Source organism: Dreissena polymorpha, chromosome 11 (assembly GCF_020536995.1).
Source record: "Dreissena polymorpha isolate Duluth1 chromosome 11, UMN_Dpol_1.0, whole genome shotgun sequence".
NCBI lineage: Eukaryota > Metazoa > Mollusca > Bivalvia > Myida > Dreissenidae > Dreissena > Dreissena polymorpha.
In genome coordinates, this window is record NC_068365.1 from 22,249,309 (window position 1) to 22,321,397 (window position 72,089).

Genomic DNA, 72,089 nt, shown 5'->3' on the forward strand with positions numbered 1-72,089 from the left:
ATTTTGCACCTTTGGAAAATAGACTGCACATTGCAATTCTCAGCAACCCATTGGGTAGTTGCAATAATTCAACTCCCAGCTTTATAACCCTTTATTTACTTTATTATTCTTTCGCATGCTCTATCCACCATATTGAGAACTGTTGTGATGTTGCCAACAACAAGTGTCGCTATCTGTTAGGTCGCAGTACTCCAATCTTTTGCACATCATGATATTTGATGTAATCAAGTCAAAAACGATGTCAAACAGTGGTGAAAGGTCAAGGTCATCCTTCAAGATCAAAGGTAAAATATATGGCTTCAAAGCATAGTAGGGGGCATTGTGTGTCACTTACACAGCTCTTGTGCTTATTTTTTTACATTTTATTTAAAGATAAGCAGCGAATAAAACATTTGTTAAAGTTACTATTAATCCATAAACAAAGTAACATACATGTAATTTTGTGTTACCTTATTTGAAAATCACAGCATCACCCTGAACTAAACATGACCTACTTCATGGTAATAGTCATGGATAACCATCAAATAAATTACAACTTCTAAAACTTGAAAAAAACAACATGAACCAGTGTGTTTTTTTCCATTCAAAATCAGGTCCGGTAACCGGACCAATGCCCAATGGAAAAAAGTATATATTTTTCCCAAATAGGAGCTAAAAATTCCCAATGGAAGGTTTCCAATGTTTTTGTTGTTTTTTTAACCAGGTTTTCCGAAGGAAAAAACTGGTTATTAGATTGGCGAATGCGGGCGGGCTGGCTGGCGGGCTGGCTGGCGGGCTGGCGGAACAAGCTTGTCCGGGCCATAACTATGTCGTTCATTGTCAGATTTTAAAATCATTTGGCACATTTGTTCACCATCATTGGACGGTGTGTCGCGCGAAATAATTACGTCTATATCTCCAAGGTCAAGGTCACACTTTGAGTTCAAAGGTCAAAAATGGCCATAAATGAGCTTGTCCGAGCCATAACTATGTCGTTCATTGTCAGATTTTAAAATCATTTGGCACATTTGTTCACCATCATTGGACGGTGTGTCGCGCGAAATAATTACGTCGATATCTCCAAGGTCAAGGTCACACTTTGAGTTCAAAGGTAAAAAATAGCCATAAATGAGCTTGTCTGGGCTATAACTATGTCATTCATTATGATATTTTAAAATCATTTGGCACATTTGTTCACCATCATGGGACGGTGTGTTGCACAAAAGAATCACGTCAATATCTCCAATGTCAAGGTCGCCACGACTAAAAATAGATTTATTTTAAAACAAACTTACAAAGGGTGTTAATTTTGTTTGTTCATTTAAAAAGTTCAGTTTGTCTCCCTTTATCAGATTTTTTTTCACAATGAAAACCTGGTTTTGTGACAATTTTGTCCCTTGTTTTGTTTTTTTTAGATCTAAATATTTTGTTCATCTCTCATCAAGATAAGTTCAACCTTAGGTAAGTAAGTGTAATACTGGACACACTTGTATCCTCAATTTTAAAGCATTTTTTAGCAAACTAAAACGACACTAATTTCCCAATTTAAGACAAAACGCCGCAAATTTTCCCAATCCAAAGGGACCCGGCCCCATTCCCAAAACAGTGGAAGAAAAACACTGATGAACTTTCCACTACATTTTGAGGGTTTTTCGTTATAAACAGGCCTTGACACTAATAGTGTCCCGGGATCCTGAGACCCCCAAATTTGGTGAGGGAAACCAGTTTTTCCCAGGATTTTGCTCTAATTTTAATAGGCAGGGTTCCCTTAGGAAAACCATCTGTAGAAGTTAGTGTCAAGCCCTCATAAAGTCATGAAACTATGAGGAGGGCCAATACTATGAGAATCAGGGATACGTGTTAAATTAATTTGCAATTTGCCACATGAAATTGCTTGATATAAAAACTTATCATTGTACTATATGTCCATACTGCCACATTCTGTTGATTTTATAAGTGCCACACTGCCCAATCATAACTGGCCAAGACTTTTTCCCTTCCTTTGTGAACTGGCCTCTGTGCTCCTCACTTAGTGTAAAAATGAGTAGCACACTTTGAAAATATGTTAACTTAACCCCTCACAGAATGAATGTAATTCCCTCTTCTTTACTTCAGGCGGTAGTTCTGGGATTGGGGCAGGAACTGCCAAGATGTTCTGTCAGCAGGGGGCCAGGGTTGCGATTATGGGGCGAAATTCAGAGAACTTGCAGAAAGTGGCAGATGAATGTGAGAGAATTAACAACCAAAAGGTGCATTGAGTGAATCTTGAAATGTAGGTTGTAGTGAGAACTAAAACTAATTTTCACACTTTAGTGGTATTTTAACTATGACGTTTTGAATTCATAAGTAAAATAAATGAGGGACTATGAATGTATGTAAAATTGGAGAGAAATATACTGTTGTAGCAACAGGAGTTTCACCTCTTAATATATTTTCATTCTCTTTATAATTCATCATTTCAATATAGTCCAATTTTAGTGTCAAATATTATGAAGTATAAAAAAGCAATGAATTTAGTGCAAACATGTTCATATGTAGTTAGGAAAGAGTAAGTAAAAAAAAATCATGGTATATCAAACATAGTGTTGGTGACACGTCTCTGATATTCTTTCACATTTATATTTATTTTATAAAATCTATGTTGTATTACAAATTAAATATAATTTTGTTCTTCATGTTCAGCTTTAAAGTGTGATAATTTTATTTTTATTTACATATTTTCACCTCAAAGTTACAGTATTTACAACCTCATGTACATAAGAACTGTTCTTCTTGTGTTTTTTCCAGGCTCTCTGTATAATTGGAGACATTACCAAGGAAGAGGATGTCAAGAAGATTGTAGAGGAGACTATAACGTTCTATGGCAAACTTGATGTACTGGTATGTGTGCAAAATTGCATATTTGGTGTACAGAGATTTAAAGTTACCACTTGAAAGCCGAGTCTATATTGAATATACATGTACATTGGATTTGTAAACATGTAAAAAACTGTTAATTTAACAGGATGATTTATATCCATCTTTCATTACATGCGAAAAGTCAAACTAGAAATGGCGCGGCAGAGGCCGACGCGTATCCCCACGCCGAATGTTTGACCTAGGTGTGCCCCAGGGTTGGTAATGGGGCCATGCATAGCTGAGATTGACCGTATTGTCATAAGAGAAGTTCATCATCAATTAGAAGTGAATTGGTGTAGAAATGAAGAAGTTATAGTAAAAGGCAATTTTGGGTGGGTGTGGTCTATGTGGGCGGGGCCCCAGGGTTGGTAATGGGGCCATGCATAGTTGAGATTGACCGTATTGTCATAAGAGAGGTTCAGTATCAATTTGAAGTGAATCGGTGTAGAAATGAAGAAATTATAGTAAAAGGCAATTTTGGGTGGGTGTGGTCTATGTGGGCGGGGCGCCCCAGGGTTGGTAATGGGACCATGCATAGTTGAGATTGACTGTATTGTCATAAGAGAAGTTCAATATCAATTTGAAGTGAATCGGTGTAGAAATGAAGAAATTATAGTAAAGGCAATTTTGGGTGGGTGTGGTCTATGTGGGCGGGGCCCCAGGGTTGGTTATGGGGCCATGCATAGTTGAGATTGACCCTAATGTCATAAGAGAAGATCAGTATCAATTTGAAGTGAATCCGTGTAGAAATGAAAAAATTATAGTAAATGGAATTTTTTGGTGGGTGTGGCTATGTGGGCTCGCGCCCCAGGGTTGGGATTGGGGCCATGCATAGTTGAGATTGACCCTAATGTCATAAGAGAAGTTCAGTATCAATTTGAAGTGAATCCGTGTAGAAATGAAAAAATTATAGTAAATGGAATTTTTTGGTGGGTGTGGCCTATGTGGGCGGGCGCCCCAGGGTTGGGATTGGGGCCATGCATAGTTGAGATTGACCCTAATGTCATAACAAAAGTTCAGTATCAATGTGAAGTGAATCCGTGTAGAAATGAAAAAATTATAGTAAATGGAAATTTTTGGTGGGTGTGGCCTATGTGGGCGGGGCGCCCCAGGGTTGGGAATGGGGCCATGCATGGTTGAGATTGACCGTATTGTCATAAGAGAGGTCCAGTATCAATTTGAAGTGAATCGGTGTAGAAATAAAGAAGTAAATGTAAAATAACCTAAAAAAATGAGTGATAATTTCTGACGCGGCCCCACCCCAACCGCTATAACTTTTGACCCAGAGGTCAGATCAAAATTCCAAATAGTGCAGGGTCGCACATATGCTCATAGCTACCATGTGTGTAAGTTTCAAGGTTCTAGTGCTTTTAGTGTAGGAGGAGATAGTGGCCAGGACGGACGGACAGACAGACAGACGGACGGACGGACGGCGGAGATAACCACAATATCCCCACCTTTTTTTCAAAAAGCGTGGGGATAACAATCTGTGTTGATGTTGCTAACTACAGTTTCATTTTCTACTGGCAGGTAAACAACGCTGGAATTGTTGGACTTGGCTCCATAGAAACAACATCTCTTGAGCAGTATGACACTATCATGGACACCAATGTCAGGTTAGCAAACTTAATAATAGTATTGTTGCCATCATCAACACCAATTTCGGGTAAGTAATATTTAAAATGTTTGTGTGACCAAAAAAATGCACACTTGTAATGTCAGTAATGTTATCATTTTTTTGTTGGTTTCCATCAGGGTGACAAATATCAAGTCAGCAATGTTAACAATGTTTTTGTTACCATCATGGTAACCAATATCGGGTCAGCAATGTTAAAAATGTTTTTGTTACCATCACCATAACCAATATCGGGTCGGCAATGTTAAAAATGTTTTTGTTACCATCAGGGTAACCAATATCGGGTCAGCAATTTTAACAATGATCTTGTTACCAACATGTTAACCAATATCGGGTAAGCAATGTGAACAATGTTCTTGTTACCATCATGGTAACCAATATTGGGTCAGCAATTTTAAAAATGTTCTTGTTGCCATCATAGTAACCAATATCGGGTCAGCAATTTTAACAATGATCTTGTTACCAACATGGTAACCAATATCGGGTGAGCAATGTGAACAATGTTCTTGTTACCATCATGGTAACCAATATCGGGTCAGCAATGTTCACAATGTTTTTGTTACCATCATGGTAAACCAATATCGGGCCAGCAATGTTAATTGTAACAATGTTTTTGTTGCCATCATGGTAACCAATATCTGGTCAGCAATGTTAACAATGTTTTTGTTACCAACATGGTAACCAATGTCGGGTCAGCAATTTTAACAATGTTCTTGTTACCATCATGGTAACCAATATGGGGTAAGCAATGTGAACAATGTTCTTGTTACCATCATGGTAACCAATATCGAGTCAGCAATGTTCACAATGTTCTTGTTGCCATCATGTTAATCAATATCGGGTCAGCAATGTTTACAATGTTCTTGTTACCATCATGTTAATCAATATCGGGTCAGCAATTTTAACAAATTTGTTACCATCATGGTAACCAATATCGGGTCAGCAATGTTAACAATGTTCCTGTGCAATTTTCAAGGATTGATCATGTTTTTGTTCATGTGTAAGTGTATGTAACTCAAACTTTGACCACACAATTAATGTGCTTTGCAACTTTGATGTTATGCTATTGCTTAAAAAGTCAAGTGTCAAATGATCAAAAGAACTTAGATGTATTTATTACGTTTGTAAGAATCCAAGTGTGTGTGATTGTTTGCTTCTCTCTTATAAAATGGTAGAAAGGTAGAGGCATCACATGATTATTCCCTACCTTTAGGGATATGTATATTATGGCAATATGGTCTATACAGCATCTAGTCCAGAGGAAATATTGTTTATGCCTCAATAACCACATTTGTTGGTGTTTTAACTTCAGGGCAATGTATCACATGACAATTTTGTTCACTTCACATCTGGTGGAGTCCAAAGGAAACATAGTGTATATCTATATAACAACTTATGGTAGTGTGCTCCCTTCAGGACGATGTATTGCATGACATGATTGTGTACATCATATGTAGTAAAGTTCAAAAGAAACATTGTGAATGCCATATAGAAATATATGTTGGTCTTCTACCTTCAGGGCGATGTATCACATGACAATGTTGTGCACACTGTATCTGATGGAGTCTAAAGGAAACATTGTGAATGTCTTATATAAATATATGTTGGTCTTCTACTTTCAGGGCAATGTATCACATGACAATGTTGTGCACACCATATCTGGTGGAGTCTAAAGGAAACATTGTGAATGTCTCCAGTGTGAATGGACTGCGTTCTGTGAGTACATATAGTTCTGTATTTATAAACAGAACCTTTTTGTGTTGACCTGTACAAAGGACTCGCAATGCTATAATACATGTCATGTTCGCTGCATTTCATGTCTGAAAAACATTCCAAAATAAATCATATCTACTCAAGATGTTAATTTTTATGTATATACAAGGTTATAAGATTGGGAAGATGGTGTTAACAGGGTTGTTTTGGGTCACTAACTTTATTTTGCATTGACCTATCTTGGTTAAACTTTGGACATGGAGACCTATCATGGCAACTTTTTTTACGCTCAGTGATTAAAAATTGGATGGAGGTTTTGATCTAAAATTATGTATGTAGGTAGCATACATACAGACTTAGCTTTGAATGGTCAAGGTCACTGTTTCTTAAAATAATAAAATGGTTTATGCTCAAACAGGAACTTATTTAAATAAAGCTATAAGCTGTTTGCTTATGACATTGTAAACAGAACATTCAAGCCAGAGCTCACCAAAGAGAATTCAATACATTTTAAATGGCTATTGGTTCTTATGAAAGTACAGGAAAAGGATTTTTATTTCACTAAAAACTATTTTTTTTTGTAAGAAATGCATTTGATTATGATATGTTTTTGTTTGAAATTGCTTGATGTGAATGGAATAGATACTTAACTGTATGATTTGTGCAAATTTAATATACCTACAGAACAAATAATAATTTACCATATCATGATTATTTAACGGATTTAGATACACCATTTGATTATTCTGGGTGGTAAGATGTCTATTAAAATATATTTTATGGGGAGCCAGTTTTTTAAACATGTTGTATCAAACAGTAAATGATGTATAATTAAGAAATAAAAGTTCATTTCTGCTTATGTTTTTTATAAGATTTTACATGGATGTGTTTCTTCTTTTTACAGTTTCCTAATGTTTTGGCCTACAATATGTCAAAGAGTGCTGTTGATCAATTCACAAGATGCTGCGCCTTGGGTATGAAAATTAAACATCGCATGTGTTTGTATTGGCTTATTAAGATTTTATTAAGTGCCTTTGGTACCACTATTTCCCTTTCTTTTTTATTCACCACATACCAAAGCATTACTGTTATTGATGTGATGATTTCAGCTTTTTATGCCCCCGGTATGGTGGCATATAGCAGTTGAACTGTCCGTCAGTCAGTATGTCAGTCAGTCTGTCCGTCCGTCCGAAAAAAAATTTAACATTGGCCATAACTTTTTCACTATTGAAGATAGCAACTTGATATTTGGCATGCATGTGTATCTCATGGAGCTGAACATTTTGAGTGGTGAAAGGTCAAGGTCAAGGTCATCCTTCAAGGTCAAATGTCAAATATATGGCGTCTGTCCGTCCAAAAACTTTTAACATTGGCCATAACTTTTTCAATATTGAAGATAGCAACTTGATATTTGGCATGCATGTGCACCTCACGGAGCTGCACATTTTGAGTGGTGAAAGGTGAAGGTCAAGGTCATCCTTCAAAGTCAAATGTCTAATATAAGGCGTCTGTCTGTCCGTCCAAAAACTTTAACATTGGCCATAACTTTTTCACTATTGAAGATAGCAACTTGATATTTGGCATGCATGTGTATCTCATGAAGCTGAACATTTTGAGTGGTGAAAGGTGAAGGTCAAGGTCATCCTTCAAGGTCAAATATCAAATATATGGCGTCTGTCCATCCGAAAACTTTAACATTTGCCATAACTTTTTCAATATTGAAGATAGCAACTTGATATTTGGCATGCATGTGTATCTCATGAAGCTGCACATTTTGAGTGGTGGAAGTTCAAGGTCAAGGTCATCCTTCCAGGTCAAAAAAAGAAAAAAAAATTTTTTTGTCAAAGCGGCATTCTCATGAAGCTGCACATTTTGAGTGGTGGAAGTTTAAGGTCAAGGTCATCATTCAAGGTCAAAAAAAAATTTTTTTTTTTTTTCAAAGCGGCGTTCTCATGAAGCTGCACATTTTGAGTGGTGGAAGTTCAAGGTCAAGGTTATCCCTCAAGGTCAAAGGTCAAAAAAATAAAAAAATAATTCAAAGCAGCGCAATAAGGGGCATTGTTTTTCTGACGAACACATCTCTTGTTTAACGCCAACTTTGGTGAAATGTGTCAGTGTTGCTTTACAATTGTGGCATGTTATAAACAAAAAGAACACTATGGTCCTTAATCATTTCACTTGGTACCAGGTACTTAGGAGGATTGGTAAAATTGTTTGGGGTCAACTGGTCAAGGTCACGGAGGCTTTTAACATACTATTGTATTTTGCATTATGGTGTATGGAACATGCTTTAATATATGATCATCATAATTTGTTTTACTGTTAATCGTGAGAAAAGATGACGAGTTTCAATTTCAATTTTGAAATCAAGAGGCCTATGTCTATGTAAAAGGGTGCCTTAAAAGCAAATGTTCCCTCTTATTCATTTTTTTTCCAATGGTAATGGATATATGTAATGGATAGAAATATTTTACCTATATGCATCTAAGATTGTATGCTGGTTATCTCTTTTGAGGTCAACCAGTCAGAGGTCAAGGTCACATTTACTTGGATAATGAAACGTATTACCACACAATGTCCATAGAATACTTTAATCTAGGATCACAAAAATTAGAAAATTGTTTAGTTTTCAGGCAATTTGAGTATATAAACTAATTTGGCATTTCAGATTTGGCACCGAAACAAGTAAGAGTTAATAGTGTGAAGTAAGTATTCAACTAGTTTCCTTTTTGTAATTGACATGAACTTAAAGGGAGCTTTTCACAGATTTTTGCATGTATTGAAGTTTATGGCTCAAACCACTGACACCTGAAGAAAAAAGTCTATCACTTAGACCACTCGACCATCCGTGCTCATACAGTGATTGATGTTTTTAATACTGTAATTAAGCAATCTTCGTAGTGTCACAAAATATAACAACAACAACAGAACTCTCCAAATTATTCAATCGTTTTGCGTTGCAACGCTTTATAATTAACAGGTTTTTAAATCGTCAAAATATGCATAAAATGGACATTTTAGAGCATGGTAAGTGTTCAGTATTACTGTTTCCTCACAAATATCATAACTGCAAAGAAAATGTGTGAATTTAAAACATTATTTTTTTCAATTTCGTCAATTTACCAAAACGTGAAAAGTTCTCTTTAAGTGAAATGAGTAACTCAGAAAGTGTTCACTAAAATGAGTGTACTTTTTGAAGGTCTCATTCTCAAATTAAACCAGATTTTCAACAAAGTTATTAGAATGTTGAATGTCAGTTGAGCAGGGGCCAGGGCGGGCAGCGTCAAGCATGTAAAACTTTAATCTTGATGAAATGGAAAGAGAAAGCTCAAATGGAGACATAGTTGGGTACTGAATTTTATGTCAGTTTGGTTGTGGAAATAATTAATAAAAAATAAAAAACTGTTGCACATCAATGACTTCAGCTTGGTTAGAGGTGTTGCTCTAAAATTGTGTTAAGTATGTAGCGCTTGATTGCATTCGGGGTCAGGCAGTTCCTCTACCCTTGGATTGCATTGAAGAGAATTTGTGTCGTTAAGCTTTGGATTGTATATAAGAGAATTTGGGTCGTTAAGATTTGATTGTATTTAAGAGAATTTGGGTCATCTAGCTTTGGATTGCTTTTGAGCGAATTTGGGTCGTCTAGCTTTGGATTGCTTTTTAGCGAATTGGGTTGGTCTAGCTTTGGATTGCTTTTGAGCAAATTTGGGTCGTCAAGCTTTGGATTGCTTTTGAGCGAATTTGGGTCGTCTAGCTATGGATTGCTTTTTAGCGAATTTGGGTCATCTAGCTTTGGATTTCTTTTGAGCAAATTTGGGTCATCAAGCTTTGGATTGCTTTTTGGTTTAGTCTGGTCAGTAACAAGGTCTCATACAGGGTACATCATTAAATATGGTAAAAAGCAAACTTTAGGTGTACAGTCAAATCTTTTAGTTTGAATTTACTGATCTTAATGGAACTTTGGATATAGTTGGCTCGCATGAAGACCTAGCCTTGATTGCAATTGGGTTAAGTTTGATTAAAGTCAAGGATCCATTTGTATAAAATAGAAAAGATCAATAACTTGCGTTAGGACAAATGCAATGAGCAGAAATTGTGTTCGTAGGTGGCTATTATGCTTTATTTTCGTAAATTAATAAGTGAAATGTAAAAATGTTAAAAAGAACTTTTTTTGTTTGTTGGATTTACATGTATATGTTTCTTTAGGGTATTTTTTAACCAAAATCACTGGGCTTAAGCATGTTTTTAGTATGAAATTGTCCAAATGATGGCTTGAGCCTTCGGATGTTTTTAAATAAACCTGTAATGTGTAGAAATAAAGCATTTTACTTATATGTTTATGATTAAAATTGTATGTTTTATCTTTGTGTTATCAATATCAATTTAAATGTAATGAATTAAAAAAATAATAATACATTTTCCAAATGATATGAAGTTTAGTTAAGTTAAATTTTTGCTGACATTTATTGGGCTTTTAAAACGTAGCTTACCGCACTTGTATATTGGGTGTGCAGTTTTAACTCTCCAGTTAGTAATATACAAATTTAATTTTCAAAGTGTTAAGAGTAATACACTTTAATACAATATGTATATGAATGTCGTACACTTTTTTTGGTTACCTTTGTTTGCAATATCTGAACTTGTCCTATTTATTCAGGCCAATGTCCGAAAATTAGTTATATTGATTTGCAATTGTCACTTTGTCAGTCTGTAAGCTGAAACCTAGCTGTTTCTCACTACTCTAGTCCAGGCGTGATCATCACAGAGATCCACAAGCGAGGTGGGCTGGATGAGGAGGGCTATCAGAAGGTAATTACTGCCTGGGATCTGGTGTACATTACGATACAATGATCCTTGAAGAAATGCCATTTATACAGTATAAATTATGTTTGAAGAAATGCCACGAAGAAATTAAAGTTTAAAATGAAGAACATCCACCTAAATAGTATTTAATGAAGAAAAGTCTTAAAAAGTATATAACGATATTTGAAGAAATGCCGTTAACTAGTATTAAGTATATACAGAGTGATGGTAAGATCCTTGTGACCGCTATACTCAGGTGACCGCTATACTCAGGTAACAGCGAATGCACAGGTCACCGTTATACTCAAGTCACCCCTATACTCAGGTCACCGCTATACTCGGGTTACACCTATGTCAGGATGGACTGTAGTGTAAAAGATCTATAAAGAAATACATGCTTCTTATCATTCGTAAACAAACTTTTCTTTCTTGTGATATTCAGGTGTAGTTCCTTGAGAGGAAAGTATAAAATAATGCCATTTACATAGTACAAAGAAACAAGTATAACAAGTTTATTTGTTAAAAAGTCTCTTTGATCTGAATATCACTTGTAGTTCCTTGAGCGTACCAAGGTCACGCATGCGCTGGGTCGGCCTGGCCAGGTGGAGGAAGTAACCGCCATGATTGCGTTCCTCGCGTCAGACAATGCGTCATTCATCACTGGGGCTCAGATACCTATAGATGGAGGAAGACACGCCATGTGTCCACGATAATGGAGGACTTTCTTCTGTTTGAAATAATTGTGCAGTGGCATTGTATGTGGGGCCCAAACATGTGTACACATCGTGACAGTTGTCTTGCATTTGAAATTGTAAAGCATGATTTATTTGGCATGCAAACATTATGTGTGTGCGTATCATTTCAGCTGTCTTTCATTTAAAATTTTGGAATTGGCTTATATTGGGACGTAAATGTGGTTGTTTAATGATTGATATCTCACATTTTAATTTCTTGAGTATGGTTGTATATGGGGCCAAAAAATATGTACACCAATTGTGACACATAATTGAAATTGTGTAGTGGGTTGTACCTAGGCGTTCATATGTTAACGTGAGTGCTTTTTATGAGATATTATTTCAACAAATCAATTTTTGATGGTTGTGAAAAAGAGAAGTAAAACGCATTTATGATGGAAATTTGTTGTTTATTGTTGTGAAATGGATAAGACTATTCTGTTTAGTGCTTAAATGTGTTCGACATCTTGTTATTATCCTCCACCAAAGGCGGAGGGATATTGTTTTGGCGTTGTCTGTTCGTCAGTCCGTCTGTCCATCCGGAGCCATATCTTGGAAGTGCTTTGGCGGATTTCATTGAAACTTGGTATGAGTTTATATATGGATAATAGGATGATGCACGCCAAGTGGCATTGTACACCATCTGATAATAACAGAGTTATGGTCCTTTGTATCTTGAAAAAATGTTTTTTGTGTGTCCTGAGCCATATCTTGGAAGTGCTTTGGCGGATTTCATTGAAACTTGGTATGAGTGTCAAGAAGCATATTGGCGGGGGATATCAATTCAACGAATTTGCTTGTTGGTACATACTATCAACTCTTTCCAACTCCATTATTTGTAAGAGAATCGTTATCTGTATAGCGTAAGTTATAGGTAAAATTTAAGACGGAATGTGCAAAGCAACAAATAAGTTTAATCATTTTTTTAAATAAGTTAAAGTTCTATAACATAAACAGGGATTTCGGTTGAGCTACATAATTTCACTGCCAGAATAAGACGTTCGCGCTGGTACTGATGTCCCAAATTACAATGTGTATTGGTTATATTAGTAACAAGACTATTGCCAAGCAATAAAAGTCCCCTACCTACGCAGGATCCTGTCTGTTTATTGGTCTGTTGGTTGGTTGGTTTGCGCCAACTTTAACATTTTGCAATAACTTTTGCTATATTGAATATAGCAACTTGATATTTGGCATGCATGTGTATCTCATGGAGCTGCACATTTTGAGTGGTGAAAGGTCAAGGTCATCCTTCAAGGTCAGAGGTCAAATATATGTGGCCAAAATCGCTCATTTTATGAATACTTTTGCAATATTGAAGATAGCAACTTGATATTTGGCATGCATGTGTATCTCATGGAGCTGCACATTTTGAGTGGTGAAAAGTCAAGGTCAAGGTCATCCTGCAAGGTCAGAGGTCAAATATATGTGGCCCAAATCGCTTATTTTATGAATACTTTTGCAATATTGAAGATAGCAACTTGATATTTGGCATGCATGTGTAACTTATGGAGCTGCACATTTTGAGTGGTGAAAGGTCAAGGTCATCCTTCAAGGTCAGAGGTCAAATATATGTGGCCCAAATCGCTTATTTTATGAATACTTTTGCAATATTGAAGATAGCAACTTGATATTTGGCATGCATGTGTATCTCATGGAGCTGCACATTTTGAGTGGTGAAAGGTCAAGGTCATCCTTCTAGGTCAAATATATGGGTCAAAATTGCTCATGTAATGTAACTTCTGCAATATTGAAGCTAGCAATTTTGTATTTGACATGCATGTGTATCTCATGGAGCTGCACATTTTGAGTGGTGAAGGGTCAAGGTCATCCTTCAAGGTCAAACGTCATTTAGGGGGACATTGTGTTTCACAAACACACCTTGTTTTTTAAATAAATATTACCTTAAAATTGTTTTAACTTGTTTCTGTTACAAAATAGAGATCTATCACGGGTATTTAGTTAAGTTACGCACAGCTGGAACCGAAAGTCATCATTACTTTAATTATAAATGTGATATTATTCATATTTAATATTGCAAATATGAAATTATCAATCTTTATAATGAAAATGCTACCTAGCCAAATAATTTGGTCAATTCATGTAATAAATAACGGTAAGGTTTTATAGCGGGGTGTTCGCTTATTCTACGTTTTGAAGCTTCCACTCGCACTTGTCAATACCACGTTTCGATTTTGGAAATGGTATTCATTGAATGCCTTCAACTTATTTTCCTTGATACCGACGTCCGAGTTAATTAACACCATTGACACCGTTTAACCATACTTCGTTAACGTTTTTTTTTCGAAGAAAATACACGAAATTTGTTGAACAATATGAACCTAGACATTGGCTTGTATGATAAATGGCGTACAGGTCGTTAGCAACCGTCGCACCCGATTTCTCGATCGCTGATTGGTCGATCGATATTTAGAAAAGAATTTGATTGGCATGATGCGAGATGTCAGTTACACGCCATAGTCATTTATTCGGATACCTTTAGCCTATTTCCGTTTTTCTCGCGAGACCATCAAACAAAGAAGCTTCTATTTTCTTTTTAAAATATTCTCGGGAATTATTCCAGTCGTTACCTATCAAAATGCCAGAAAGAGGGAAAAGCGTTAACCGACGGAAATCGACACCTATAGGCCATGTCCTAATAGGGGTCACCATTCAACCCCCCCCCCCCCCCCCCCTGGGCTTAATTTTCACCCATACCAAGTTGTTCAGTAACTCAAGTCAGTAATTTTTTTCACGTGTCCTCAAAGATAAACTAAATTGAAAGTGTTCATATCAAGCAGTTTCCATGGCATCCGCCACTCAAAATTGGAAAACGGACCATAGCGCCTATATCACATCATTATTATGTTATATCTTATCGTAATACAAACAAATTAGTGCTTAAACAAAGGGTACACATTGTGCTTTATTTTAAAGACCAAATCATACATTTATCTCATTTGCATATTCATGAATATTAATGAGAAACAAACAAAATCGGGACAAAAAATAGACAAATATCACTATATAGACTCAAATATTTTAAGTACAGATTGTTTTCAGTAATATGTGAATGTCAGCATAAGCCACTACTTGCAAACATTCAAAAAGAGCGATATATAGGATATTTCTTGATGCTAAATAGATTTAACACACCCCGAGAAGTTGGTGGGGTAAATATAAAAAACAAGGAAAATAACATAATCTCTTCCTATTAGTTAACTTATTTTGTTTTGCTCATTGCTGCTATTACTTGTTCTTTTAATTTAAATATACTGTTTAACTGTCTTCATCGCCAACGTTTTCCGTTTTAGTATCACTTTCATCAGTGTCATTATCTTCTTTAAGTTCATTTGCCATGTCCTCCAATACATCAACAATATGAGGCGGGAGTAATTCTCCATCGATCCAAAGAGGTTCAATCAGGCCTGTATCAGTGTTTTGGCAAATCCATGTCCTTCCGTTGCAAGTGGTATATCTGGATCGGGTATGTGTGACCTTTTCCACATGCCAACTTGATATTGCACTCTACGGATGTGTTGCAGTAGACATTGCTTACAGGAAGGAAACACTGACAAGTCTATATTCTTTGACGCATTTGGGCTATCATCACAGACCTCCTTTATTTTAAGAAAACGCAATTTATCTACTGAGTCAGTTCAAGCATTTTCATACATGACACACGTGAATATATCCAATCCACCAACTTCTTCGTCTGCAACTGTCCAGGTGTTCAAGAGCGATGAATATGCAAATTAACTAGAAGGCAGGAAAGTGATTCTGGTTTGTGAAGGAGACGCCTATCAGTTCACAACAAGAGATGGAAAAACCACTGAAAAGACACTTCTTGAAGACCTGAAATTGACACAAGAGGAAGCCGACTCTAGAGTAATTATGTATGCCCTGTATGGGAAATAACAGTGTTACATTACTATTCAATTTCGAACCCCTGACAGTGACATATTCTTCATAATTTTGTACTACATTCAATTATTTTACGGTTGCAAGATACCTTTTGACACTGGTGCAGACAATCATAGAAAACTATTTGACATGAATGAAGTAGCTACGGGATTAACTGAAGAATTCAGATCAGCACTTTAAAGTTTACATGCATACTGTGGTTGTGACACAACAAGCACTTTCAAAAGAAAGGGGCATATCAAACCTATTAAGATGATGAAAAAAGGCAACGAACCGGTGCTCCAATGGCTGCTTTAGGAAATACCTGGACAGTTGCAGACGAAGTAGTAGGAAAATTCGATATACTTACGTGTGTCATGTATGGAAATGCTTGAACCGACTCGGTAGATAAATTGCGTTTTCTTAAAATAAAGGAGGTCTGTGATTATTGCCCAAATGCACCAAAGAATGCAGACTTGTCAGTGTTGCCTGCCTGTAAGCAATGTCTCCTGCAACACATACGCAGAGTGAATTATCAAGTTTGCATATGGAAAAGAACACACATACCCGATCCAAATATAACACTTGCAACGGAAGGACATGGGTGGACCAGGAACACTGATTCAGGCCTGATTGAACCTCTTTGGATTGATGGAGATATACTCCCGCCTCATATTGTTGATGTAGTGGAGGACACGACAAATGAACTTGAAGAAGATAATGACACTGATGAAAGTGTTACTAAAACGGAAAGAGTTGGCGATGAAGACAGTTAAACAGTATATTAAAATTAAAAGAACAAGTTATAGCAGCAATAATCAACTAAAAAACTAATAGGAAGAGATTATGTTATTTTTTCATTGTTTTTTTTTTATATTTACCCCACCCACTTTTCGGGGCGTGTTTCATCTATTTAGCTTCAAGAAATGTCCTTTATATCGCTCTTTTCTTTAATGTCTTCAGGTAGCGGCTTATGCTGATATTCACATATTTACTGAAAACAATCTGTACTTAAAATATTTTAGTCTATATAATGATATTTGTCTATTTTTTCCCGATTTTGTTAGTTTCTCATAAAAATTCATGAATATGCAAATGAGATAAATATATAATTTGGTCTTTAAAATAAAGCACAATGTGTAGCCTTTGTTTAAACACTAATATGTTTGTATTACGATAAGATATAATATAACACTGATGTGATAAAGTCGCCCTGGTCCGTTTTCCAATTTTGAGTGGCGGTTGCCATGGAAACTGCTTGATATGAACACTTTCAATTAAGTTTATCTTTGAGGACACTTGAAAAAATTTACTGACTTGAGTTACTGAACAACTTGGTATGGGTGAAAATTAAGCCCGGGGGTGCATGGAGACCCCTATTAAGACATGGCCTACAAGGAGGCGGTCACAGAGGGGCCGCTGACATTCAAAATTACCGGTACTTGTTTTCAATGTGTTCGATTATATGCTAAACATTTAAACACTTGTGCATTTCACAAAGCAATAAGACAAGCAGACATTATCAAATTGGTTTTAGTTAAATACGGGAAATTGTCTTATCTAGTTTAATCTGGTTTAATACGAGAAATTGTCTAATCTAGTGTGTTTGCATTAGTCATATAGGCGAACCATTTCATTCTCAAAACACCCCAAGTAAAATAATTATCTTTTTGATTAATTACTAACACGTTTAAACATAATTATCATTATAGTCATTATAATTCAGCAAAACAAAACATAGATAACTTTTTGAGTGGCGGTCGTTTGGAGGTACTATTCTGATTTATGATAATAAATGCCAAATTAACAGGAAGTTTTGTGTAGACTTATTCAAATGCAGAAATTATTTTGTTTACTGCGCTGCGAAATGTAGAACTTAGTTTTTTTCAAAGTTTGATGGATCGCGTATTTAAGCTCGTGTAGTTTTAACGACACGATATAGGGATTTCCTCAAAACAATTCAAAATGGCGAAAACTTCGTGCATATACAATGTGTGAATAATCGATGTGACGCCAAATGTCTTGTCAGATAAGATTGAGAATATTATGCTGTTTGATGTAAATTATGCGAGATTTTATAAAAGTTTACATTTTGATGAAATTCATCATCAAACGTGCTATATGATATATGTGTTCCCTAATTACAGACAAAGGTTATTTAATAACCATGTACTTAAGTTAAACAATTATATGAAGTTTGTTTCTTTATGAATCACAACGTTTTTTACATTTTGCGAGGTGTAAGATCTTATATATGAAAATGGCGTGTTCTTTTTGGGTGTTTGTCTTCAGTCTCAGGAAATCAAAGCTGACTAAGGCTGTTGATTATAGCACTGATAGCACTGTATACTGATTAATCATAAAAATAATGTGTTTAACCAATTTTCTTTGCAAGGATAACCAACGTATAATTTATTGAACGTGAAACAGACTTGTTCGCAATTGAAATAATACAGGTATTTCGCTAGGTTAACATTTTGTTGAACCACCTTTTGTCGCCAGTTTAACAATTATATTAACTCTTTATTTACAAAACGAAATGTGTGTATCCATTTGTAAACATAATGTACAATGTATACACGTAATTCGTTGCTGTATGTTAATTCGTTGAATGCAAGCACACATACAGTTATATCATCCATCTTTTTTATTATTCATTACAATAATAATAAAAGAAACAAATATATCGGTAATCATACGAACACATTTATCTGTCATCTACTTCCTCGGCTTTGTCGCTAGTATAAGCATGTAAACTATTGTTAGTACGTACATGGTTATTTATGGTGATACAAATAATTCAGACCATGTGTTTGCAAGTAAAAGAATAGTATCACAAGAAGCAAAACACTGTCACCAACTTAAAAAAAGTTTACACAAATTTAAGTTATCTTTGATGTTGACGGTGAAGATACAAGGATGGTGACTTTGGTGGTGATTATAATAACTATGATCGTAATTTTGATAAGGATATTGAATTATGACGATTATGAGCTGGATGATTGAACTGACGAAATAAGAATGTACTGGGCACAACCATAGCACGTTTAGTTTCACTGTATGTATGTACCACGTCAGAGCATTTCAAAAAGATCGTTTAGAGCTCATCTGGCAGGATTTTACGCCTCAACCGCGGCCTGTCTTTGCCACTAACTTTAATTTACTGTATATCTTATGTTGACCGCTCCCCGTTAAGAAGTAATTATATACATATGTTTGACTTAGAATAAATCTAAATAAACCAAGTATATAAAAGTAAACGAAACGTTTGTTTATTTCTGCAGACCATAAATCTACTGCGAATACTTCAGTCATGGGCTAATTATAATGTCGAAGATTTAAAAGTATACGCTACATTTCTTGATCGTGTATTTGACGGAGAAAAGGATGAAACATTGACCGAATAAATTTGCTTTACATTTATTTTCCATTGATAAAATTATGTTCATTCTAGTATTTTAAAAGTAAATATCAAGTAAAAAATGTTTATGCTTCAATTGTAGTTGATGAAGCTTAATATGTATGTATACTTCTTATTGGTACCTCTTACTAATGCGATCAATTCATATTGAATCGCAAAAATAGTTCACCATTTGATTTATGATCATTATCATAATTGATCTATAATAAATCATTATAATTATGTGTTGTATAATCGAACTAATTTTACTTGCAACGATGATTTTTTATGCTGCTCCCTTGTCAATAAATCCACGTCAACGGCCGCTTTAACATCTATTATAGAGTGTTTGAATTTACTTGACCTCTTATAGCTTAACTTGTTTCGTTTTTGTTTACATGTTTAGCATACATTACTAAATAACTGAACAGTATATGCGCACTTATAATAATATAGCGTATTTAAATTTATAACGAACTACGATCTGACGATATCATGCACACTGCAGTAATACTTATGGACACTAAATCATGTTTATTTTATTGTTTACCTTACACACATATGCGATGTAAATAATGTAGTTGTCGTATCATTTGTTACGATTTTAATTGAAATGTTAGTTTTTTAGTTATAAGGGCTATTTTTAAAACCGTGCATATGTAAAGCATCAATAACATGAGTTAGTTTTTTAGTTATTAGGGCTATTTTGAAAACCGATCATGTGTAAAGCATGCAAGAACATTATATTAACATAAACACTTACCCAGTATTTCAATACTTAGAAATTACACTGTGGCACATATAAGCATTGTTAAAGGGACTGTCAACCACGATGACTAAGAAAAGAAAAGTTGTAAAATACCGTATTTTATTACAATTATTAGTTTATATTGATACAAAATATCACGACTGGTTTATTACATTACTTGAAAAAAAGTTGTTAAATCTTCATATTTTCAGTATATTTGGTAATACATTTTACTGGGTATGTCTACCAGGTAACTACCAGTTGAATACAAATAACGCCAGTAGATTGATCATCATCGTCACGTGGTTAACCCAGGAATGCAAATTGTGCATGCGTAGGGAGGTGTATATATTATATATATAAAATTATCGATCTACTTGCGTTATTTATAGTGTGTATATCGTTATGTCAACTATTTTCGCGATGTACTTTCGATTTCACATCGCGAAATTTAATTACCAAATATACTGAAAATATGAACTTAATGTAATATACCAGTCGTGATGTTTTAATCAATATAAACAAATATTTTTTAAATTTTTTAACTTTTCTTTTTTCGTCATTCGTGGTTGACAGACCCTTTAAATTGATAGCATCATAGTTTCATGACTAAACATACATTTAATTAATGTATATGTTGTTGCAATGATACTTAACTATTACTTTTAACATCCATTCCAAACTACTCAATGTTCATCATATTCAAGCCATTTGATTATAATGCCTTTCATGTAAACATTCATCAGAATCAGTTTAAAGTCTCTTCACCTCCGTGTTACAGCTGGACATTCTTGTACCCTGAAAGATACATCACACTTCAAAAAAGTGTTGACAATTCAGTTTAAGTGTACAATAGTATTGATCGTCACTTAATGACTTAACAGAAAATCATACTGCCGCCAAATGATTATGCATACACATTTATATTGATATAAATCCACTTATTTGTCAATTACATGTGTGAAATAGACATAAAATATAGGTTTAATTTACTGTTTCAAGAAAACAGTATTTATGAAACATTGGTAAGTAAAAACTTGTATTGGGCCGTTTCCCCAAAGGTTTTGCAATTAAAATTAAAAATTAAATTTGTACATACAAATGTCAGAAACATCTCATTTAAATCAAGTGTTCTAAGAGGTAGTGTAAATATGGTTTCACAATAGATTTAATAAAAAAAACTGCATTAAGACGTTTGTGCCATGTGTTTTTAACAACACACAATAATTTCCGAACATAGCAGTTCATAAGAACACATTGTTTACATGGTTTTAGGAAGTTTCAGCAGTATTGGGTGTGTGGCTTTTAAAGTGTTCAAATTGTTTTATTAAAGCCACATACAGATAATTACCCATTTTCAATCGACCAAAACAATATCTCGCATGGCCGAGACATCATTAGAACACATAGTCCGAGCAAGTTTCATTAAGATTGCGCAATCAAATTATTTAATTTTACCAAATGACCTAGCCTTTAACCATTCATGGCCCAGTTTCGAACAATTCTGAGATATCTTCGTGACAAGTTATCCCAATAAATTTCTTGAAGATTTGTTAATAAATGTATTCTGTGGAATGTTCACACGATTATATCTAATTTTACCGATATATCTAGTTTTTGACCCCATGTTATTCAGTTTCAATCTTTTGCCACGATGATTATTATGATGCCTGGGCGATACACGTGACCTCTCGAGTGTTCACATGGCAAATGATAATTACGCAAGAGCAAGAGGGACTACGCACGACGAACGAAGGACAAAAGGCGATCACAAATGCTCACCATCAGCATAATGTAGCATAATGTAATAAATATCTTGATAAAAAAAACGTGAATTTTGATATATCAGAAATTCAAATGATACCGGAGAAAAGGTGTTTTTACCTGAGCTATCTGGGCAGCCTTCATATCTTCAATAGATGGGTAAAGCTTATTCGTGGATGCATTGAGGTTGGCAATCTGAAATGTAGGACTTTCCTGATAAACAAATGCACACAACTGCGTATGTGTTTTTTCGTTTTTCAATAATTCAATCATGTTTGCCTCACATAGAGTTTAATGCTCTTAATGTCAACCGCGCCACAATGCTAACAACAAGGGGACGAAGGCCTTAGGTCGCTCTTCTGAGACCTCGAAAAACTTAACTGTACTCGGCAGCTTAAAAGATGCTTCCAGACTTATCTTTGAACAACCGACATCATTTGAGCATCTTTAATGACGACTTTTAAAAAATGTATGATGTAAAAAATAACAAGATTCCACTAAAGCCATATAAGGAAAAGTGACACATCCTTTGGTGGCCATGTTTTTCAACCGACTGGAACCATTTTAAAACTCTGCCTAGATATCGTTAAACAGATGTTCTGATAAAATTTCATGAAAAGTAAGCAGTAAATAAGACTTCTCTAGTGTAAACAAGATTTCACTAGAGCCATTTTAAAAAGACTACCTCCACTGGCCCCTCAATGGACCGGAATCATTTTTGAACATGTGTGGGATATCATTTAACTAAATATACTGAGCAAGTTTTATGAAGATTGGGCAAAACAATGTGACTTTAGAGAGCACACAAGGTTTCGCTTTATCCACATTAATAAAACAGCTCTGTCCTCTGGCGACCATTTTTTAACTTGCTATTATAATGTTTGCACTTGGCTCACAAATCGTTAAAAATGTTATAATCAAGTTATATTAAGATTGGGAGAAAAAATTGTCTTTTTAGGTTTGAAAATGGTTTAACTATAGCCTTGCCGTTTCTGGAAAACTGCCCGCCCGTTTATGGCCATATTTTTTTTCAACGGACCGGAATCGTTTTAACGTTTGGCCAAGAAATGATGAGAACAAATAGCCTGAGTAAATTGCACGATGTTTTGGCATACAATGTGAATAAAACATTGTTCAGAAGGCTTAACTATAGTCATAAAAGGAACACTGCTCCGCCAACTGGCGGACATTTTTGTCAACGGGCCGTGATCAATCTCGTCAGAGATATTATTTACTGTACATGCAAATTTTCTGAGCAAGTTCCGAGCAAGTTCCATGAAGAGTAGGAAAACGACTTCTACATTGTTTAAAATGCCTTGCTTTAATTTAACATAGTGATCAAGCTAGTTATTAGCTTGACCCTGTTTTGAACTCTGTCAAGACATCATCTGGACAAATGTTGTGCCATCAAGGATTGGGAAATTAATGAAGCTTAACAGTGTTAACAAGGCAAATGTTGACGACGCATGATGAACGACTCACGGCGCCGAACGGAAAAACGGCGATCACAAAAACTTGCAATAAGCATGTAGTGCTCATATGAAAAAAATATCTTGAAAATACGCATTTTTGAAGACTGAAATTTATTATAAGCAACATGACCAATCTATTTAGCTCTGTATTTAATGCATTCGAGTTTTACATTAAATTATATACAATCATAAGGACATCTATTTCACGTGAACTCTTCTTGAGCTAGTTTGCATAAATATATCATTACACATGAGTACATTTTGTAAACATATTTGCTCATGTTTAACTGTTTTCTAAAAATAAACATTTCAATGAAAAAATCAGGAATTGAAATATATACTTTAACATTTGTACTAACCTTTTTACACTATAGAAATATTATTATAAAAATGTTGTTTTATTTTTTTGGCTTTAACTAACTTTACCTGCTTTCCGATTGTTCACAAGGTAATGTATATCAGACAAGTCACTTTACCTGAGCCTTCATACCTTCCGTGGATGGGTTAAGCATCATCTTGGATACGTTGTAGATGGCCATCTGAAATGTAGGTCTGAACAGATACAAATATGCTCATGTTTTTGTGTCACATTGACCTTTGAAGGAAGGAGACGTGTGTTTCACGCGACGCGTAGTCATAGAATGATTATCATAAGCTGCAAGTCACCTCAAATCGCATGATACTATACAAAGTTACTGTTCGCACAAGATTGCACACATGCCCACCCACACACACATGTAAATGACCATAGTTACTGCTACATCGAAAAATCGGCTCATAAGATCTACATACATTACAATGTAACCTTGACCATCGAGCCTCTGATAAGGTATTGTATTTAACATTTTCTGAGCTGGGTGAAAATGTGAGGCTTGCTTTGTTAAAATTATCAGATGAATGATAAGTGACAGTCTGTTCCAGCAGTATCTATGTAGTCCCATTTCTTAATATTTAAGTGTGACCTACACATTTGAACTAAGGATACAAGTCTTTAGAGCAATATGTCGTCTCTATAGGGTTACAAATTGTACAATGTTCGAATTAATTGCACTGTCATTTTCCGAGCAAGCTTCAATATGCTTTTATTGGACCTTTGACCTAATAGTGAGATATTTACTTATGTCTGATGAGCATGGGGTACACGTCTTGCGTACGACACTTTGCTTTCAATTATTTTCAAAATATTTGTAGACTGTTATTAAAAACTGTATCAAATCATCTTTAACATTTTGTCTCTAAGAGTGACTTTGACCTTTGAGCTAGAGACACGAGACATTAATATTGAATATCAATAAAACTAAGGGAAACAGTTGTGTATAATTATTGTATAACAGGAACACATATTTTTGTAGAAATTGAATAATATATCACTTGATATGAAATAAATAATACAGAAAGTATTTCTGTATTTGTGATCTTTTATTTCCAAAGAATCATCATTTCGGGCCACTAAATTTTCCCTTTGAAAGATCCCTACTTCCAAATAGCACTAAACAATCTGCAGAAAAACACATTTGGAACGATGAGGACACAAACAAACGAACATTAGTATCTAGATACCTGAGTCTTTGCCTTGAGCTTGTCCATTTTTTCCTGAATCATTTGTCCGTAAACCGGGTCGGCGCGCGCAAAATTGGCGATTGCTCGTTTTTGAATGAAGTCCTGTGCACGGATTAGGTGACCAGCAATGTTGGCGGTTAGGTTGTCGCGGTCAGCTGGGGAGAGGGTCTGAAGCAGTGAAGGTCAGTGAAAGTGGGCAGCCTTTATTTTAGAAAGTTAAAAGTGGTGGACCCTTACATTCTGATGTAAACTTCCCAGATTTATCCGTGATATTTATTATCAAATTGATAGAAACAATATGCAAAGTTGTTGTAGCGTGTATGCATATTTGACCTTTCATTACTCATATTTATATTTTATTAAAAAATGATAAAACTGTAGGTCTCAATTATATTTTGGATTTGTTCTAACACTCTTAATACATGATAGACACGGCTCGATTCCTTAATTAACCTTTCACATTTGTTTTTTAAGGGACTGTCAACCACGAAATGAAAAAAGAAAAGTTCTAAAATACCGTTTTTTTACAATTATTAGTTTATATTGATTAAAATATCACGACTGGTATATAACATTACTTGATATATTTTCAGTATATTCGGTAATAAAATTTCGCGATGTGAAATCGAAAGTACATCGCGAAAATAGGTGACATAACGATATACACACTATAAATAACACAAGTAGATTGACCATTTTATTTATAACATATATTCAATTCACCACGCATGCACAATGTGCATTCCTGGGTTTACTCCGTGACGATGATGGTCAATCTACTGGTGTTATTTATAGTTAACTGGTAGTTAACTGGTAGACATACCCAGTAAAATTTATTACTGAATATACTGAAAATATGAAAAATTAACAACTTTTTTTCAAGTAATGTAATATACCAGTCATGATATTTTAATCAATATAAACTAATAATTGTAAAAAATACGGTATTTTACAACTTTTCTTTTCTTCGTCGTCGTGGTTGACAGTCCCTTTAAATTTTACCTGCAGAGATATTTGTTCCTCTTGTTTAAAAAGCTTTAAAGCCTCCTTGATACTCGACAGTGTGTGAAGCTTTCAAGAAAATCCGATTTCCATCGTTTACTAAAAATGTTGAGTTACAGTACTTGTGATACTGTAAATGTTGCTGTTTAGATGTGCCCAAAGTGTTTTAAAGTCCAAAATGTATTTTCCAAAAAAGCAAAGAACAATCGTTATAGTCATATATGGGGCATAAATAGCATGTATATAAAATTATAAATGTCAGATAATCAGCCAGTATGCTGACCTTGTTAAAGAATGTGCCCACTTGCGTGAAGTTGTCATCGTCTGCGGTATTATAGCGACCGACCTGCCCGTTTGAATACTTATCCATATTCTCCAACCATTTCTTGTCGTCAATTGGTCCACTGAAACTGTTTGGGAAGTAGTTGGGTGCTCCTCCTAAAATGACGATGCTTTTTAAAATTAATTAAGAGTACAGATGGGCAATATTACAATAAGATTGATAAATGCCGGATATAATTACATGACGTGACACTTTTTTGTGTCAGTATTTGATAAGAATGAAAACTTCGTAAAATAGTTATGCTTTGTATGTGATTCAATATTATAGTATTTATAGTCTTACGTAGCATTTCTTATTGCTTCATTTGATCCGCTAAATTTATAAGTTTTATTTGCAGCATCTTGTACATATTATATTCAATCTCATAATTATGTCATCTCGAGACGAAGTCTTTTTAGATCTACCGGTGGGTTTGTACCAACCGTAACAGAGACAAGTGCACATACCTTGGTTATCGGTGACACACATTTCTCCATCTCGCTGGTAGTTCCTCACTCGAGCGTACGGACAGTTGACAGGAATCTGCAGGTAGTTAGTACCCAGGCGATGGTGATGAGTTCCCGTGTACGAAAACAGACGACCCTGAAAAGCAGCAAACATAACAGTTTAAAGTTGTTTTTAACTGCGTTTCAATTCAGATTCATTCACCTTACTGGACTGGTCCAAATTGGAATCCCGAGCTAGATATGCATGTAAGCTATACACACATATTTTCAGCACAGTGCCCCTTCCAAACTAAAGACCATGAAGAATCCTTTTTTCTATTTCTATCAATAGCCCTATCCTCTAACTGATATTTCAAAAATGCAATTTCCATGGAGATCTAAGTGTTAGCTTACTACTGGCGCATACACAATTTCAGATCAATTTCTGCAACCAAATTTCAGTTTCTGAGCAAGCGCATTTTGTCTATGTTTTTTTTTCAGAGGCATTGGCATTGAATTGACTGGCCCGATATATTAGCTGAAAAAGGGACTCATGAAGGCTTGACTTATTCAAATTTGGTTTCATCTTTATTGGTCAATGCGATCTGAATCAAAATTAATGCCACCCGCCCTCCATTCCCATCATTTTATAAATATGTTTTTCTTAAAGATTGCTGTTCTGCCTCACTGTAAACACATGTAGAATATCGACACCTCAGAAACGTTTCGAGTTTAGAACAAGGGCTATATGGAACTGAATATGCTATGCAAAAACCATTACTAGACATACCCTGGCCAGCATTCGCAAAGCTTTTTGTAAAAACTGGATCCTGCACCCCGGGGATCAAATGAGACGGGCGGAAGGTACTGGTTGCCGTATAAATACCTGCAGCATCTTGCATGGGCTGGCCGTCTAAGGATCAAGATGGCATGGACAAAGGCACTCTTGGTCGATGACTTACCAATAGCATCTTACAGACGCCTGTCTTCAATCCGAGGATCATGTGGGCGGATCTGAAGAAATCCTCGCTTGCATTTTTTGTAAACGTTAGCCTCCCTCCGGGGATCAAGTGTATGCCCTTGTGTCACCTGTGGCATACTGTAACGACTGGCTCCCACCCAAGGCATCGAGTGGGCAGAGCTGAAGGCAACCTGGGCTCTGGGATCAAGTTGGCGGGGCAAATGGCACTCTTGGCCGTTGATTTATCTTGAACATCATGGCAGTGCTGGCCTCCAACCCCGGAATGGAGGGAGATGAAGACACTCTGATCCCTGGACTTACCTGCGGCATCTTGTCATGGCTTGCCTCTAACCCAGATATCAGGTGGGACCAGGTATTACTTGAAACATCTTGTCAGGGCTTTCCTCCAACAAAAGATATCAGGTAGGACCTGGTATAACATGCGGCATCTTGTCAGGGCTAGCTTCTACCCCAGGAATCAGTTGGGACCTGGTATTACTTGCAACATTTTGTCAGGGCTTGCCTGTACCCCAGGAATCAAGTGAGACCTAGTCTTACCTGCAACATCTCGTCAGGGCTAGCGTCTTCCACAGGAATCATGTGGGACTTAGTCATACCTGCAGCATCTTGTCATGGCTTACCTCTACCCCAGGAATCAGGTGTGACCTAGTCTTATCAATAACATCTTATCAGGGCTAGCTTCTACCACAGGAATCAGGTGTGAACTAGTCTTACCTGTAACATCTTATCAGGGCTAGCTTCTACCACAGGAATCAGGTGGAACGTGGTATTACCTGTAACATCTTATCAGGGCTTGCTTCTACCCCAGGAATCAGGTGTGACCTAGTCTTACCTGTAACATCTTATCAGGGCTAGCTTCTACCACAGGAATCAGGTGTGACCTAGTCTAACCTATAACATCTTGTCATTGCTTACCTCTACCCCAGGAATCAGGTGTGACCTAGTCTTACCTGTAACATCTTATCAGGGCTAGCTTCTACCACAGGAATCAGGTGGAACCTGGTATTACCTGTAACATCTTATCAGGGCTTGCTTCTACCCCAGGAATCAGGTGTGACCTAGTCTTACCTGTAACATCTTATCATGGCTAGCTTCTACCACAGGAATCAGGTGTGACCTAGTCTAGCCTGTAACATCTTGTCATGGCTTACCTCTACCCCAGGAATCAGGTGTGACCTAGTCTTACCTGTAACATCTTATCAGGGCTAGCTTCTACCACAGGAATCAGGTGGAACCTGGTATTACCTGTAACATCTTATCAGGGCTAGCGTCTACCACAGGAATCAGGTATGACCCGGTCATACCTGTAACATTTTATCAGGGCTAGCTTCTACCACAGGAATCAGGTGGAATCTGGTATTACCTGTAACATCTTATCAGGGCTAGCTTCTACCACAGGAATCAGGTTAGACCTAGTCTTACCTGTAACATCTTATCAGGGCTAGCTTCTACCCAGGAATCAGGTGTGACCAAGTCTTACCTGTAACATCTTATCAGGGCTAGCTTCTACCCCAGGAATCAGGTGTGACCTAGTCTTACCTGTAACATCTTATCAGGGCTAGCTTCTACCCCAGGAATCAGGTGTGACCTAGTCTTACCTGTAACATCTTATCAGGGCTAGCTTCTACCACAGGAATCAGGTGTGACCTAGTCTTACCTGTAACATCTTGTCATGGCTTACCTCTACCCCAGGAATCAGGTGTGACCTAGTCTTACCTGTAACATCTTATCAGGGCTAGCTTCTACCACAGGAAACAGGTGGAACCTGGTATTACCTGTAACATCTTATCAGGGCTAGCTTCTACCCCAGGAATCAGGTGTGACCTAGTCTTACCTGTAACATCTTATCAGGGCTAGCTTCTACCACAGGAATCAGGTGGAACCTGGTATTACCTGTAACATCTTATCAAGGCTAGCTTCTACCACAGGAATCAGGTGTGACCTAGTCTTACCTGTAACATCATATCAGGGCTAGCTTCTACCCCAGGAATCAGGTGTGACCTAGTCTTACCTGTAACATCTTATCAGGGCTAGCTTCTACCACAGGAATCAGGTGTGACTTGGTCTTACCTGTAACATCTTATCAGGGCTAGCTTCTACCCCAGGAATCAGGTGTGACCTAGTCTTACCTGAAACATCTTATCAGGGCTAGATTCTACCACAGGAATCAGGTGTGACCTAGACTTACCTGTTACATCTTATCAGGGCTAGCTTCTACCACAGGAATCAGGTGTGACCTAGTCTTACCAGTAACATCTTGTCATGGCTTACCTCTACCCCAGGAATCAGGTGTGACCGAGTCTTACCTGTAACATCTTATCAGGGCTAGCTTCTACCACAGGAATCAGGTGGAACCTGGTATTACCTGTAACATCTTATCAGGGCTAGCTTCTACCCCAGGAATCAGGTGTGACCTAGTCTTACCTGTAACATCTTATCAGGGCTAGCTTCTTCCACAGGAATCAGGTGGAACCTGGTATTACCTGTAACATCTTATCAGGGATAGCTTCTACCACAGGAATCAGGTGTTACCTAGTCTTACCTGTAACATCTTATCAGGGCTAGCTTCTACCCCAGGAATCAGGTGTGACTAAGTCTTACCTGTAACATCTTATCAGGGCTAGCTTCTACCACATGAATCAGGTGTGACCTAGTCTTACCTGTAACATCTTATCAGGGCTAGGTTCTACCCCAGGAATCAGGTGGGACCTGGTCTTACCTGCAGCATCTTGTCTGGGCTTGTCTCTATCCCGGGGATCATGTGAGCTGGGCTAAAGGCAACCTGCTCCACTTCGGCAAAGTAGTTCTTCGGGTTGCGGTTCAGCACCATACGGCCAACAGGAATAAGCGGAAACTCAACATGTGGCCAAACCTATAAATACCGCAAATAGTTCATATGGTAATTCTTCAGTGGTAAATGAGATACTTAGTATATTGTTTTGAATGAGTATTATAATGTAAGAATAACAAGAAAACATATCATTATCATGATAATCATGAACACTGCAACACCAAAAAACACCGTGACCACTTTATTGTTGAAAATTGTATTTCAATTTTTGAAATGTAAATGCGTACGACAAATACAAATGTTCAAACGTATAGAGAACATTCCAACGTTGTCTCTTTTTCCACACAAACTTTAATTATCAAAATTAATTTAAGAAAATGACTTGTTCTTTGTCTATTGAGATCTTTTTGTTATTTTGAATGAAAATGATTTTTTCATTACTGCGCTTCTTAATGATTAGCTTAAATTGCTAAACACACGTATGGGGTTATAAATAAGGATATTATTTACTTGCCTTTGTAAGGTCGAATGGGTTCCAGCGGAACTTCTCTGCCTCCTCAAAGGTCATGACCTGGATCTTGAGACTCCACGAGGGGTAGTTGCCCTCGGCAATGGCGTTGTATAGGTCACGTATCGCATAGTCGGGTTCACTTCCGGCCAGCTGTGCAGCCTTCTCAGCAGACAGGTTCCGTATGCCCTGGTCTGTCTGTAATTGTTAATTATATTAACATTGTGCAAAAAGAACGAGGCTTGGCATGTTAGTAGCTTACCGGTAAATGCAAGTACCAAAGGTCTATTTGTAGTACAGGTCAATTTATTATCTCCCTTTTTATATAATTAACATGTACTGTTGGTGGGAATCATGTCTTCCGTTAAGAATGCATTCACACATGCAACCCGATGCAATATTTGTCCTATCAAAGTCATTATTTGTTCCGATGCTGGATGCACTTAATAATCGTGCTAAACTGTAAGGGATTGCAAATTAAATGATAAACGCTTGCATTTGCAAAGATCATCTAGTGGGCGATATTCCATTAAACGATGTCGACTTGTATTCCGAAAAATGAGTTAAAATATTGTGCATTTTGATGTAAACTTGTATTGTTTAATTATAAGTGTGTCCATTAAGTTAACATTTATTACATTCATATTTCAAAATGTCACATGATTTGCTTTGTTTGTAACAATTGTTGTTATCTCTCTGTTTAGGTCTTTCCGTCAAGCAACTATATTGGTCGACGACAATATTTTAATAACTCATCTATTGTATTTGTTAAGCATATGCCCCCCCCCCCCTCGCCACCAACTTGTATTTGAAAGGATATATCAGTGGCATACTTAAAATATTTCTAAAATTAAATTGTTTCCCTTTTGACGTTGATTTTCTCTCTTATATTTGGCTCTGACATATTCAACCCAGGGCCCATTAAGTAAGCCCCTTACGAATATATATGACTTATGTACACATTTTTTATAACATGGCATGGTGTCTATTGACTCATAAAATTCATTCTAAAATACTTATACATTTATACCAATTATGTGTATCAATAAATATAGATTTAGAAATTACCGATAGTGTGTGTATATGATAAACAAATGCTTTTTAAAAATATGGTCCGGTAGTCAAAATACAAAATACATGAAGCCAATCGGTTAAGAAAAATATGTAGACTCAAAAACAATATTTTTCCACAGAATTCTTAGATTTTCCCATGCAAAATATTTTGCCTATATTTGGCTCTTACACATAGCACATCCCCAAGGAATGTAAACAAAAAAGTTAGCAAACAGAACGACACACATTCTAATGACACTCGCATTTCAATGCTTAAGTTCTAAATTGTTTTACACTTTCAATTGACACTATCACCCTCGCCCCATCCCTAATCTCTCCCACTCCACCCCACCCCATCCCCTCAATTTACGGGCTAAATTCAAAACAAATAATGCCTCACTTTCCAGTGGAACTTGCAATACACGGGTTGATTGTTCTTGTTGACGAGCTTGAACGTGTGGCTTCCGTAGCCGTTCATGTGGCGAAATCCGTCTGGCGTGCCACGGTCCGAGAACAGGATTGACACTTGGTGGGTCGTTTCCGGTCGCAGACTGATAAAGTCCCAAAACATGTCCGGATCCTGAATTGAAAAAAAGACAGATACGAAATGAAAATCTTAAAAAACAACTATAGAGCTTTGCCAAAGAGGTGATTTACACTTTCGCACTGCTTTGTTGAGGAATGCCAGCAATCATTGTATATTGAAGTCACACCCATTTCATTGGCACATACCTAAAACGGGATAAATCCGTGTAAACATTGTATATACCCGGTAGTATTTCTTATTGCTTTGTTTGTATTCGTGCATTTATACGGATTTCTTTGCCGTTCTCAACAATATTTTAGTCATGCAACGGCGGTCAATTAACATACCCCCATCTTTCATGGATAAGCTGGTTTAACAGTCATTGGTGCATGTATGTTTATTCCTGTAATTGACAATGACCCTAGGCGACCGGGGGCAGGTGGAGCATGGCGGTAGTAGTAATCCTATTAAAAAGTTCCAGGCAGGTATTGTGCTCGGGCCGAAAATCAAACCAACGATCAAATACTGTAAAAGTGCACTACCGACGGCGCCAGTCAGCCTGTTTAGGTTTAATAAGATGGGTCTGTGATTCACTAGATTTCAGCTTCTCTTAACTAAGAGATGCAAGAGATGTACCAGAGATGTTCACACTGACCTTTAGATGAGTCTGCGGGTTCCTTTTCTGTGTGTGAATGAAGCTCGGGAACTAAAATGAATGAAACAACAACAGTGTTGATGGTTGAAAAGATTAAGACGAAAAAGCTTTAAACACGTAACGTGTATACGCAGGGGATTTGGTTAACAGAGACGATCCTGTCCTTATACCCGAACTTAAAGAAATTTGAGATATTTAAGACTTTAAAGTGTCCGAAAACTTAGAGTTATCAAGCGTGTAGACGAAATCCAGACCGGAAAACACAGAAACTGTATCTCAACTATAGGGACAACATGAAATTTACCAAGAGTGGGTCTCGGATGAAGAAGATGGGTGTATTATTGCCGACGAGGTCCCAATTCCCATCCTCCGTATACATCTTCACAGCGAACCCTCGAGGGTCACGTGCCGTGTCTGCGGAGCCTGACTCGCCTCCTGTTACCATGACACCATGTGTTATTGATCCTGTGTTTCTATGACTGGTATTTACATAAGCAGGCGCGCATGGCCTATTGAGTGCGTGGTGCTCTCATAGACTTTGTAATAGAACTACCATATCCTGAACACAAAAGTATTGGAAGAACAATGGTGGGCAACAGCGGTATTAACATAACGAATGGCCGTGTTATCTTAAAATCAGTAAATGTAGTAGTCCATTAAAGCCCTCAAAATTAAAAATTATCCGAATGTTACCATATTGTAAGATTATTAATTTAATTTTATTGAAAATAGCAAATGATAATAATAATGGTTACAGTTATAACAACTAGCATGATAATTGTAATTGTAATGATCATAGTTTCATAAAATGCCATCATTAAACACTTGTCATTCAAAGATATTAACCAGTGAATAGCTATCGCATGAATTCAACAATAACTGCTGATCTCAAATGATCAATACACATATCTTCGGAATCCGGATACTGCCATCTATTAGCTCGCCATTATTTCATCAAGGGCGACACAAGACACACGAAGCGATACACGATATTTTGCGCAACAGTCGCGGCGACGCACGATATTTTGTGCGACAGTCGCGGCGACGCACAATATTTTGCGCGACAGTCGCGGCGACGCACGATATATTTTACACGATATATCGCCATTATGTAAGTAGCCCAAAAGGCGATATATCGTATTAAATATATCATGCGTCGCCGCGTATGTCGCGCAAACTATCGTGCGTTGCCGACACTGTCGCGAAAAATATCGTGCGTCGCCGCGACTGTCGCGAAAAATATCGTGTATCGCTTCGTGTGTCGTATCTCGAGTTCAAAGGGCGACGCACGAAACACGAAGCGACGCACGATATTTTGCGCGACAGTCGCGGCGACGCTTGATATTTTATTGTTCAAATATCGCCAATATTATCCGAATTTTGTGTATCGCGGTCTAATTTCAGACCGCGAAACTAGACACACGAAGCGATACTCGATATTTTGCGCGACAGTCGCTGCGACGCACGATATTTGTACTTTTCAAATATCGCTGTAATAATATCGCCTGTCGACTGTCGCGTTTTTTAAACGGCGTTACAGTAATTATTGACCATTTATTATCAATATTGCTGCCTTCGACACACTTATAAAAGATTATTCTAGCATAAGTATACCGAGTACAAATTAGTTAATTTTCATAATAATTTTGATATATATTGACAAGGATATATGTTGAAAACTATTCAGAAATTTGAACAGTTGAGTAAAAAATTCTATCAATTTTAAGATAATATATCATTATAATCTGTATCACTTCCTATAGGATTGCAGATTTGTAGATAACGTTTAACTTAAAGGGGACTTTTCAAGCTTTGGTAAATTGACAAAATTTTGAAAAAAAAATGTTTCAGATTCGCAAATTTTTCTTGAAGTTATGATATTTGTGATGACATAGTAATACTGAACATTTACCTTGCTCTAAAATATTCATTATGTGCATCTTTTGACGATTTAAAAACCTGAAAATTATAAAGCGTTGCAACGCGAAACGATTGAATAATTTGGAAAATTCTGTTGTTGTCGTTGTATTTTTTGATACTACGAGGATTACATATATGACGTTAAAAATACATTAGAAATGGTATAAGAGCGGATGGTCTAGTGGATAGAGCGGTAAAATTTTGCTCCATGGCTCCAGGGGTCAGTGGTTCGAGCCCCGTTGAGGCTTACTTTTTTTTAAATTCTTTAATTGTATTATTGTTTTTTACTGGAGATTTTTAGACCCAGTGTTTACATTTATCAATATAAAGCATTTAATGACAAACTTTAAAACATGCCAAAATCTGTGAAATAGCCCCTTTCAAGTAAGACATCAATATGAAAGCATAAGATTTCTTTTCAGTACATATGTAATCATCATTTATAGGTTATCCAAATTATTTACGAGTAACATTAATGTCCAGCCTATTGATACATCAATTAGAAGGATTTTTCGTTGCTGGTATTGTTTTGCCTTTTAAATACCTTTTATAATGCTTTATCAAATAAATTATCGGCATAACAAACTGCATACAGTGCAAACAACAATTTTATCATATTTATATTGGCTTACAAAAACGCGTTTGAAGGGCGCAAAACGTTGGTTTCATATTGCTTAACAGGGTTCTAGATATAATATAAATGACTGTTATATAATTATATTCAGATAAAGTTCACACTGTTACTTTTAAGCATGTGTAATATGATTTAAACAAAACGCACGAAATGCACGTTGAACCGTAGAATCGAACAACTCATAACTCAACCTTGGGAACTCAGCGTTATATTCAAAATCGTTATTCCAAGCGAATATTCATCAAATATACGTATATATAAAAAATTTATGTAATATTAAAACATTTATTTATGGCCAGCTTGAAGTATAAGAAGCGAATAGCTTGCTTCATCAATCATATACATTTTAATTGCTGATCAGACTTAAACATTATTATAAAATAATATTATATCAAAAGATATATATACGACATGATGCACATGCCTTTTTGTCTCACCTGATTGTTTGAAAACGCGACAGTCGACAGGCGATATTATTACAACAATATTTGAACAGTACAAATATCGTACGTCGCCGCGACTGTCGCGCAAAATATCCAGTATCACTTCGTGTGTCGTGTGTCGCGGTCTGAAATAATAAGGGCGATATTTGAATAATAAAATATCGTGCGTCGCTTCGTGTTTCGTGCGTCGCCCTTTGAACGCGAGACACGACACACGAAGCGATACACGATATTTTGCGCGAAAGTCGCGGCGACGCACGATATTTGCGCGACAGTCGCGACGTACCTTGTGTAGGTAGCCCAAAAGTCGACATATCGTGTTAAATATATCGTGCGTCGCCGCGACTGTCGCGTAAAATTTCTTGCGTCGCCGCGTGTCTAGTGTCGCCCTTGATGAAAGAAGGGCGAGAATATAGATGGCACTTTCCGGATTCCGTACATAATCGTTCACAATTGGTGTATATCTGTTACACTTACACGTATATTTCAAGGTTTTTGCTCAACTCACCAACAGTCGAAAATCGAACAAACAACGGCGTCTTCTTGCCAACAAACTCAAAAGGCTTGAGTTTTGTGTACCTGGTGACATCGTGTGTGCACTCAAAGTATCCATGAGCACCTGAAATGAAACCACATAAGGCATGGTTGAACAACTGTAATGATCACAACAACATAATATTATGTTATCAATGTGTTAGCATTGCGTAAATATACTGTTACATAAGAATTTAATAGGCACAAGTGATGAAAATAGAATGTAATCTATAACTATTTGGCAACAAAGAATTCTTTAAACGTTACAAATGTTACATGAATAACTATGTGTCATCATTGAAAAGTAATACTCTTGCTTAAGCGAACTGTCAACAGAAATTACAGATATCCATTGTCATGTTATGCAGTAGGCATACACTAGTATGTTGGATAAACCATAAAGCACTTGCGTGAGTGTTATCAACTAAGTGTGAAAGGAGTGTTGCCAGTAGTCCAATTATGATCTTGCATTTTTATCATTCTAGATTTTTTCCAAGCAGTTGTAGCAGATGAAATCCGTGTATGCAGCTTTATGACGACAAATTATCCAGCGACCTACTTAACATGTTAAATAGACATACATACTATGGTATAGTAAAGTCTAGTTGATTAAGGGTTTACGATAGTGCAGAAAAAAAATAAAGGACAAAAATGATAAGATATTAACAGTCGTGCAAAAATAAGAACACACCTTTAATCAGTAACGCCTTTGTCATTAATGCATCAACCGGTTGAACTGAGTCCATGGCATAAATTTACTCAAAAACACGTTATGTTAGCAGGAAAATTCTTGAAAAATTGAGTTTATTTCCATAAATCTATGCTAAGGAACTCATGGTATCCTTAAAGCTCGCCATGTGCTTTGTGTGCTCAGGTGAACTAAAAAAAACGAGTGAACACATTTGATACATTGCAATAACGGGATTTGTCTTTTATAGCTCGGGTCTTCATAAAACCATATTAAGTGTCCAACTTTCAAAATATGACAGTCACACCCTTAGGATAATTCGGCACAATACATTAATAATCCTGATTACCTCCCCCTTTCGCATGCACCACCCTCTCTGGGATCCTCTCCCTATTGAAGTGTGCCATCTCATCAGTGTATACGAAATCCTGCATCAAAAGGGGCCCACGAGGTCCCACAGTCATTGAGGCGTTTTTGTCACCCACCGGGGAGCCGATACCGGTCGTCAATGTGTCTGGGCTCTGAAGATATATAGGAATTCTAGTATTTATAGGCATACCCATGTTTGTCAATGTCAACCATATATAGCTAGAGGTCGTTAGCCCTTTTTAAAGAAATGACGTTAATTGAAAATTAGGATATAAAGTTATACTTAATTCAATGTCGATTCAAACTGTTACTGTGTGGTTATTTTCATACTAAGAACGTGCATTTATCTCTGAAACTGGTTCTCTTATGTGCTATATATTTGTTGACAATTCCATTTTACTATAACCGGAGTAACAGAAAAAGTACCGTACTCAAAAATGGTTTCATAAGATTGCATTAATTCAAATTATAACTCTAGTATATTTGTTATCAATGATGAATTTATGTAAATGGTGCACCTTAAAATGATAAGCGGGAAATATTAAGAATCTTTAATAATCAGTCACTAATGATCGACCACTCATGGGCTAAATCATTTTTAATTTCCCGTTAATGATTGCAAACCATTACTGGTCCTTACCAAGTCTGCACATGAGCTTACAAAAACATGATAAACATAAACATTTCATTAAAAGAAAACCTATTGTATGTGTGCATACGCTTAACTAAATGAGCCTTGTTCTGATAAAACTGGGCTTAAAGCATGAGCGTAATGTGTCATCACAGATTAGCCTGTGCAATCCGCACAGGCAAATCAGGGACGACACTTTCCGCCTAAACTTTATTTTTGGTAAGGAGGGACTTCCTTGAAACTAAAAATACTATAAAAGCGGAAAGTGTTGTCCCTAATTAGCCTGTGCGGACTGCACAGGCTTATCTTGGACGGCACTTTACGCACATGCATTAAGCCCAGTTTTCTCAGAACGCGGCTAAAATGTTTTTGCATTTGCATCTCACAGAATTAAATGCTTCAGCTTTCGTTCATCTTTTGTTGTTCCAACTTATACCTGTCTAGGACAACTTCGTGCATCGTTTGAGAATATCTGCCTCAATATTGACCCTCACGCTGTCACATGTTTATAATTGTTGTTTCCAAACGTATTTTTTGTGAAAGAAAACAGAAAAATGAACAGTCATTTTTGCATTTTCAATTGTGCTTTGTGGATTGTTTATATAAGTCATCGCACATTTCCAGTCGAACAATCATAAGATTAATGACGCTCACGCGACTGTATTGTTCGCTTGTCATGAAAAAGCAAAAACAGTATCATCAAGGTTTTGGGCACGAGTTGTTCTAAAATATATTTGAGTTAAAGACGATGTACTGTTGTATAAGTCTGAAAAAACTATCTGTCTGTCTAAAAAATATGTGTTAAAATAGCTTTCTAGTAACATTTGTATTAACCACCTACGCTGATATTGTAAAATTGTGATATTGTAAAATTTACATGTGCAGATTATTCCGCATGATAGTGCAAATAGTCCATATCATTCCTAAAACATTTAAATTCAAGTATGTGTTGCTTTAAAATATGGGTATTTGTAGTGTTAACGTTTTTAAACAAAATATTATGTTTTAACAGTAACATCGTATATTCCAAAGCGGTGACAGAAAGTGGTTTCAATCACAATCCATTATGACTTAATAAGAAGATGGGTGTGTGAAACACAACTGAACATACACTATTTTTAAAATGATTCACTTATTTTTAAGAACAAAAAAAGCATGCACAACATTCAGTCTGCAAAATTTTGTATGATATTAAAGGCAACGATGAATTACACAAGCGGAACACCTTCTGACATAAACCAAACTAATACAGAACTAAAAACACATGTATGTTATTTCTTAATGTTGTTAGCATGTTCAAACAATATATTTAAAACCTAACGAATAATGGGTTCGGAATTGGTTTCGATAAAAATAAAATTTTAAGTAAAACGCATAATCATATACAAACAATTGCCAAGTTTCAATATTAAGCATCATTTGTTTGTGCCACTGGCGAACGAAAATTGTCAAGTTTGTCTTCAATTATTCACGCTCTCAATAAGTCAGTTGCGCTCGATAAGCTATAAGTGGCTTTGGTACTACTTTAAAGGGGCCTTTTCACAGATTTTGGCACGTTTTGAAGTTTGTCATTAGATGCTTTAAATTGATAATTGTAAACATGGATCTAAACAGCTCCAGTTAAAACAGGAATAAAATTTGAAAAAAAAAGTAACCCTGAACTTGGCTTAAACCACCGACCCATGGAGTAAAAGTCTATCGCTTAGACCACTCGGCCATCCGTGCTAATACAATAAGTGATGTATTTTATACTTTATATAAGCAATCTTCGTTGTATCCCAAAATATAACGACAACAACAGAACTCTCCAAATTATTCAATCGTTTCGCGTTGCAACGCTAAAATAATTTTCAGGTGTTTAAATCGTCAAAAGATGCATATAATGGATATTTTAGAGCACGGGAAATGTTCAGTATTACTGTTTCCTCACAAATACCATAACTAAAACGAAAATTTGCAAATCTGAAACTTTTCTAAAATGTTCTTAAGGCCACGACTTTTTTTTTTATTGGTTTACAAAAATTATTTTGAAAATGGTACATCGGGCGGTCGAAAAAAAAAAAAAAAAAAAAACATCATTGGAAAAAAAGTTAATGCTAATAACATCAGAACAAAGACAACATATCTATTATAACCTTAACACAGAGACAAAAAATCAAATTATGCAATGAAACACATCTATATCTTCAAATGAAATGAGTCCTAACAGCACCTTATGTAACATCAGGCAATTTTAAACACTCCATTACATGACATGCGTTCTTCTCCCATTAAAACGAAAAACTGCGCTTCATTTCCATAATTGGATGCGCACCATTACGCAATGCGATGCCCGTTGCATAAATCTTATATAAGATAAACTACTCATACACAAATTACCCGGTATGTGTTTGCTCTTACTCGACTTATGAGATCGTACATGAAAAAAATCGAGGTAGATCGATCCATGCGTCGTCGCGGTAATGTTTGTCAAAGTTGTTGTTGTCATGAAAACTCGTTGATTTACAACGCAAAACGTCTTATTTGAACTGACGCGAATTAATTTAATCATATTTGTCAACTTCGCTTTTGCTTTATTTTGATAATTTAATCCAAAGTTTAATGTTAGCAAGTGTTTTTTTTTTACTGGAATTGTAAACAAGGAGTCAGTTAAAGTCTTCCGAAAATGTGCAGTCTGTGTGAATTGACAGTTTGACGTCATCAAAGGAAAGCCGCTTTCTGTCGGAAGCAATAAAGCGACAAATTTCGCGCCGAAAAAATTGGCTTCCTTTGTCTAGCAATCAACATGCCGAACCAATCGTGTGTTTGTTTCTCAATTGCAATCCTCCAATTTAATAAAAGCACGTGCATAGCTCCGCCTTCGAATCTTTTGCAGAGAACGGAGGCGGAGTTTAACGGTTAATTGAGCTAGTGTTTTACACAAGTTGAGTTCCGATTTGCCGAAATTACTCGGCCCTAAGCATTGAAACGACAAATACATTTATCAATGATTTTCCGAGATATACCGATTTGTTCCGATTTCCAAACTTTCTGTACAGTTCCTATAAACTATGGCGGACGTGTTTACAAAATTCCTAAACACATATATCGTAAATAATGGCAGTGTTTTATTGGATTATTTATACTTATTATCAAATACTATCGGGTTTGTTTAATATAATTAACATGTTAAACAATATAGTTGCGTCACAGACACGGAAATAAATTTTGATGGGGTCGACATTTGACTGACGCTGATTTTTTTATTGTCTGTAATTTTTACCCGAAATAAATTTTGAGAAGTGCCCATAAAAGGACTGGTACATAATGTGTCACATTGAAAAATATCCCGATCTCTGCAATATATGTGAACCAATCGTTGATTGTACTTACTTGATTTTATTCGCAACCGTACTCAAACCGGATCGTTTTTTTCTCATTTCGCTCATTTTGAAGTGCGGTCGGGAATAAAATATTAAAAAAAAAGACGATTTTCCGATTTTATTTTTTTTTCCCATTTTCCAAAAATTAGGGTCGGCGGTTTTGTAAACCAAGAAATATGAAAGTCGTGGCCTAATTAACCAAAAAGTGAAAAGGCCCCTTTAAATACTCGGGGTGTGGAAAATATACTTTAAAATACCCCGGAGTAACGCCGGGTGCCTTTAAGCGTACATGTACTTTCCGCGCCCCGGCTAATTGTAGTGTATTTAAAAGTACCGGGATACTTATAATTAGTACCTGAGCAGACAACGACCAATTGAGCCTTAATGTCAATTGCAGCAACACTCACCCATTGAGTCCGTTTAAACTCCTCCAGTTGGTTCGCAGCCGTGTCTCTGTCTGCCATGTTTTTCTTTGTAGATAGTCAATCCTAGAATCAACACCGACACTGAAAAGTAATATATTAAGTTGAACAATATGTCTTTAAATTATGTTTACGTTTACGCAAAACTTTCTAAAATGAGTACTGCTTAAGTAAATATGTTCACATCGTGCAATATTATTCCTATAGTTTATTTCATGCAATTTTCAGATTCTGCGTTAATTGTTTCTGCATTTTCCGACAGTTTTCAGTGCGCCCGTATTAAGCTAATGTTTATGATTTGAATGTAGGATGCTGATTTTTTCACACATGTGATTGCCTTCGATGTGCGCGTGATGTTCTCAAATATTCAAGGCTCTGAATGTTTTACAGTATGCGTCTGATAGACTTTAAGTACACAGGTAAACATCTTTTAAGCTCACGTAGCCATAATATGGTGCACTTGCATAGGTCATTTAGAGTGTTAAAGTTACAATTTTCAACTACGTGTATAAAGATATGAACAATCAAAAAGTATAGACCAGAGAATAAATTGAGTCAAAAAATGGAAAGGGGCGCTTCGGCGTTACAAATACTAGTGGGTTTTTTTTTTTGCGTGGTGTTTTTAAACCAGAGTTTTGCATAAACTCCGCGGATTTATATATATTAAAATATTATTCAAATAAATCACACTAATAAACGAGAGTTGTTCTTAGACATGCGCGCTCGACTTATCTTCGCGTACACTGTTCGATTAGCATTTTGTGCATGAGACCTTAATATATAATTATCCGAAAACAAGTTGCACTTTGATTTCAATAGACGCTACAATATAATTTAAATCATATAACTCGAATCTGATTGTCACGAGACATTCAGCCGACACAGTCTATTTTGGGGTTGAGAGTTTATTGTCAACAATTTCTTGTATTTTTGTTATTGAACTTTACACATTTTGAATTTCGCCGGCGTTTTAAATTTCTTGTGGCAGTGTCTGAAATTTTCGTCTGCGATTTCTCTGTGTCAGTGTAAATTTAGGAAATATTTTTTTTGTAACATCATTCAGTCATTAGTTTATCGAACGCACACAATTAAGTTCACCCAAGTAAACGCACTTAAATATAAACCATTTGTCACTAACGCCCGCCGTCTTCCTTTTAGTACTCTTATTCAAGAGATACATCGCTATCATTTAATTTATAGAATTTCAAGTATAAACATACAGATGAATACTAATTCCAAGTTATATTAAACGCAGAAACACATAATTTAATGAATGTAAAGACATATGTGATAGTTACCATATGCAATAGTATAAAAGATATATGCCACATTAAACCTTACAATTTAGTTAACAACACGAAACGTGGACACACCATCAAACTGGATCGTCATAGTTTTATCGATTAATTTATTTTAATTTGAATCAATGTCCAATCTAAAGCAAGATTATATAAGCAACCTGCACGCAGATTTCAGCTGGGTTGCGTAGTCACGCTTTTGTGCACGTGTTGTTTGAGTGTGAGTCATACGGCTTTAAGCGGTGGACAATACCGGTTTTATTACAAATTATTTTGTTGAATAATATATGACGTTATTTTGTATTTAATTTACACTGACACTAAATATTTATAGAATGTCGTTTTCTTGGTGCACGAACATTGGTACAGATGATTTAAACATAAGGTCATATCCAACATTGCAATATGGACATAAAACATAAGCCTGCTCCATACAGATACGTATGAGCCTCGTTCTGGGACAACTGGGCTTGATTTATGTGCGTTAAGTGGCATCTTATATAAGCCTTTGCAGTTCGCACAGGCTTATCAGGGACGACACTTTCCGCTTTCATGGAATGTTTTTAAATTTCTCTTCTTAACGAAAATCTTTTTTATGCATACAGTGTTGTCCCTGATAAGCCTGGGAAAAATCAGGCTTAATTCATGTCCATAAAATATCATCCCGGATTAGCCTGTGAAGTCTGCACAGGCCAATCTGGGACATTTCTTTCCGCTTTTATGGATTTTATTCTTTTTAAGGAAGTCTCTTCTTGCTTAACGAAAATCAAGTCTACGTGGAAAATGTCGTCCCTGATTAGCCTGTGCGAACTGCACAGTCTAATAATGATGCTTTACGCACATTATTAAGCATTGTTTTCTAGAGACCGGCTTGATCGGTTCAACATAATCTATGTTTTAAACTATATATAGTTTGGTGACTGTCTTACAAAACAAATTATACCAACTTATATTTGAAATTTATATACAACCAAAGAAGACATTATACAACATCCTTAACAAAAGGGGCTTAATGCAGTGTCATCCCTGATTAGCCTGTGCAGTCCGTTGTTGTTGTTTTTTCAATTTAAAACCAAAACTTACACTTCTGTAATTGGGTGATTTTATTTGAATAGATTTAAATATCTCCGAAAGCGCGTTTTCTCGTTCTAGGATGCCAGCGGTACATCCGGCGACCTTCAACACTGGCGCAGGATTAAAGGTCGTGGGAACCGAAAAAAATGCGCTGTTCTCATTGGTTACCAGTCTTACTTTTAGTAAGTTCAACTGGCTACTTTTTCCTATTTCAGACGCGAAAAAGGCACTGGGTTATCATTACAAAAGAGAACATAATAGAAATGTACTGCAATAAATATTTTATTTCATTCTAAACCTACATGATATATGTGTCTTATTATTCATATTAATGTTTTTTAAAGTAAGAAAATGCAAGTTCCTTATTCGATATGAATAAGGAATAAGGAACCAGTTCCTTATTCTTTATTCAAACCGAATAACGAACTAGATTATCATTAAATAAATCAAAGTAGAAATGTACTGTGATTAATATTTTTTATACCCAACATACATTTACAATGATTTTCGTTGATTCATTTGTCGCGTTGGTTCATTATAATTTATAATCTGTAGAAGGAGCATTCCAGTTCCATGTGAGCACGTTTACATGTCATCATCATGAGACCGAAAATATAACTTAATTAAATTTCAAAATACAGTCGGGTTTATTTCGTAGGCAATAGGCTGTAGGTAATGTTGTGCAAACTTTTGTATTTTGATATCGCAGACTTATAACATGAATTGCATTTCGAAGGCAAACACCTGTGTTTCTGCGGTTCATGCAAATTCACTTACATGGTTGCATATTAATTATTATTGCTTAATTAAATAATATCAGAAATATAATGAAGATAATTATGTTTATCAAACTGTATTTGAATTGAATAACACAAGTGCACAAACAATGTTTACGAGTTAGTCTTTTATCTCCTGAATGCAACATAATCGTTTTAATACTGCACGGATTCTTTTTAGGAGTTGCCGTCCTGTGCCCGACGCATTCTTCTTAGTAAAGCCACTATTGGCGTCTTCCTTTAATGGCTGCAGGTTCTTGTCATCAACTAGTATCATGCAATCCTGAAGCCCGTTGTCATCATCATTGCATCCCATGTCATCAACGATGCCATTGTCAGTACCATTGCAGCCCTTGCCATCTGCACATACCTTGTCATACGTTAGGCCCTTGGCATCTGTATAGCCATTGTCATCTGCGCACCCTTTGTCATCTGCACCGTCTTTCTTATCTACGCAGTCTTTGTCATCTGTGCAGCATTTGTCATCATCTGCGTAGCCTTTGTCATCTGCGCATCCCGTTTCATCTGTGCAGCCTTTGTAATCTACGCAGCCTTTGTCATCTGCGCAGCCCTTGTCATATGCGCAACCCGTGTCATCGGTGCAGCCTTTGTCATCTGCGTAGCCTTTGCCATCTGCGCAGCCCGTGTCATCTGCGCATACCATATCATCTGCGCAGCCTTTGTCATTTGCGCAGCCTTCGTCATCTGCGCAGCATTTGTCATCTGCGCAGCCTTTTTCATCTGTGCAGCCTTTGTCATCTGCGCAGCCTTTTTCATCTGCGCCGCCCGTGTCATCTGTGCACCCCTTGTCATCTGCGCAGCATTTGTCATCTGCGCATTCCTTGTAAGCTGTAAGATTCTTGCCATCTGCGCAGCCTTTGTCATCTGCGCAGACCTTGTAATCTGTGCGTACCTTGTCATTTGCACAGCCTTTGTCATCTGCGCAGCCTTTGTCATCTGCGCAGCCCGTGTCATATGCGCAACCCGTGTCATCGGTGCAGCCTTTGTCATCTGCGTAGCCTTTGTCATCTGCGCAGCTCGTGTCATCTGGGCATACCTTGTCATCTGCGCAGCTTTTGTTATATGTGCAGCCTTTGTCATCTGCGCATCCCTTGTCGTCAGCACAGCCTTTGTTATTTGCGCAGCCTTTATCATCTATGCATCCATTGTCATCTGCGCAGCCTTTGTCATCTGTGCATACTTTGTCATCTGTGCATACCTTGTCGTCTGCGAAGCCTTTGTCATCTGTGCAGCCGTTGTCATCTACGAAGCATTTGTCATCTGCGCAGCTTTTGTCATCTGCGCAGCCTTTGTCATCTGCGCAGCCTTGGTCATCTGCACAGCCCGTGTCATCTTCGCAGCCTTTGTCATCAGCATAGCCTGTGGCATCTGTGCAGCCTTTATCATCTGCATAGCCGTTGTCATCTGCGCAGCCCGTTTCATCTGTGCATACCTTGTCATCTTTGCAGCCTTTTTCATCTGCGCAACCTTTGTAATCTGCGCAGCCTTTGTCAACTGCGCAGCCTTTGTCATCTGCGCAGTATTTGTCATCTGCGCAGCCCGTGTCATCTGCACAGCCTTTGTCATCTGCGAAGCTCTTGTCATCTGTGCAGCCTTTGTCATCTGCGTAGCCGTTGTCATCTGCGCAGCCCGTTTCATTAGTGCATCCCTTGTTATCTGAGAAGCCTTTGTCATCTGCGCAGCCTTTGTCATCTGCGCAGCCCTTGTCATCCTTGTCATCTGTGAGACCCTCGTCATCTGCACAGCCTTTGTCATATGCGCTGCCTTTGTCATCTTCGGAGCCTTTGTCATCGGCAAAGCCTTTGTCATCTGCGCAGCCCGTATCAACTGTGCAGCCCTTGTCATCAGTGCATCCCTTGTCATATGTGAGACTCTTGTCATCTGCGCAGCCTTTGTTATCTGTGCAGCCCGTATCATATGTGCATCCCTTGTCATATGCGGCGCAGCCTTTGACATCTGCGCTGCCTTTTTCATCTGCGCAGCCTTTGACATCTGCGAAGCTCGTGTCATCTGTGCAGCTCGTTCCATTTGTATATTCATTGTCATCTGCGCAGCCTTCGTCATCTGCGCTGCCTTTTTCATATGCGCAGCCTGCGTCATCTGTGCAGCCCTTTTCATCAGTGCAGCTCTGGTCATCTGTGCAGCTCTTATCATCATAATTGCAGCCCGTGTCATCATCGGTGCAGCACTTATCATTATCATTGCAGCCCTTTTCATAATTGAAGCCCTTTTCATCTGCGTAGCCCTTGTCATCTGTGAAGCCCGTGTCATCTGCGCAGCGCTTGTCATCTAGGTGGCCTTTGGCATTATCAATGCAGCCATTGTCATCTCTGGAGCCCTTTCCATCAATGCAGCCCTTGTCATCTGTGCTGCCCCTGTCATCAGCAGTGCAGCCCTTGTTATCGTCGTTGCAGCCCGTGTCATCAGTGCACTCTTTGTCATAAGTGCGGGCCTTTTCAACAGGGCTGCCCTTGTCATCGATGCAGCTCTTGTTATTAATGTAGCCCTTGTCATCTGTGAAGCCCTTATTATAATCATTGCAGTCCTTGTCATCAATGCAGGCCTTGTCATCTCTGCAGCCCTTGTCATCTTTGCGGCTTGTGGCATCATCATTGCAGCCTTTGTCTTCTGCGGCGCACGTGCCATCAATACAGCCCTTGTCATCTGTGCTTCCCTTGTCATCAACAGTGCAGCCCTTGTCATCAATGCAGCCCTTGTCATTTGTGCAGCCCTTTCTGTTGTGTTCTTTTCTGTTCTGCTCTGTGAAATTAAAAGGACAGCTTTTGTTTGTATCAAAAGGTGTTAAAAAGAATTGGAACCTGAAGGTAAGATGTCGATTTATCATTTGATAAATAAGCATTTCAACTCTTCATTGGTTATTGTCGACTCAGGCAGTACTTAAAAGTACCTCTGTTTCTCTTAAATCTACTTCCATAAACACCTTGTATGGAAAATTCGTTTAAAAGTACCCGGCCATACGTTTTAGTATATTTTCCATACAATGGGTTCTTTGTAGTATATTTATGAGCATCCGGGGTAGTTTTTAAGTAAAACCTATGCCGACAATTAGAAATCGAGCCATGATAAATCGAGATAGGGCCGGGTTTTAAATAGCGATTATAAGGAATGCCGGAGTTTGACTTAAACATTAATTTTCTAATTAGCTTACGAAAGAACAAATTGGAAACGCAATACTTGGAAATAATCAGAAAATCTGATTAAAGGGGCCTTTTCACAGATTTTGGCATGTATTGACTTTTGTCATTTAATGCGTTATATTGATTAATGTAAAAAAAGGATCTAAAAAGCTCCAGTAAAACAACTAGAATAAAATTAAAGAAAGAAAAAAGGAACCCTCAACTGGGCTAAAACCACTGACCCCTGGAGTAAAAGACTATCGCTTAGACCACTCGTTCATCCGTGCTCATACAACGAGTGATGTATTTTATACTTTATATAAGCAATCCTCGTCGTAATATAACGACAACAACAGAACTCTCCAAATTATTCAATCGTTTCGCGTTGCAACGCTTTATAATTTTCAGGTTTTTAAATCGTCAAAAGATGCGTATAATGGATATTTTAGAGCATGGTAAACGTTCAGTTTTACTGTTTCCTCACAAATATTATAATTCAACGAAAAGTTGCGAATCTGAAACATTTTTATATTTTGTCAATTTACCATAATGTGAAAAGCCTCCTTTAACGGTTTTCGAGATAACGTCGATGAACTGAAGTTATACGTTTTTAACGAACGGGGAGTTGGTCGTTACTTCCCATTCTGAAAGTATCTAGTAAGTGGGACACGAATAAAGTTGCATCAGTGGAATACAATTAAGAATTAAGACTTAAAGATTATTTTCGGCGCCTCATCGAGACACGAAATAACGATATTTATTTTAAAAATACTAGATAGGTATCTTTTAAAATAAAAATTATAATGATATCGCATGAACATCGATTAAGACGATAAATTTGCATTCTATTGAAGTGTAAACGCGGAATTATTAAACATTTAATCAAAGATCTACGATAAAACTTACTCTTTATCCTGCGACGCGGCCTGGCGCATAGAAATCCTTTTTTTGTAGCCTATTCGAGTACGTAGTTCTGCACTCGCCGTCGTACTATTGGGTACATCTCACTGCACTGTCGGACCGTATTTGGTACAAAAACGAATATGGTACATTTGTACCATATTCGGCCGAATATGGTACAAATGTACCATACTCGGACCGAAGATGGTACAATTTTCGACCGAATATGGTACAAACATTGTACCATATTCGGTTGGAATAAGTTTTTCTATGCTCGCCAAAACGTATTTGGTACATACCAAAAAAACTCATAAAAATGAAAATGGCCTACGTATATGGTACATAAATTATGTATTTCTTAATAAATGAAATAGTCTGCCGATGTGTAAACTTTTTTTCAAACTCAAATACATTGTATTAACCTAATATTGGAAGTGACAAAAGTATCATCATCATCATCATCATCATCATCATCATCATCATCGTCGTCGTCGTCGTCGTCGTCGTCGTCGTCGTAACTAGCAGTAACAGAAACAGCTAACCTAACCACACTTTACATGGATTTTGCTGGTTGTATAACTGTTCCGCCGGCTAGCTCAGTCGGTTGCGCGTCAGATTGGCACGCAGGCGGCCTGGGTTCGATTCCCGGGCGGGCCAGATACTTTCGTGGAGATCATTAATAGCAATTTTCAAATTTTTAAAACTTTTTTTTTCGAAAGTGTATTTTCACCAAAATCCGATTTAAGAGATTTTGAGCTCTTTTAAATGAATATATCTCTCCAAAAATAAGGATGTTTGACTGGCTGCTTTAGACAGGTGTGACTGTATTCCTAAACATTACTTTGTAAAGTTGATTTGTCGTTCCGACGTCATATTGCTGAGAAGCCGACAAAGCTTTGAAGTTTCCGATTTTTTCTTTGATAACGTGCCGCTTTAAAAAGGCGGGAATTTTGCACACGAGTCTTACTCAGAAGTCAGTAACCATATTTGACTTGGCGGTCGGCAAGAAAAGTTGTGATTTTCGACTAGAAAGAATTGAAATCCAAACTTTCTTCAAACTTTAAAAGAATTCTTGACAGTAAGTACTGTACATAATTTTAATTTTCAGTTGTCTTGATATGCATTGATGTTTTAACATGCATTGATTTTTATGTTTTATGCCCCCCCCCCCCCTCAGAGTGCATTTGCAGTTGTCCGTCCGTCTATCCAATTGTCCGTGGCATTCCTTCCGGGTGCGTAACTCCTAAACTGCTAAAATATTTAAGCTACAGTCATTTTTTCGAAAGTGTATTTTCCACCAAAATCAGATCGAGCTCCTGTAATCTGTAGATTTGAACACTTTAAATTTTATGGAGTTTATAGGTCTTTGACCTTCGAACCCTGCCTAGTCTTGACTTCTGGTGAGCGACCTAGGCCCCCAGGGCCCCTTCTTTATATCCCTTCCATCCACGTAGCATTGGTTTCTACAGACCGTTTGTCCGTTGACCGCCATAAGTTTGCCCGCTATTTTTCCCCTGAATTTGAATTCGGTTGGATTTCAATGAAACTTTACATGAAGTACTTGCTACTTTCATTGCGCATATTGCCCGGAAGTTCGGATTGTAAATTTTAGCGGAGCTATCAGACGAGTGATTTTAGCTCAGCTCATGTCGTGAGACATTCGTTTTCGACACGCGGTGTTCAATACAAGCTCTATTAACTAATGAAGTATAAATGTATAATAACTTATTATATTATTTCAGATGAAGGAAGCAATTAGGAGAAAAAGGAAGCAATTAGGGTGCTTGCCCAGGTCGAAGTACGACATTATTGTCAGATGTTTAAACGGATCGTTCGATGTCCCTGTGAAGAAACGGACACCTGAAGAGAATAATTGTTTGGCCATGATTAGAAAACGTAAGGACTTCGAGCTTGGTGACCGGGGTTCTTTATTGTGTGGCGGAAAGCAAGTCCTTGTGAAAGAAGATCTTCCTAGATTTGTTGAGAAGATGTTCATGGAAAACAAAGGATGTGGAGCAAGGGTTATTTACAACAAACTGAAAGTAAATTACACGGGGTTCTCGGAACAAGCTATCCTTGAAATACTGTACAATAGCAAGTATTACCATGAGAAGTATCCGAGATTTACAAACAAGCCAAAGCCAAAGACAATTACAGAAGAGGAACCAGGCAAAAGATGGCAGATTGACATAATTAACATGAAAAATCAAAGTGTTAGCTACAAGGGGTCCACATACAGTTATATTCTACAAGTCGTGGACGTTTATTCTAGGTACGTTATGCCAAAACCCCTGAAAACGAAGAGTTCGCGTGAAGTTGCAAAGGCATTAGAGGACGTGTTGATGGTTAACCTTGCCCCTGACATCATCCAATGTGACAACGGACTGGAATTTAAAGGCCCTAGTATGAAACTTTTGTTGAACAAGTACAACATCAAAATGATCAATAGTAGGCCGTATCATCCTCAATCACAGGGCAAGTGTGAAAGGTCAAACAGTGTTATAAAGGCCAAGATTCTATTTGCAACAAAAAGTAAACGTGGATTTAACTGGGTCGAAGGGCTTCAAGATTTAGCCTATGCCATAAACACAAGTTTCAAACGAGTTCTTGGGGGTCTCACGCCCTTTGAAGCCTACTACGGAAGAAGTCATGTTTTTACCAAAGAACGTCATAGTTCTCGTGAAATAAAGAAAACCATACGGCGAGCAAATAAAAAGGCTTACAGGTCGCTGTTGAAAAACGCAACTTCCCCAAGCAAGTACAAAGTAGGAGAGACAGTATTAATTCGCTATCCCTTTCGAAAATCCAGGGTGCCAACCAAAAGATATGTTATCGAAGGCAAGGTAGAAAAAGTAAAACGAAATGGTGTTTATATCGTGTCATTTCAAGTACCGAACAAACCCGAACTTGGATTCGTAAGCAAATCGGTTGGGGTCGAAAACATGACTAGCCTAACTGTTGCGTTAGAGAAACAACGAAAAATTAAAAAACATTCATTAAAACAGAACCGCTCAGAGAAACAAAATCACAGAACTAAGTACTATCATGTTTTAACACACCATGAAAATCTGCAGTTGTTGGATGGGGTGAATATTGCCATGGACCCAAATCCGGATGGAAATTGTCAATTTGCTGCTATATCGCATCAACTTGGTAAAATTGGTATATACAAAGACGTAGATGCTTTACGTAAGGAAGCAGTCCATCACATTGTAGAAAACAGATATTTCTATGAAACTTTTGTCTATGATGAAACATTTGATGAATACGTTAAGAATATGTCTAAGAATGGGACATACGGCGACAACCTCACGCTCATTGCACTTATGAGAGAATATAATTTGCAGTGCCTGGTAGTTTCTACCCGAGGACTAGAACACTCATCAATTGTGTCAGCAGATGGAAAGTTCGATGGTGATGTTGGAACAATTGCATTGGGGTATTTCCCAGAAGGATTTGGCATGCATTACGTTAGTATCCGTATCAATCAACGCGTGTACAAGGACATAATATCACGCTTAGAACAGTCGTATGACAACGGTGACTCTGGCGACAGCGCTGCGTCTGGCGACAACGCTGCGTCAGGCGACAACGCTGCGTCTGGCGACAACGGTGACTCTGGCGACAACGGTGACTCCGGCGACACCGCTGCGTCTGGCGACAACACTGCATCTGGCGACAACGCTGCGTCTGGCGACAACGGTGACTCTTGCGACAACGGTGACTCCGGCGACAACGGTGACTCCAGCGACAACGGTGACTCCGGCGACAACGGTGACTCCGGCGACAACGCTGCGTCTGGCGACAACGGTGACTCCGGCGACAACGCTGCGTCTGGCGACAACACTGCATCTGGCGACAACGCTGCGTCTGGCGACAACGGTGACTCTTGCGACAACGGTGACTCCGGCGACAACGGTGACTCCAGCGACAACGGTGACTCCGGCGACAACGGTGACTCCGGCGACAACGCTGCGTCTGGCGACAACGGTGACTCCGGCGACAACGGTGACTCTGGCGACAACGGTGACGTCTCTGTGTGTTCAGCCCTGAAAGAGCTTCAAGATATGATAAACAATAGGAGGGCACAGAAGCGAACGACTTTTCCATTTCTGATGTTACCACTTCACATTCAAGTTGAAATTTTTAAGTTCTGCATACAATCAAACCCGTCAATCCAGTTTGTGTTGGCGAAGGTCGGCAAACCCTTTAGAGATTTAATAAGGTCAATGAGTTTGCAAACACCTAGAATTTACATTCGGCCGGATATTGGACTAGATACTAGTAACAGAAATCCTGTTAGCGTTCGTTTCCTATTAACAAGAGCGGGCAGAAACAGCGGTCTTATTTCGGCAATAAAAGAAATCATCAAGGGGCCAAAATGGGCAAACGCATGGCTGCGTTTGCGTGTTAGTGGAATCGGTTGGTATGATATCATAGATGTCATGTACAGACATTACAGGTGAAATATACATGTATATCGGTGTTTGGAAACCTGTTATGTTATTTTTGTGATTGATGATTATGTTCTTCTACCGGAAATTTGTTGTCATTTGCTCATTTACTGGTAACTTTTTACGAAGCACATTTGGGATATTTTGGCTGCTACTAAAATGAATGTATATATGTATATTATGTCTTGTCAAAATGCTACAGTTGGATTAAAATTTAAATGCTGTTCTATGTTCTTCAATATTACTTTGAAAAATCCTGTCAGTATACCAATAAATGAAAAAAGTACAAGTTTGTTGAATCTCTTGAATGAAACAAATTATAAAATACAAAATGTAAAATGAATATGTGATGATGATGATGACAAAACATTTGTGATGATGATGATGGTAAAAAAATTGTGATGATGATGGTGGTGGTGATGATGATGACAGTGGTTATGATGATTGGGGTTTGATGATTGTGGTGATGATGATGATGATGATGATAATGATGATGATGATGATGATGATAACAAACGTTTTGGGATGATGATGACAGCGATGTTTATCGGACGATGATGATGGTTATAATGATGATGATAAGTTTTTAGATGATGATGACGGCGATGTTTATCGGCCGACGATGATGATAATGATGATGATGATAACAAAATATTTGTGATGATGATGATGGCGATGTTTATTGGCCGATGATGATGATGATATTCTCATCGTCGTCATCATCATCACAACATCCTCATTATCGACCGAAAACATCGCTGTCATTATCATCACAAAAAAAACTTTTGTGATCACCATTACGATCATGATAATGGATATGATGATGTTGGTTTTGATGGTGATGATGATGGTGGTGTTGGTAAAGATAACAACGATGATGATCATTGGGGTGTTGATAATTGATGTGATGATGATGATGATGATGAGGATGATGATGATGAGATAACGATGATGATGATGATGATGATGATGATGATGAGATAACGATGATGATGATGATGATGATTACGATGATGAGTGTGTATCATATTCGGAACGAATGTGGTACATTTTTCATCCGAATATGGTACAAGTTTGTACCATATTCGGTCAGGCATTTTACCCCAAAACTGCAGATACGTATATGGTACAATTAGACAGTTGTACCATATTCGGCCGAATATGGTACAAACTTGTACCATATTCGTTTTTGTACCAAATACGGTCCGACACTGCACGATACTCGTGCTTCGTGAAGTTCGACTGCAAGCTTCGCAATCATGGGCATAATCACGCCGTTCATGAAAGCTGGATAGCCCCCTTGGGATACGAAATACCTTCCAACTGGTGTAAGCTGGAATAGATTGCGCGTGTATTGATTCAATGCGATGTCGTACATTTTTTCGTGTATTTAAATATTTCTCGTTGTGTCGTTGAGTTTGTTCTCTTGTATTGCTGAATGCGTTTCTAACGGCAGTAACGTTAATGGCGGCAGTAACGTCAATGACGTCATGACGTTGCAAAATCGTCCAATCGTACATATGCTCACATAAGTACCGTTGTCCGTTTGGAGTTTTCCGTTAATATTAAAAGCCAATTGATTGGACATTCATATCACCAAACGTTATCGCGGATACACGGGAAGAACGTTGATAATACTCTACATCTCAGTGAATATATCAGAACCATGTTCAAGTTGAATAAAATGATGCTCTGTTTGGTCAGCACGGTAATGCACATGTCCGTATATTATGTTATAACATTGTGCGGAATTATTCCCGTCAAAAGCTTCGCTTCTTACTGTATTATTGTTAGAATTGCGTCGTATCGAAAATGCATTGTTTTAGCAGGATATTTTCGGAAAGGTACCATTACTCTTACTTCGTGTATGTGCCTTTTGTTTTGTCCACAATAGTGTTGATTGTTCAAGTAATATTTCGATTTCGCACAAAAATAATTCATTCACTTTAATAATGACTGCTGAATGTTTAGCGTCAAGCACATGATTACCAAACTTAATAATTAATGTATCTTATTATTTAACACTTGCCTAAATATTCATAACAATCTCGTTTATGCAATATAAGATGATATCCAATTCATGCATCTCTTTTTTATACATGTACATGTTAAACGAAAATTCGTACTGATTCATACAGAACTTTTTGATACGATGGCTGAGTAAGGCTCGATTGGTCATTGTCGACTCGGGTACTACTTAAATGTTCTCCGGGTACTCTTAAGTACATGTATACTTAAATGTACCCCGTGTACGTAAAATATATACTTAAACGTACCCGGAAATTCTAACGCTAAATTGGACGTTATCGGCTTTTTTTCAAATTTATAACGTTCATATTTAATGTAAATAATGTATGAAGTGGCCTCTATAATATCGAAACCATTACTCAAAAAGCATGTCAATGCAGGTTTTGTTCAAAGATAAGTTTTTTTAATATTCCGTAGCGCGTTTTACGACATCGAATTATGGGCGAATTGTACTGAAATAAATACAAAAGTCACTCTTATTTCTTTGTGTAAAGTTTAACTACTTTTGTGGGTTCCGGTGTATATATTGAGTTTTTTAATGCACCGCTTTGGAGTATGCGAGCTTGGTTTGTGGTCGCCATACCGGACAGGTGGCCCCCCCCCCCCCCCCCACGCACCCCAGATACTTCGGTACCATGGTACCATACCACAGAAAGAATGGAATGAAAACATATCTGACGTGCCTATTTCCCCGCCCCAAATATATGACTGTTTCAGTCAAAGTAAGGAAATAATTCTCCGTGCTACGGAACGGTTTTGGAATCCATTTATTAAGTAATTATTGCGAAAACTGAAATATTTTCGTGGTAAAAGTGTCTGTGCTGAAAATAATTAGCTTATTTAACTGATCAAATATATTAAAACAAATACAAACACTAAAAAAATTATTTACAGCTTCTAATATATAACTGTGTTTTTCTCATAACGGCCATGGTTTTCATATCAATATCAAATACTGTAGCTAGGGGGAACAGCAAACGGAAGTCGTATGCATTCAGCATCCTGGATTTAGTACGAATAATGGAACGATACTTCAGCTCCTATTTCAATAAGCGCAACTTCAATGCAAATTAATTTAAAAATCATTTACGTGGTTAGAAGGTTTTGGAGTGCTCACACACAGATTGATTAAAAACATCCGACCTTGGAAAAAGGACAAAGGACGTCAAGCACATTGTTAACAAAAGCAATTTGTATCCAATCCGTAAATTGTTAGACCATTTTGAAAATATTAACAGAAAACAAACATCTTACATGGAACACAAAAATGCTATATAATCATTCTCTTCAGCTCTTCAGAGACGCGCCAAATAAACATCGATATAATATTTGTATTAGTCCAAAATTAATATAATAAAATCAGTTACAGTAAAAATTTCAATAAGGCATTTGCTATTCAAACTGGCCACTTTGAAATTGATCATACTTGTAAAGCATACATGCTTAAACCAAAGTCGTCTTAAACAGAAAGGTCCAAAACTTTTGCATCAGAGATATGAAGTCGGAAAGTGGTCTGCTACAAAAGGTATTCGTGCAACGCTGGCTGCAACCCAGGGGCGACAATCTGACACATCCGAATGTTAGAATTTTGAAGTGTCACCGTGTAGTGGTTTTTAGCTGTAAGCGTTAGCTCACAACTTATTTAGAGAGGCTGTTTTCCAAGTCAGTCTGCTTTAGCTACGCTAGGAACGGTAACTCAAAGTCACTACGTTAGGAACGATAACCACTGCCTGTTTATACTTGACCACTGGTACACTAGATAGACTTTTATCTAAACGGGGCTTAATGCTGCATTTAAAGTATGTCATATTGACAAAATTGTTGCTCAATAATTTAAAGAAAATTGATAAAGTATTAGATACACATAACACAACATGTACATGATTATAGGCTTGTTATTTTTAGCAAGGAAACACAATTCTAAAGATGGTTGCCAGTGCAGCATTGCGAAAATAAGAGACATATTGTTGTTATTTTGTCTAAGTTGTCTCTATAGCATAAATATGAGGATAAACAGTGCACACACATCTCGACCTGTGCTTTAAGACACACTCTTTATAAATTTGAATGGGTTGTGTTCATTTCAAACTTGCGATATAAAAAGCTATAACAGAATTTTGAAAACTGAGTTGCGTCTAAGATTATTCAATAGCGAACAACTTCAGTGCCTTCAGCGCTTTGATTTTATAAGCTATACCTCAGGGGATTGTTAGGTCTCTCTCTGTCATAATTATTACGAACTTTTCAACAAGTTATCGTATGAAAAGATACATTAAATTCTAAACTGATAACGTTTACTTTTATATGAAATTGTGGACGATACTTGACAAAAAATTGTTGTTGAACGTCTGTCAATGTTTACAAGTTTAAAGTCTGTTTTTATAGGTAGTCAACGAAGCCTTTTACAGTTGTGTAAAGTGTCTTTTCGCAAATGGTTAAATGTGTTCAGTCAAGTTTAAATTTATGTAAAGTTACTTAAACTGATTTTTCAGGGTCTATAGCGGGATGAGGTGTAAATGATCTACCCACATAAAACATGTACATTTCTGCAAATATATTTTTGAATAACTGCGGTAATTTTCATTTTATCATCTCAACTTGCAATAAATGGTGTTTAAATGTTTGTTTATTTGGAGTCTTGACCATTTTTTTAAAATATTACAGTGATACACTGGTTTTAGTAAACCTATTCGGTTTTTTTCTTTGATAACTTGTTTTAAGCTAGTACTAAGCGCATATAATGTGATAAACGCTCTACTTAAATAACAGTTAGTGAGATAACACTTAATAAGACATGGCATCTTATTTTTTCCATAAATAAGCCACAAAAGAGCACATAGGGTTAGTTGTATACCGATTACATTAAAATGTTTGAAGACATTTATGTTCGTTTTATTATGCATGAAATAGACGAAAAGTGTAAAAATGGAAATTTTGAGACAAATCCGTGATAAAATGTTGGAGTCTTCACGAGTTTAAGTCAATGTTATTACTGATTGTTAACCTAACAACCTGTATTAAAAACGTGAATCAAGAGATTGCGTACAAGCGATATAAAGGGTAAATGCTCCAATAATTTCCACCACATGATATGAAACCTTAAAGGGTTTTGTAAAGGTTTTCGGTTTGTGTTCGTGTTTTCAAGAAATAATGTGTTATAAATTGTAAAGTTTATATAATAGTGTAGGAAACCTTTGGTTGTTTCCGTCTTCGTCTGTAAACAGCAACTTTTATTTATCAAAGGTTTTTTAGGGTCCATATATTATGGATAACGATTTTATGGTTAAACTAGATTTCGTGTTACTTATACGTGTTTAAGCGGGGCGTGGTACATTTTTTTTTCGCATAGTCAAAATTGAACACATTTGATGTCACATACCAAATATCGAACCTTTGTGCCTTGCGGTAAATGGGGAAATGCTTTAAGTCATGCTAAAACGGTTACTTTGACAAAGCCGAAAAATACCCGCGGATCCGGGTCAATGTTTTTCCGTACGATACTGGTTTGCTAGTTACGAAGTAAAAAACTTTTGAAGATTAAACAAATGCTTAAAATTTATCTCATTTAAGCATCGATTCTATTCCAAAAATAAATTAATATGACGAACAACAAGCGCAAGCGTCTAGTGTAACGTGCGCGAGCCCACTCGTACTGTCGTATTGGTGAAACTTTAGGAGTTCGAGCTTATGAGTTCCAGCCAATGAGTTCCAGCTAATGAGTTCAAGACTATGAGTTCAAACTTATAAGTTCAAGCTAATGAGTTCTAGCTAATAAGTTCCAGCTAATGAGTTGGAGCGTTCAAGTTAGAACTAAATGAATTAACCATACAAAACAATAACTAATATATAAATAATTTTCCTTTAGCCTTCTTGGACTATCTGATTTAAACAACTAATTGTAACAAGAACTCTATATGAAATATATTTTCCTCAGGTCTACTTCGACCACTTGATTAGATATTCACGACCATACTTGCAAACATCGACTAGCTGTAACCACTTTCATACCATAAACCATGTGTGTCAACTTACACACAAACTAATTACTGCAACAAGGCTTCAACTCTATATACGAGAGCCTTACAGTGTTGCTATCAACAAACTTCACTGGCCGTTCTCCGAACTACAACCCGGAATCAATAATGTATACTTTTCACCAACCCCAGATAGCTATGCTTTCATGGAGTATGGTTATTGTTATTAATGGCTCTCAAAGTTCCAGCCAATTGAACGCCAGTAAGTTGAAGCTTAACCCAGGAGTTTCCTCAACTCCGTTATCACTATGATTCCTAGGAGAGTTCCAACTCCTAGATCCACAACTTAAATATACGATCTGTATTTGTCTTATATTAATTGCAGCTAGTCGACTGTCACTCACACGCTGATTTATTCTGACCAAAAATTGAAATTAAACTAACTAAAAACTGAGCGGTCTCCGGTATTTATACCCTATTCGGTGTGCGATCGACTGAAACATATTCTGATTGGTTGCCCGCTATCCTAACAATTTGATAAGCGTCTAGAGCTACGTAATGTTTAATGAGCGTCTACCGATCACAACAAAAATACCGTGATATCATGCATTATATTGAATGCTCTACTCTAAAACAAATTATTAATATCAATTTACGTGTTTTGAAGATGAAGTAAATTCAGATAAGCCCAATTATATATCAATTATACTTACATTAATTACAGTCGAGTTTCCAGCAACTTTTGTAGAAATGAAATAATTAAAACAAAGGGACACAACTTCTGCAAGCGAGGGTTACGGTCTACCAAATTTCGTCACACATTACCCACGCCTCCGAACTCAGTCGTCCCGACTGCTCTTTATCAATGACTTTGATTGCAACTAAATAATCAACAACAATTTTATTAGAAGAAATACGCTTTCCTCCAGCGCAAACAAGAAATGAAGACATGCTGATTAAAATCAAAATCAAAACATCAACTATCGGTAATGATCAATTCAATGAACTTTAAGAAAACGTATCGTCAAATGAACAGAAGGTTCAAAAACCGGTCATAACATCTATAGAACTTAACATTTAGAAAACTGTGTTGAATTTCCTCATCTAAACAATGGTCATTCAGGTCATACAGACAATCACTCTGGGTCACACTTTTCTTGGATCTCAAAGAGGATTTCTTGGATCTTCAGCTTGGCAAGCCTGCGATACCTTGCGTGCTTCAAGTTCTGCAATTCACAAGCAACATGCCTGCCAAAGATAACACACTCATCATCGGTCGATAACACATGCCCTGGTTCCTTGGCAGGTTCATCTACCTTCGCAGCTTCTTTGGGTGCATCAGAGCGACCCTTTGATTCAACACAGGACTCTACCAGCTTTATTTTCTTTACAGGTGCCCTGACGGGGTCTGGTTGGGTCCGCTTCCTGTAAATTCTCCCAGCAGCTATATCTCCGAAGTCATTTTCATGGTTTTCAGAGCGTGTTGCCCCACTACAACAGGGTTCAGCTACCCTATCAGTAGCTGTAACATAATGGGGATCGTACACATCACTGTCTTCATCCTCAGTGTCAGTCCCCGCTATTGCCGCAGTAACGTCTACTCCAGGGTCACTGTCCCAGTCCGAGGCAGGGGATCCGTCTACCTCAACATGTTCTGCCTGCTGTGTCTTCGGAGTACTACCTATCTTTTCGTGCATCCGTTTCTTATGCTGCTGTAGGTATGCGTTCTTTTTGAAGGTCTGTCCGCACTATTGACATGAGAATCTTGATTCGGTACAATCTGCAACGTGCTTCGCGAAATTCAGCTTGCACAGAGGGCATATCAAAGGTGTAGGTACCTTCCGTTCCGTAACTTTAGTTTTAGCCATCCTGAAAATAGATGATACAAAATCTTTTAAGTACGACGGCTTTTTAATTTGTCTACCAAAGCGATTGGTATTGTTTGTTTCTGGTATGGTTTGAGTGTCTTCCTCTGACTCTGAAATACAACGATCATCATTAGGTAAAGTATCCCTAGTCTGCAAAGGCCTTTCATCTATCGGCTCTTCTCAAGTAAGCGTCTGCCTTTTTAACCTACGCATACGTTCTACATGCACAATTTGTACAGAGTTTGATCTACCACAGTCTACACTATACAATACATCTGACATTCTACTCTTCACTGTGTAAGGACCTTGCCAGAAAGACGTAAATTTTTCTGTGCATCCAGCTTTCTTAGTGGGGAAGTAAACCAGTACCCGATCTCCAACTTCAAACTTCTCATACGCAAGGTTGTGATCATGGATTCGTTTCTGTCTCTGTATGGAATTAGTTGTGTTTTGTCGCACCAATCTATGAGCTAATTCCAATCTTTCTTGTAATTCCCATACCCTTTGTGTTTGTGGCATCGGCTTTTCATTCAAAGGCATCTCAAACGCAACATCCGACGGCGTTGTTGTTTCTCGACCAAGCATTAATAAGTTCGGGCTCATACCTGTTGTTTCGTGATCTGTTGCACGATAAGCCATCATAACATAAGGAAGATGTTCGTCCCAATCTCGTTGATGTTCTCCAACAAACATACTGAGCATTGTGCCTAATGTCTTGTTAAACCGTTCCACCATCCCGTCAGACTGAGGACGATATGGGGTAGTTCTTGTCTTTTGTATTTGAAGTAAGTTGCACATTTCCTTGAACAAATTACTTTCAAATTGCCGACCTTGGTCCGAATGTATTATTCTTGGGATCCCAAAACGTGTTATGAATTGTTCAACCAGAGTTTTAGCCACGGTTCTTGCCTCTATGTTTATCAACGGAAAACTCTCGGTCCATTTCGTAAAGTAGTCAGATATAACAAGAATATATTTGTTCCCACTTTCGGTCTAAGGAAGTTCACCAAGAATATCAATGGCAACTCTCTCCATGGGATATCCGGATCTGACTATCTGCATCGGAGCTTTTCTTTTCGAGTTTGGTGCTTTCCTTTTCATACACTTTATGCACCCTGACACATAGGTTCTAACATCGTTCTGCAGACCTGGCCAGTAGTACTGTTGCCGTATTTTACTTAGGGTTTTGGCTATCCCGAGATGTCCCGATGCTCTTATGTCGTGCGAATAGTTGAGAACCGCTTTTCGACATTTCAAAGGTACGATAGCTAACCATTTACCATATCTGTCCCTAATACTTCCCACTTTCGTACCACTAGACCATCTTTTATCTCCAATAGCGGCCACTGATTCCATAATGACCTAAGAAAGTAGCTTTCACATGATATTTTTTGAAGTTGCGGTCGTTCGCCATCCTCTATCCACTGTTTGACCATCATAATGTCTAAATCTAAGTCCTGTGCCTCTCTAATGGCGATTACACCAACTTCTTCATCTTGCAAAATATTGCCAGATACAACATTAAGTTGTGCAACGATGTTATTATGGTGTCCATCACATTGTTTGCATGGTATTCTACTGACTCCGTCAGCGTTTGCATGTAGTTTACCTTGTCTGTGTTCTATGCTGAAAACATATGTCGACAGTATTTCTAACCAGCGAGCAACTTGTTCCTCGGGTTTTTTTAAGTTTCTCAGCCATCGTAATGAGCTGTGGTCTGTGCGTATGGTGAACTTCTGATTATAAAGATAGTGGCGAAAATATTTGACGAAATTAACAACAGACAACATTTCTTTTCTCGTTACGCAATACTTTCGCTCGGACTTAGTCAATGTTCTACTCGCATACGCCACAACGTACTCCTGTCCGTTTATGCGTTGACACAATATTGCACCAATGGCTTGATCACTGGCATCTGTGTCCAAAATAAAAGGTTGACTGAAGTCTGGATGGGCTAGAATAGGGGCTGTTATTAGCTTACTTTTTAATGCTTCGAACGACTTTCAAATTTCGTATTTTTCTCTGTAAGTTTGTGCAGCGGTTTGGCAGTTTCAGCAAAATTGTAAATAAACTTCCTATAGTAGCTGCACAATCCCAGAAAGAAGCGTACTTTTCGTACACTTGACGGAGTCGGCCAGTTTCGAATACACTCCGTTTTCTTTGGATCAGTTCTAACCCCTTCAGCTGAAACTACATGTCCCAAAAACTCTACCTCTTTAGCAAAGAGATGACACTTCTTCGCTTTCAGTTTAAGTCCAGCTTGCTCAAGTCTATCCAGCACTGCACTAAGGTTCTCAAGCATTTCAGAAAAGGTCTTTCCTGTTATAATTATGTCATCCAAATAAATCAAGCAGATAGTCCAATGAAGTCCAGCAAGAACAGATTCCATTAGCCTCTCGAAGGTCGCAGGCGCATTGCATAATCCAAATGGAACCACTTCGAACTGAAAGAGGCATTGACGTGTTGCAAATGCCGTCTTATCCTGATCTTCGGGATCTTCCTCCACTTGCCAGTAACCTGAGTTGAGGTCGAGGCTAGAGAACCACTTGGAACCAGCCATCTGATCAAGTGATTCATCAATTCTTGGAAGCGGGTATGCATCTTTCGTTGTAACGTCATTCAGCTTTCTATAATCAACGCAAAAACGAAAAGACCCGTCCTTCTTTCGAACCATAACAATTGGGCTTGACCATGGACTATTCGATGGTCGTATAACACCTTTTTCCAACATTTCGTTGACCTGTTGATCTACCTCTGTTTTCATATTTTCCGGAATTTGCCTTGGCTTCTGTTTGATAGGCTGTGACTCTCCAGTAACAATTTTATGGCGAATAATTCCTGTGCGACCAATGTCATGTTCGTTTTCTGAAAACACGTGGGCATATTTTCTTAGAAGTTTTGCCACAGCAGCAGCCTGTGTTTTGTCCAAGCCCACAATCGTTCGTTCATACAAATCTTCCAAATGTGTAGGTACTACATGACATGATGTACTCAATTTGTTTAAAGTACTCACCTCATCAACAGGACTGAGCGTAGCAACATTTGACCCTTGATATATTATTTGCGTCTCATCTGTTATATTCATGATTCTAACGGGGACAACTTCTTTAAGTTGCACCAAACTCCTCGCAACAATGCCTTTCGAGCTGCATAACATTTTCTCGCTTGTTTCAGTCAAGTAAATATTACTGCTTGTTGCCTTTGGAACTACTTGCCCTGCAATTACCATTTCAGACTTAGGGGGTAGTTCAATTCGCTCAGTAGCAACGACCCGAAAACATCCAATAGTTCCGGCGCAATTTAGCGAAATTCTGTCCTTTCAAATCAACATAAAATTGTTGACCACATCAAGAGAGACATGTTCTGATTTCATAAAATCCAGTCCTAGTATTGCATCACAGTCGATGTTTGATACAACTACATTGATAACAGCTTCATGATTGTGAATTTTGATCAAAACCTTTGTTCTGCCTTTGACTTCAAGTGGTGCACCCGAAGCAGTGACTATTTCCTATGTGAAAGTGTCGAAACTTGTTACGTCCGTTACCAACTGCATAAAACAAGTGGAAACTATTGAAAGGGTAGCACCAGTATCCACAAGACAATTTGCAGCAACTCCATTTATCATGGCATTTACAAATAATCCAGAACTGTTATTTCGAGATGAATTGACATTCTTGGGTGCTTTGTCCAACTTTTGGTCTAATCGCGTATGTTTGTTGTTTGGATATTTAATCCTAACATGACCCTCTTCTCCGCAATCATAACAAATCAGTTTCCGTTTGTTTCTATTGGCTATAATTCTATCATCCCTCACTCTAGGGTTTTGTGTTTCGTTGGTGAGCTTTCTCGAGTGTACATACTCTTCCCGTGGTCTTAGGTTCCCACGCTGTTGATCGGCGTTTTCACTATATCTTGGTCTGTTTTTCATTGCTTCTTGTAAAGCAATTATAGAACTTTTAAGTTCTCCCATACTTTTCCGTATGTCTTGCAAATCATCCACGTTATTGACATTTCTTATAAACCCTTGTGATTCAGAACATTTTTGTTCAGCTCTTTGGAACGCCTCTAGCTCAACAGCATGTCTGATTGCATCGTTGAGATTTGCGGGTCTAGCTTGTTTCACTCTTAATCTCATATCCGAACCCATGAGTGAGTCTATAAACTGTTCTTTGGCTAACGTTTCACGTACATCTGTAGGCGCTAATGGATATGCCAGGTTCGTCAGTCGTCTTATGTCCTGACCCATTTCGGCAAGGGATTCATTTGCACGCTGACGTCTATCACGAAGTTGCGATCGGTACAGCTCTGTCTGAAAACGTTCTTGCAGCGCATTGGATAGTTTTGCATAGTTCTGTTGTTCCGTTGCAAGGTTTCCGAATACACCCTGCGCCTGTCCCCTAAGTGAAACAGCTAAATAAAGGCCTTTTTGTTTCTCTGTCCAGTTGTTAAGTTCTGCACAAGCCTCAAAATGAGCTTTGTAATCAAACCAGGCGACGGATCCATCAAATGTGGCGGGTCTCGCAAATGATTTTGGCTCTGTTGAAACCGTTGTTAGTTTATCATTATGTGTCTGCAATATAGGTTAAGGTACCACATTCGGTCTGTTCTTTGGTCTAGCACCGGTTGTAACAAATCTATCCCAAGCAAGATCTGTACCTCCTCGTGTTTCAGTAGATTCGTTTTCATGGTTGATTCTTGTCCGGTGACGGTTTTCATTGCCTGAGCTAATACATGGCGTACTGCTGGCTTGTGGCGCCGATGGTAAGTTAGGCATTGTCTCATTAAGCTTGCTCGTTTCTATGTTTCCTAACGATGCTGGTAATGAAGTCATTTCTCGCTCCAACATCTCAATTTCTAGCTGTAACTTTAAAGTTTCATTTTCTTTTTTGAGAGTTTCTAACTGTTCAATGTAAGAACGCAACTCGGTATTGTCTCTAGGTTTTGCCATCGCAGAAGTTGAAACTTGTCTATGTTTCACGGAGTTCAAGTGGGTCGACACAGGTATGTGTATCTTCTTAGTTGTATCCCACCGCTGCCACCAAATTCTGTAACGTGCGCGAGCCCACTCGTACTGTCGTATTGGTGAAACTTTAGGAGTTCGAGCTTATGAGTTCCAGCCAATGAGTTCCAGCTAATGAGTTCAAGACTATGAGTTCCAACTAATGAGTTCAAGCTAATGAGTTCTAGCTAATAAGTTCCAGCTTATGAGTTGGAGCGTTCAAGTTAGAACTAAATGAATCAACCATACAAAACAATAACTAATATATAAATAATTTTCCTTTAGCCTTCTTGGACTATCTGATTTAAACAACTAATTGTAACAAGAACTCTATATGAAATATATTTTCCTCAGGTCTACTTCGACCACTTGATTAGATATTCACGACCATACTTGCAAACATCGACTAGCTGTAACCACTTTCATACCATAAACCATGTGTGTCAACTTACACACAAACTAATTACTGCAACAAGGCTTCAACTCTATATACGAGAGCCTTACAGTGTTGCTATCAACAAACTTCACTGGCCGTTCTCCGAACTACAACCCGGAATCAATAATGTATACTTTTCACCAACCCCAGATAGCTATGCTTTCATGGAGTATGGTTATTGTTATTAATGGCTCTCAAAGTTCCAGCCAATTGAACGCCAGTAAGTTGAAGCTTAACCCAGGAGTTTCCTCAACTCCGTTATCACTATGATTCCTAGGAGAGTTCCAACTCCTAGCTCCACAACTTACATATACGATCTGTATTTGTCTTATATTAATTGCAGCTAGTCGACTGTCACTCACACGCTGATTTATTCTGACCAAAAATGAAATTAAACTAACTAAAAACTGAGCGGTCTCCGGTATTTATACCCTATTCGGTGTGCGATCGACTGGAACATATTCTGATTGGTTGCCCGCTATCCTAACAATTTGATAAGCGTCTAGAGCTACGTAATGTTTAATGAGCTTCTACCGATCACAACAAAAATACCGTGATATCATGTATTATATTGAATGCTCTACTCTAAAACCAATTATTACTATCAATTTATGTGTTTTGAAGATGAACTAAATTCAGATAAGCCCAATTATATATCAATTATACTTACATTAATTACAGTCGAGTTTCCAGCAACTTTTGTAGAAATGAAATAATTAAAACAAAGGGACACAACTTCTGCAAGAGAGGGTTACGGTCTACCAAATTTCGTCACACTAGTATGTTTTATTATTCAAATAAAAAATGGCGACGTAATAAAACAAACATTGTATACATGTTTTACAATAGATCGACTAAAAGTTGAAACAATAGTTCGAGCTGACAGTAAACGTTATTGCGGGTTCTCCCCTTAAAAGCTTTATCTGTCCATGATAATTTATTTTGTCTTTACCTTCTATCGCTATACCAAATAAATGATGTTGAAATCAGGATATTCTTGACATGCAATACTAACATTTGTTAATAAGGTTCGATAACGCTGTGCAGACCTAATTTAAAGTTATAATCACTTCAATCACTACAAGGACACTTATATTTGGTTCAATAAAAAAGATATATTATATAATCAAGGCTCTCTACTTTAAGCTCGGAAGAACATTTCTCTATGTAAATATACGGGTACAAAGTTAACCCTAGGGCGGAATCAAGTTTGATCTCAGAAACATGGTCGAAAGACTTGGACTGTGACCATCATATGTTAATAAGAAAGTACCAAACCTTTTTAGGTTTCAGAGTTGAAGATGTTTATTTTTTAATTTTTCAGTCAATACATATTAGAAAAACAAGTAATCCAAGTTATGACCTTAGAAGTATGATTTGAACAAACTTGGTAGAAGACGGACATTATCATGATGCTTCAGGCCAAAAAAAGATACCGTTAGGAATTACACATTGGATAGTAGAATAAAGACACCTTGTGGACCAGGGGTTTGACTTGAACAATATTTCTAGATGACTTCTATCTCATATAACATACTTAATAACAGCTTTTTACAAGTAGTTCTACAGAAGAAGATATTTTATGTTAGTTCTATCATACATGTTTATGGACATCATTTTATGATTAGGGCGTGCCCATTTTTAATCTAGATGCTTGATTTCAATAATTTTTGCATAGGATCACTTTTCGAGAATATAAACTCAATTTAATTTTCATTTCAAAATTACGCCATAGTGACCTCCATATGCAAATTGTTGTTATCGATTGAAGTTCCGAAAGGATTGAGAAAATAAAATGTGCATGGGCTTTCAGTTAGCCGCATTACATTAGTAGATGTTTATGTTTATTAAAATACGTTGAAAGTTTTACAATGTAAGTAAAATATATTTGAAATATGATATATTTTGTACTGTATAACTATCTAACTACACAAATGAACGAACAAATGTTTTATCGTTCAAACCTCAGAAAAACGACTGTTTCACTTTTCATAGTGGATACAAAAACCTAAACCGCTACACAAAATAAACAACATATTATATTTAAATAATAAATTCGTAATATCAAAGGATAAGTGTGATAAAGGATGATTAATTCACTGTTATATGCTAAATGAGACGTTATTTCATCTCACATATCATCTGCTACAACTCATATCATGAAACGCGCCAGGAAAAAAGATGTGGAGCCATTAAAGCGGTCATGCATACTCCAGAAAAAGAAAATATGTGAAAGATTTCCTCCAAAGTCGTCCTCATTCCACTTCAGGTTCTAATATTAAGAGAATTAAATCTTAAAGTCCCGAGCGAATCAATAACAAACAACGCATTCAGGGCAGAAAGAATTGGTGTCAGTTCGCTAGTACGATTTATGTCACCAGTATTAAACAATAAAGCTGGGCAATTTGATGTCATAAATTGGACTTATTGTCGTACAAACTGTACAGACATCCGTTTCAGAATACAAATTGAAGAGCATATGAAGGGTTCATTTCCTATACCAACAGCTATGGAAGTAAATGCTGCGTTGTTTAATGTAAAGAATTACTTTGTACGCTTGATATTTGCTTTGCAGTTTTACTTCAGATCACATATTGACATTTACGTTAGGTTCGTGTCAATTACAGACAATCGCGTACAAAAGTGTGCACAAAATCTTAGATAAAATACGCTTATCAAAGCTTTGAAAATATTTTACACTGATTTTTGATTGAAAATATATAATGCGTTGCGTAAAGAATGTGATAGTTATTGGCCGATGACACGGGGTTTGCGCAAGACATCGCAAATAAGAAAACCCACATGTTTCCACGACTTTCTTTAAAGTATATTTTTAACAATTACACGACAATAACAAAATGGAGAATGCCAAAAGAAAAGCGCGTTTTTAAAATTATTACGTAAATCTTTACCACTATACAGTCCCACGTACAGGGAGCATGTTATTATTATGAATATAGTTCTCTTTCTATAAAAGTTAATTGTTTAAAGATGAGGTAGGAACTGAAGTTCACTTAACAATAGGGGCAATTTTCATTAATTCGTATACGGACAATGTGAAACTATTTTACAGATCAATTCAAATATTGTGTTTTATTTTAAAATTAATTTATACAACCTTGGGGTTAAAGGGACCTCACAAGCTGTAATATATTGCTCAACCTTCAATGGAGCTATATGTGGTGAATTTCACTAACCAATCATCATTCGACATGGTCTGTTTGATTAATGTGTTCTGATTTCTTAAAATGTACAAATGCATTTATGTATTTTAATATCATGTCGACCAAAATTGTAATTCATAAAAGTTATTAAGACATATATATTATTATATTATTATACAAAGGAAACATACAGTTAGAAACGCATCAATATTCATCAAAATTAACATTTTACCGAACAGTTAACAAGACACACATCATTTGCTTTCGAATCGCAGTCATTTGTTAACTGCCACGGTTTTACATAGAACATTTTATTACAAAGTAATGAATTATGCAGTTTGTTAAACGTATTATCAATATGAGCATGTACACTATGCATATACATTCAACCCAATAGTCAAACGATCTGACACTTGACAAACAGTGACATGTAGATGGAAAATTTTGAAGAATGGTGTCAATCAACGTACACATACAAGAAATTATTTACCAACTCAACACATACAATTTAAAACATGAACTCAGGCTATATTAATAAAGTCATTTTACGCTTAAACTGACATGAATATCTTACAGCAATTGCCATGAACCTTGTACCAAACTAAAATAAGAATTATGTGGATATTTATCTGTCTTTATACTTAAAATGATACATTCGCTTTGTTTTTTAAAATTGTATCGGAAAATTTTTGGTTAAGTGAGATGTTTGCCGTTCGTTGGGAATATTATATTTCAAATTTACAAGTGCACTATGAATTTTACGGTATACCATATATGTATATTGCCATTGACTTTCGGTTGCTTACAATACCCCAAAAGACGGTTAACGTTATAAAATGCTTTATTCCAGAACTGATCAGGTATTTGATGATTGGATATGACACCCATCATTTTTTATCAAAAATTTTATGTCTATTTTTTGTTTTAATAACACTTACGAGGTCTGCGTTTTAAAGAATCATACATGCTCTTCATAAACTGTAAAGGAATGTTTACTTTAAAAAGAAAACTTGTAATGCATCCAAAATAAGGGCCAGTAAGGGAGTATAATTATGCAATTAACATTTGTCGACATGTCAAAACAATGAAAATATGTTTTATGATTACAAAAAACACTTTCAATGTTTGTGTTCAAACAATATCATACACGAGCGCTATACTGGCTTACAATATGGTTCTGTATGTATTATATAGCATGTATTAGATGTTCTTTAACTTTATTACGTGAACAACGTATTGGCGGTGTCGCAAATATATTGGATATGTCAAGATTTCGATTAATTTAAGTCAGTATGTTGCTAAAAGTAATACTCTAAAATACATTGAAAACCTGTACATCGTATGTGCTAAAATGTATGCCAACTATTTATCCATGAAGAGAACAAACAGATACGTCGGTAAGCGCCTAAACATCATGATAACATCTCATTTCTAAGCAATAGAATTGACGAATTATATCGTATATGAAAAAAATAAATAACATGTAGACCGTCAGTTTTATAACAACTTAATTTAAAAAAATAAATAATTTACAATACAATCTAAAGGATTTTAATATGTTGTATGATTCTGAATGCTTTAGTTAATATTTAATAAAAACACGTTTTATTCTATGAAGCATACCGATATTTGCAATCTGTCCAATATGTTCCCTTAGCGGTTCCAATGAAGTGATGAAGCTTTAACAATGTTTTATGTTCAGTGTTCGGTTCTTTGTTTTGTCCTGTACTGTATAGGCACTAGGTTAACTTACTTTCGATAAAAGCGTAAAGGTGATAACAAGATTTGTTGATTACTGATGGAGTTTTATTATAAATTAAAACAGTTTTGCTTTATATTGTATTTACAGAATGGAATGCATTTTTAAACGTCTTAAAGAGTTAGTCCATGTTTGTCGTGATGCCTCAATATAATTTCCAGAGCACTTTATGTACTAATTCTTTAAGGTACACGACACGTTTTAATTGTATGGTCTGGTGTGATGTCAGGGATAGCGTGAGGGTATTTGTGTACGATCTGCTTTCCTTGTCTTAAAGCGTTTAAGATATTTGCATTGAAA

The 72,089-nt window shown here is 37.0% G+C and overlaps 3 protein-coding genes across 3 annotated transcripts in view; 1 reads left to right on the forward strand and 2 right to left on the reverse strand.

Annotated features, from left to right (window-relative positions):
* Positions 1 to 12,165, forward strand: part of LOC127851527 (3-oxoacyl-[acyl-carrier-protein] reductase FabG-like) — a 17,676-nt gene extending 5,511 nt beyond the window's left edge. The window contains exons 2-9 of the mRNA XM_052385352.1: positions 2,095 to 2,228; positions 2,767 to 2,859; positions 4,408 to 4,493; positions 6,136 to 6,229; positions 7,131 to 7,200; positions 8,895 to 8,931; positions 10,972 to 11,035; positions 11,584 to 12,165. Of these exons, the coding sequence (XP_052241312.1) occupies positions 2,095 to 2,228; positions 2,767 to 2,859; positions 4,408 to 4,493; positions 6,136 to 6,229; positions 7,131 to 7,200; positions 8,895 to 8,931; positions 10,972 to 11,035; positions 11,584 to 11,742 (737 nt within the window). The 3' untranslated portion in view covers positions 11,743 to 12,165. The remainder of the gene's footprint in view (positions 1 to 2,094; positions 2,229 to 2,766; positions 2,860 to 4,407; positions 4,494 to 6,135; positions 6,230 to 7,130; positions 7,201 to 8,894; positions 8,932 to 10,971; positions 11,036 to 11,583) is intronic.
* An 8,201-nt stretch (positions 12,166 to 20,366) lies between these two features.
* On the reverse strand, positions 20,367 to 41,983 carry LOC127851525 (catalase-like). Its single transcript, XM_052385350.1, has 14 exons — positions 41,884 to 41,983; positions 37,464 to 37,635; positions 36,401 to 36,511; positions 33,200 to 33,330; positions 32,896 to 32,946; positions 32,115 to 32,294; positions 30,668 to 30,859; positions 30,082 to 30,234; positions 26,402 to 26,537; positions 25,896 to 26,050; positions 24,611 to 24,778; positions 23,527 to 23,589; positions 21,699 to 21,773; positions 20,367 to 20,612 (listed from the first exon to the last, which is right to left on the reverse strand). Exons 1-14 carry the CDS (start codon positions 41,938 to 41,940, stop codon positions 20,568 to 20,570), a joined length of 1,689 nt encoding a protein of 562 aa, XP_052241310.1. The 5' UTR covers positions 41,941 to 41,983; the 3' UTR covers positions 20,367 to 20,567.
* Positions 41,984 to 45,167: 3,184 nt separating this feature from the next.
* On the reverse strand, positions 45,168 to 48,847 carry LOC127849680 (prestalk protein-like). Its single transcript, XM_052382427.1, has 4 exons — positions 48,841 to 48,847; positions 46,679 to 47,827; positions 45,797 to 46,309; positions 45,168 to 45,751 (listed from the first exon to the last, which is right to left on the reverse strand). Exons 1-4 carry the CDS (start codon positions 48,845 to 48,847, stop codon positions 45,168 to 45,170), a joined length of 2,253 nt encoding a protein of 750 aa, XP_052238387.1.
* Between the last annotated feature and the right edge of the window lie 23,242 nt (positions 48,848 to 72,089).

Excerpts from the sequence above, each read along its gene's own strand:
- LOC127851525 (XM_052385350.1), bottom strand. The coding sequence starts at position 41,940 with ATGGCAGACAGAGACACGGCTGCGAACCAACTGGAGGAGTTTAAACGG. Across the intron at positions 32,295-32,895 it reads ACCCGCAGACTCATCTAAAG|GATCCGGACATGTTTTGGGA; the intron begins GTCAGTGTGAAC and ends TTTTCAATTCAG. Across the intron at positions 20,613-21,698 it reads AGGCTGCCCAGATAGCTCAG|GGTACAAGAATGTCCAGCTG; the intron begins GTAAAAACACCT and ends TGTATCTTTCAG.
- LOC127849680 (XM_052382427.1), bottom strand. Across the intron at positions 46,310-46,678 it reads GGGCTGCGCAGATGACAACG|ATGACAACGGCTGCACAGAT; the intron begins GCTACGCAGATG and ends AATGCTTCGTAG. Across the intron at positions 45,752-45,796 it reads AGGCTGCGCAGATGACAAAG|ATGACGAAGGCTGCGCAAAT; the intron begins GCTGCACAGATG and ends AATGCTGCGCAG.